This window comes from Capricornis sumatraensis, chromosome 4 (genome assembly GCF_032405125.1).
Source record: "Capricornis sumatraensis isolate serow.1 chromosome 4, serow.2, whole genome shotgun sequence".
Lineage (NCBI taxonomy): Eukaryota > Metazoa > Chordata > Mammalia > Artiodactyla > Bovidae > Capricornis > Capricornis sumatraensis.
This window is the reverse complement of record NC_091072.1, coordinates 110,892,108-110,964,196: the sequence shown is the minus strand read 5'-3', so window position 1 is coordinate 110,964,196 and position 72,089 is coordinate 110,892,108. Positions and strand designations below refer to the sequence as shown.

General features: G+C 40.2%; 1 protein-coding gene and 1 non-coding gene across 2 annotated transcripts; both read left to right on the top strand.

The window, feature by feature from the left end:
• The first annotated feature begins 21,903 nt into the window (after positions 1–21,903).
• Positions 21,904–21,975, top strand: TRNAS-GGA (transfer RNA serine (anticodon GGA)). Its single transcript has one exon. It is a non-coding gene; the product is annotated as a tRNA-Ser (tRNA).
• Positions 21,976–29,726: 7,751 nt separating this feature from the next.
• On the top strand, positions 29,727–51,798 carry C4H12orf42 (chromosome 4 C12orf42 homolog). The gene is made up of 2 exons (XM_068971478.1): positions 29,727–29,746; positions 51,504–51,798. Exons 1-2 carry the CDS (start codon positions 29,727–29,729, stop codon positions 51,796–51,798), a joined length of 315 nt encoding a protein of 104 aa, XP_068827579.1.
• Positions 51,799–72,089: the final 20,291 nt, after the last annotated feature.

Below are 72,089 nucleotides of genomic sequence, written 5' to 3'. Positions count from 1 at the left end.
ATTTAATTAATCATAAATCCATTCACTAATTATATAGCTCCTTTCATGTATTTGAATCGTATTATTTATAATAACCATTTCAGGCAGGCCAATCTATGTTTAAATTTTTTCTGTGTTTACCATGGCCTTTTATCTTGATTAAACTTTCAGTTTATTAAAGACATTTTTAAGTAAAATTTAAAGATGCACATTTACTTGGTATATCTTCTGATCCCTTGCATATCTTAACAAAGCATTTTTTTTCTGTTGTCTTTTCATATGAATGAAAACTAAAAGTAAAATTATTTGGTGTTTGTAGATGATAATTCATTGTCTTTAGTATTTAAAATTGCATAAGAAGCAGAATACTAGCTTAATTCTGGTACTAAGGTGTATAGATGTCTGTTCTTTTTCTATGAAAATGCTTGCGTAGTTTTTCTTTATCCTTGAAATGAAAATCAAAATTTGCTATTATAAGCCTATATGACACCCTTAAAATTAATTTTATTTAAAACACAGTGAGTGTTTGGTCTGAATTATCAGGATATTTTCATCCCAGGATCATTTTTACTTTAATTAATTAATTAATTTTGGCTGTGCTGGGTCTTAATTGCTGTGTGGGCTTATCTCTAGTTGTGGTGAGTGGGGGGCTGCTGTCTAGTTGCAGCGCACGGGCTTCTCATTATGGTCGCTTCTCTTGTTGTGGAGGAGCACGAACTCTGGGGTGTATAGGCTTCAGTAGTTGGGACTCCTGGACTCTGAAACACAGGTTCAATAGTTGTGGTGCCTGGGCTTTGTTGCTCCGTGCTGTGTGGAATCTTCCCAGACCAGGGATCGAACCTGTGTCTCCTGCACTGGCAGGCTGATTCTTTACCACTGAGGCACCAGGGAAGCTCTCATTTTTCTTAAATTATATCTTTGCTTATTGCATGAATTTCAATTGTTCTCTAGTTTTATTTGGGAACTCCTTTAATTCTTAAGTTTAATTTGTGTTATTTGTCTTTATCCTCCTTACTTACTATTCAATGATGGTTTTCATTTCTTTGTCCTTTTTTTCCCCCTCAGAATGGGTGTACTTTTCAAGTTTGTCCTGCATATCAGGATTCTTTTAAAGACAACTAACAGAAGCCATGCCTAGGGTGGGGGCCCTGCCCTTGAGTTAGTAATGTAGTCTCGCATTCCAGAAGAAAATCACTGTATCTGTGTTTCATCACCATCCCCAGCGAACTCTTCTCTGAAGCCCCAGCAGACTTCCCTCAGGTCTCTTTGACTTTACCCAAGTCTCCCACTCTCCCCTGAACCATTCATGGTAAAAGGAATGTGGTTCTCATTCAGGTCCTCCTGAACTGAAGAATTGGACTCTTTCTGAGCTGTGGGTACTTGAATCAAAGGTGGATTCTGTTTGCAGAGATTACGGTTTCTGTTTGTACCAGCGGTGTCTGCTGCACCTTCCTTGCTAGTGATTTGATTTTCTTGCAGTGTTGCTCATTCCATTTACTCATCCATTTACTTGATGTTGCTATTGGACATTTAATTTCCGTGGAGTTGTTCCTTATCTCGCTCTGCTCTGCTTTGTCTCTGCTTATGGGTCTTTGCTGGTCATCCTGATGTTTTTAAACCATTTAATGCTCTTGTCCTTTCATCTTATTCTGTTCTTTTGCAGGTTCCTGTTTCATCAAGCTCTGTCTTGTATCCTGTTAAGGATGCCAAACTGTTTTCTAGAATTTCCAAAGTGTTTGATTGCAGGAGGTTTTTCTGAGCTTTTGGGATGATGTGTTCTCTTCCTCAGTTGGCTCTATTGTGTGTAACTACTTATCCATTTATACAGAGCATTGTATAAGTTCATATCTTTTCATCTTTTTAAAAATTTGGCTGTACCTGGTCTTAGCTGTGGTGTGTAGGACCTAGTTCCCTGAACAGGGATCAAATCCCGGCCCTCTGCACTGGGAATGTAGTCAACCACCAGACCACCAGAGAAGTCCCTCTTATTTTTTCATCTTTGAGTGGGCAGCAGTATATTTTCCTTGAGGCTTTCTAGAAGGCACAGCATGTGCTTTGCTTCTGTTCATTATCTGCTTGGAAGTTATTTGTTCTTTTTTAGGCTTGATGCTGGGAAGTAGGTTCATAAGAGCCAAGTCTGTTCTCAGGGAATAGCCTAAATCCTTACCCTAACCCTCAGTTCAGTTCAGTTCAGTCACTCAGTCATGTCCGACTCTTTGCGACCCCATGAATCATGGTATGCCAGGCCTCCCTGTCCATCACCAACTCCTGGAGTTTACTTAAACTCATGTCCATTGAGTCGGTGATGCCATCCAGCCATCTCATCCTCTGTTGTCCCCTTCCTCCTACCCCCAATCCCTCCCAGCATCAGGGTCTTTTCTAATGAATCAACTCCTTGCATGAGGTGGACAAAGTATTGGAGTTTCAGCTTTAGCATCATTCCCTCCAAAGAAATCCCAGGAGTGATCTCCTTTAGAATGGACTGGTTGGATCGCTTTGCAGTCCAAGGGACTCTCAAGAGTCTTCTCCAACACCACAGTTCAAAAGCATCAATTCTTGGGCACTCAGCTTTCTTCACAGTCCAACTCTCACATCCATGCATGACCACTTAAAGAACCATAGCCTTAACTAGACAGACCTTTGTTGGCAAAGTAATATCTCTGCTTTTGAATATGCTATCTAGGTTGGTCATAACTTTCCTTCCAAGGAGTAAGCGTCTTTTAATTTCATGGCTGCAATCACCATCTGCAGTGATTTTGGAGCCCCCCAAAATAAGGTCTGACACTGTTTCCACTGTTTCCCCTCTATTTCCCATGAAGTGATGAGACCAGATGCTATGATCTTAGTTTTCTGAATGTTGAGCTTTAGGCTAACTTTTTCACTCTCTTCTTTCACTTTCATCAAGAGGCTTTTGAGTTCCTCTTCACTTTCTGCCATAATGATGGTGTCATCTGCATATCTGAGATTATTGATATTTCTCCTGGCAATCTTGATTCCAGCTTGTGCTTCCTCCAGCCCAGTGTTTCTCATGATGTACTCTGCATATAAGGTAAATAAGCAGGGTGACAATACGCAGCCTTGACGTACTCCTTTTCCTATTTGGAACCTAACCCTCACCCAGCCCTAAGCCAGGGCTACCTCCACCTCTATCTCGTGCTGCTCTTCCTGATATAGTGAGACCTCCCTCTCACTGCCTGATTATCTGGTACTCATGGAATATAAGAGGGTTACAACTCCAGTAAGCATTGTTACCAGGAAACTTTTCTTTGACCTGACACTTGATGTGCAGGGTCTGTATTTTCTGGGATAGAACTGCACAATTGCCACTCTCTCCTGTACATCCAGGCAGGGCTCTAGGGCAGGGAGTGGAGTACATGCCTTGCCTCAAGAATCAGTGTCTACAATATGTACAGGAGGCTCTGCCTTTAAAATTTTTTAATTTCTATTTTTTGACCACAAACCCTTGTTCACTGGGGCAGGAGGTAGACAGGGGCAGAGGAAAAAGTCTCTTTCCTATTTTCCAATCAGCTTGGACTCCTTTGCTAATTATTTAAAGATTATATATGGCACTGATGACTGTTCTCATTCCATCTCATCTGGATATAAATGCCTCTTAAAATCTTGCCTAGGGTGTCTTTGAGGCTTAGATTTTAACAAAAAGTAAAGAGACGCTGAGCCTGGAATGATGGCTAGACATTCACATTATTCTGCTAACAGTGTTACTCTCTCTCTTCTCTCTGGGTACCTGATCCTTCACTCTTCTCTTTCTGTAAACCAGCTTTCTCTTACTGCTTGCACTTAGCCAATCATGGACTCCCTAAATGTGCCTGTATTCCCTAGATCCACCAGAATTTTCCAGCCATTTGATTTATTCCCTGTGTCTGGATTTCAGATTTCTGAGAATGGAGTGTCTGAGTGGTCCAATTTGGCCCAGGATTTATCTAAACACCTGTGGTGTGTGTGTGTATGTGGGTGTGTTGACATGGTACCAGGCTGTGGGTAGTTCCCTTTCTCTAAGCAGGGGTTGACATATTTATTATTGATTGAAATGAAATAGGCAGAAACCTGAGCTCTCCCAGTAAAGGAAAGGGACAGTGTGCTCCTTGCTGCCTTGGAGAAGGCAATGACACCCCACTTCAGTACTCTTGCCTGGGAAATCCCATGAACGGAGGAGCCTTGTAGGCTACAGTCCATGGTGGCGCTAAGAGTCAGACACGACTGAGTGACTTGACTTTCACTTTTCACTTTCATGCATTGGAGAAGAAAATGGCAACCCACTCCAGTGTTCTTGCCTGGAGAATCTCAGGGACAGAGGAGCCTGGTGGGCTGCCGTCTATGGGATCATAGAGAGTCAGACACAACTGATGCGACTTAGCAGCAGCAGCAGCAGCTCCTTGCCGCCTACTTCAGCTCATACACAGAATCCTTCAGAATTCTCAAGTGGAATTCTGCATGGAGGGATTCAGTGTCCATTGGCCAACCCTCTGGCATCATCGTGGTCATTTCAGCAGCTGTTCCCTTTGTGCCATTAAAACACAGCCTCGAGAAGTTTGAATTAGACTAACTCTCATCTTTGTGGATGAGTGAGGAGGACTTCTTTATCTTGATCCAAGATGCAGCTGCCCCCACCCCTCTTTATTGTGTAACAAAGATGAAAATGACTGAAAACAACTTAATTTTACACAGATATAGGAGAGCCTTCAGATTAATGGCCCTTCCCTGTTTTGATCGCATCAGCTGACATCTGGTAACGTGCATGAGCTTGGCCACTGTTTCTGGTCTGGGTTAAAGATGACAAAGATAAAAATCTTTTTTTTTTGGATATATACATGCAGGGCATGTGGCTAGACTAATTGGTAGTGCTTATTATGGTAACAAGTCAATAAATTTGTACTATTAAAGCTAGCAGCCCTAGAGAAAAATGTTGGACTTTATCCCCATGTTTCAATTCAAGCATTACTAAAAATTCTGCCTTCTGAAATACCATTAAAAGGCATGTCAGGAGGTATTCCTCGGCTGACTGTGTTGCCTCTTTTAAGATGATTCAACTACATAATTCCTTTCGTAAATATTCTTTAGGAAATGGAGAACTGTGTCCACAATTTTTCAAAAAATCATTGATTTTAGCATACTTCTCTTTTTAAAGCAATCCTTTAAATTTCACTTTCCTGAATTATTTTTTTTCTCGGGGTAAAAAGAACTCAAACTGAATCGATTTTGTGATTCAAATACCTATATAGAAATAAGCTAAAAGAGGATATTAAATATCTTAATTTCTGTGGGAAGACTTTGTGTGTACTCGGTATAGAAGAGTTTTGCTTTCCTTTGTGAACATTAGAATTTTTAAATTTTGTTAACTACATTGGCAGCAACATTTTTACTTTGAAAACAGATCATTCCAGTTGGATTTGTACTAAAACTCTAACATATACATCTTTTATTTTTATTTATTTATTTATTTTTATTGTATTGGTTTTGCCATACATCAACATGAATCCACCACGGGTGTACACGTGTTCCCCAACCTGAACCCCCCTCCCACCTCCCTCCCCGTACCATCCCTCTGGTTCATCCCAGTGCACCAGCCCCAAGCATCCTGTATCCTGCATCGAACCTGGACTGGCGATTCGTTTCTTATATGATATTATACATGTTTCAATGTCATTCTCCCAAATCATCCCACCCTCTCCCTTTCCCAATACAGTATACTAATGCATATATATGGAATTTAGAAAGACAGTAACAATAACCCTGTATGCGAGAGAACAAAAGAGACACAGATGTATAGAACAGTCTTCTTTTTCTTTTCTTCAATGTTACAACAGCTCTGACAGGTCCTTACAACGCTCTGCATCCTGGATGTGGAGTGCAGGTTGTAAACAGGGTAAACAGGCAAAGGATTCTTGAACAGTACCCTTGAATTTACCCCCTGTACTTGTCTGGTTATTTTTGTTCTGACATCTGGAAGGGCAACAGAGACCTGGTGACAGGACAATGAGGTTTTCCTATCAACGCTGACCCTCAGAAACTGACGTCATCTCTGTAATTTAATTCAGTCCCATCGTCTCTGCATGTTGTAGCTTCTGTCACGGGGTTTTGTTTAAGAGTAGATTTGTTTTTCTAGAAAGACAGGGGGAAAATGCATATGTAATCTTCGAATCTTTTTTAACTTAAAAAAGAGCTTGGATTTTTTGGTCATTTACAAGCTCTCTGATTAACTTGCTTAAACTTCTTAGAGAGTTTATATGGTGAAGTCATGAAGCTGTACTTGGGCAGATTGGAGGACTAGAGGTTGTGCCTATAGGGCACCTACTACAGTGCTGATTTCACTTATATGCAGAGCACATTATGTGAAATGCCAGGCTGGATGAAACACAAGCTGCAATCAAGATTGCTGGGAGAAATATCAAGAAAATGAAAGAGGAGAGTGAAAAAGTTGGCTTAAAGCTCAACATTCAGAAAACTAGGATCATGGCATCCAGTCCCATCACTTCATGGCAAATAGATGGGGAAACAGTGGAAACAGTGGCTGACTTTATTTTCTTGGGGTCCAAAATCACTGCAGATGGTGATTGAAGCCATGAAATTAAAAAATGCTTGCTCCTTGGAAGAAAAGCTATGACCAACCTAGACAGCGTATTAAAATGCAGAGACATTACTTTACCAACAAAAGTCTGTCTAGTCAAAGCTATGGTTTCTCCAGTAGTCATGTATGGATGTGAGAACTGAACTATAAAGAAATCTGAGTGCTGAAGAATTGATGCTTTTGAACTGTGATGTTAGAGAAGACTTGAGAGTCCCTTGGACAGCAAGGAGAACCAACCAGTCCATCCTAAAGGAAATCAGTCCTTAATATTCATTGGAAGAACTGATGCTGAAGCTGAAACTCCAATACTTTGGCCACCTGATGTGAAGAACTGACTCATTTGAAAAGAACCTGATGCTGGGAAAGATTGAGGGAAGGAGGAGAAGGGGACGACAGAGGATGAGATGGTTGGATGGTATCACCGACTCAGTGGACATGAGTCTGAGTAAACTCTGGGAGTTGGTGATGGACAGGGAGGCCTGGCGTGCTGCAGTCCATGGGATCACAAAGCGTCAGACAGGGCTGAGCGACTGAACTGACTGACTGACTGACTACAGTGCCTGATACACAATAGGAACTCAATGCATATTCATTCTTCTCTGCCACCTCTCTTAATGTGAACACCGTTTGTAATGGGATCCAAAAAGGCATCATTCCTTGCCTACATCTCTATTAGAGTAGCAGGTCATATGTGAGTGCTTAGTTGCTCAGTCATATCTGACTCTTTGCAACCCCATGAACGGCATGCAGGTCTCCTCTGTCTATGTGATTTTCCAGGTAAGAATACTGGAGAGGGTAGCCATTTACTTCTTCAGGGGCTCTCATCAACCCAGGGATTGGACATGGGTCTCCTGCATTGCAGGCAGATTCTTTACCATCTGAGCCACCAAGAAAGCCCATAGAATGCCATATCCCAGACTTAATGGGAAGAGAGAGAAAGTCTGTTACTGTCACTTGATATCCTTACAACACTTTTAGTCTTTGAAAGTTGTTTCTTCAGTTAAAAGGAGAAGGTTGAGGAGGACCATCAGTTAACTTGAGTATATGCTGAGTCTTTGAGGCCCATCACATGCCAGAGGTGTCCAACCCAGACCCCCTCTACCTTGAAAGTCTGTAGAAATGCAATAACCATCCTTGTCTGTCTATCTTTCTCCTTCTCCATCAACATCATCACATATTATTTATTTGAAATATTGATTATACAACATACCCAGTGGATGCATTGTAGGTAAAGAATGTTATAGATAAGGAAGAAACTGAGAAATGATAGGCATATAACATCAAAGTGTACTTTCCCTCTAGTCTAAGGGATCTTTCTTTCTTTTTAAAATGTAAAATAGACTTAAGCTAGGCAACTCTTTAATCAAGACATAATGGATATAAAATACACTGCTCATATTTAAGGGACACAAATACAAGATTTGACATATATACACCTATGAAAGCTTCACCACACTCACAATAGTGAACATAACAATTACCCCCCAAAGTTTCCTCATTTGCTTTTGTAATCCTTCCATCCTATCTCTCCGTGCCTCTCATCCCTAGGCAACCACTCACTGGTTACTTTTTTGTCACTGTAGATTGGTTTGCATTTTCTAGAACTTTATGAACGTGAAATCATGCAGTATATACTCTTTTTTGGAGGGGGGGGTCAGGCTTCTTTCAGAATGATTATTGTGAGATTTGTCTATGCTTTTGCATATACCAACAGTTTGTTCCTTATTAGAACTCAGTAGTATTCCACTGCATGAATACACCATAGTGTGTTTATTCATTCACTTGTTGAGGGGCATTTGGATTGTTCTCAGCCTAGGGCTTTTATAAATAAAGTTGGTATAAACATTTGTGTACAAGTCTTCATATGGGCATATGTTTTCATTTCCCTTGGATTAATACCTGGGATGGAAATGGTTAGATCATCCCATAGTTTAACTTCCTTCTTAACAACTCTAACTTTTTAAGAAACTGCTAAATTGTTTCCATTGTGATCGATCTGCTTAAGTTCCCACCAGCAGTGTCTGAGAGTTCCAGTTGCTCCATCATTTCAGCAACAGTTTAGTTGTTTTAATTAGCCACTATAATAGGTGTGTAATGGTTTTAATTTGCTTGTTAATGACTAATGTTGAATATCTTTTTACACTCCAATTTGCTATTGACGTATCTTTTCTGGAGAAGTGTTCAAATATTTTGCCAGGGTTCCCCTTCCCCGTGTCACGGCCAGGAATCTCTTGGAAGGTGGTGAGCTAGACAGTCTTAGTGACCATCTCATTTTTCTCTTGTCTCTCTAAGTTCACTGTCCTTTTTGATTTCCATGTTATTTTTTTTCTAGCAAATTTTAAAAAGTTTTTCCCACTTTCTAAGAAACACTGTTAAATGCATTTCATAATAGATGATTTTATTTAAATTCTGAGTGAATTATTTGAGTACAGATGATCTTTTGAATATCACTGGAAATTCTGAAATACCATGACCTTACTAGAGTACAAGTAACATGTAAATGAAATATAAATTCAAATCTATATTTGAATTTACCCAATAATATATATATCTTAGTATGTCATCCTGTCTTCGACACCCAAAATGCAAATACAGCTGACCAACCCTTCTGCACTGTCTAAAATCCATGAATGACTAATAGCCCTCTGTATCCATAGTTCCCTCAGATTCATGGCACCTAATCTATGTATTCAACCAACCAAGAACTGTGCAGTACTGTAGTATTTACTCTTGGAAAAAAAAAGTATCTGTATAAGCAGACTCATGCAGTTCAACTCTGTTGTTCAAGGACCCACTAGAATATTTATGTCTTGAATTATTTTTATTGTGAAAGTTAAGAAAAAAGTCATCTAAATGTAATCTGTTTATAGTTTAAAAATCAGTCAGATGATGAAACATCAGCATGTTTATGTTGAATGTGAATGAATATTCCAAGTTGTTTTTATAAAAATGTGCTTCTATGTATCTTCATGACAAAGGAGAGATAGGTTCGTCCCTTGCGACTCCACGGTTGTGTCTCTACCGAGTTGGATGCAGCTAATACGCTGGAAAAAACTGCTGAGATCAGTCTCAGGCTCTCGCCTTCTTCCTCCTCTCCTGCCCTCCCCCTGCTGCACTGCTCCCCATTCCAGCCCCTTTCTGCCAGTTCATGCCTCGCCAGCCCCTGTGAACCAGGAATCAGCAAGAAACCCCACAGAGCATCTCTTTCATTTGACAAGTGTCAAGGATCTGGCAACAACAGGATGAAGCTGCAGTCTGAAATCTGAAAAGGATAAAAGTGTTGGGGGAAAATAAAAACCCTTCTGGAAGCTCATACCTTATAGAGAAATCTGGGCTTGGAGGAGAGGATTATAAAGATTGAACACAACAGAACCATTTCAAGTGACCAGGAAACCTTTCTTCAGACCTCCTTAGAAGAGTTTGCTGTCCAGAAGCCAGATGCTACTGTGAGCTGTCCCTGGATGGCTTCCATTTCAAGTGTATCAGTATAGCAGTAAAACACAGAATCTGAAATGCTGAGTTCTAGATAACGGTGAAAGAATTCGTATAGATTTTTTAAAGGAACCTGGAAACGTGGTCTGTTTCTTTGCCCTGTGAGGATGCTTTGGTTTTTCTCTGTGTAGGTAAAATAGGGCAGGTGCTGGGAGAGGGTTCCTTGAGAGAGGACGCACACAAGAAGTGACAGAACTTTATGTCTGCACTGCTTAGCATGCTAGCCGCCAGCCCCATGCAGCAGTTCAAATGTAAATTACTTAAAACATTAACTTTAGTTTTTCAGTTGCACTAGCCACATTTCAAATATTTACTAGCTACATCTGACTGGTGGCCACTACCAAAGCACACGTCTAGAACATTTCCATCTGTGTAGAAAGCTCTTAGTCAGTGCTGTTTAAAGGGATACTTACATTTTAGGGGGTTCCCTCGTGGCTCAGTTGGTAAACAGTCTGCCTGCAGTGCAGGAGACCTGGGTTCAATCCCTGGATTGGGAAGATCCTCTGGAGAATGGAATGGCAATCCACTCCTGTATTCTTGCCTGGGGAATCCTATGGACAGAGGAGCCTGTTGGGCTATAGACCATGGGGTCGCAAAGAGCTTTCACCAGTTTACACTTTACGTTTTAGAGAGGTGGATGGTTAAGCAGAGATGGTTAAGCAGTAGACAGAAAAGAAGAAAATCAGAAATATGGATGGAGAGCCAGAGAGGGCAACATCTAAAGAGACAACATGAGCTACAAAAGTAGGGAACATACCAAATAGAGAAATGCTGCCCAGCAGACAAGGAGGAAGAGGATACAGAAGTAATTATTGGCTTAGGTGATTAAGGCTTGGTGCTGACTATGTGGAGAGCAGTTTCAGTAGTGGAGACAGAATTCAAATAGGAGTTCGGAACGAGAAAGTAGAGGTGATCAGGGTAAACCATACTTACTTTCCCCAAAAGTTTGGCTGTGTAAAGGGAAAAGAAAAATAAGATAGCAATTAGTAGAGCAATAGTAGAGGTCTGACTCACTTTGGGGTATAGAAGAAGAGATGGAAATTCCCAACAGAAACAGAAACATGGACAATTACTACAATGTCGTATGGGGAGAAGTGACAAGGGCTGAAACGAAGAGGCCAGGTCAAGGCTGGATTGAGTTTTTTGTGTTTTTTTTCCCTTTTTTCTTTTTTATGTGGATCATTTTAAAAGTCTTTAATGAATTTGTTAGAATATTGCTTCTGTTTCTTATTTTGGTGTTTTGGCCCCAAGGCATGTGGGATCTTAGGTCCCCAACCAGGAATCAAACCCATATCCTTGGCAATGGAAGGCAAAGTCTTAACTGCTGGACCACTGGGGAAGTCTCTGGATTAAATCTTAACAAATAAAAGAAGACAGGAAAAGTTGGGTGAGTGGGAAGAGAGAGGAAGAACATGAAGGAGTTCATGGTAGATGGCTGCATCAGAAGTGATCATGCTGGGAATGGCCCCTGAGGTTGTGGAGATTGGAGAAGGTTCGTGTGGTTACCCTGGCAGGTCCACAGAGGTGAGGAAATGAGTGCTAAGGGAATTAATGTGGTATTCCCTTCTAAGTACCATGTAGGATTTTACATGGAGGACTTCTGGAGACAACATCTTAACACCAAATCACGACTACATGAAAGGGTAAGAATTTCTGGGTAACCTAGTAATGACATAATTTGGGAAAGGAAGGGAGACTCTATAGCATACCTCAGCTCACTCCATGGATGAGTCTATGCCACTCTCCACAGAATTAATATTGATTGCCACTTCCTGTTTGCCAAACCAGCTTGAGAGTCACTTCAAGCTGTTTATTTTTCCCAGTAATGTATTTTTAGTGTTTTATGAATTGATATCTATGAGAAAATAATATTTTGCTCAAAATAAGAGGGTAGATCCATAATCAGATCCTCTCATGTTCCAGGTTAGTGTTTATTAATGATTCCTTCAAATTGGATGCCCCAGGATTAAGTAGATTGGATGCTTTGAGGATTTAGTCATTGATTGTAACTAAGAATAACCACATTTCATAGATGATAGACTTTGTTAAGAAACATATTAGGCAGTTTGCACAGCTTACCTTTTAATCCATAAAATGCTGCAAAGGAGATATTATCCTTTCTCTTTCTCTTTACCTTTTATAAACACATGAGGGAACTGAGGCTTAAAGGAACCGGGTGGTGACTGGGTGGTGACGTCTGGCATGAAGCTCGGGGTGTAGGACTTCCAAATTATTCTGTTGCCCCTACCTTTTCTGGACAAAAGTACATGGAAAACACCATGGCAGGTGCTCTTTGACCAAAAATGGAAATGTAGGAAAAAATGAAATGTTTTTTCCTACAGTTACAATTTTAGAGTAGAGAGAAAAATATGACAATTACAGGCCAGTGGCAGTCAAAAGGATAATTCTAATTAGATGGAATGGAAGATGCCCCTAGTTACTATATTCAATATCAACTTCCAGTGCCCACGGGCAGGAACTCTCAAACTATGGTCTACCAAAGGTCTCGTGGTTCCTAGACTGCTCTTGTGTAATATTCAGGACAATTTAAAGTAGTTCCTTGACCTCTGCATGCTTAAAATTTATATCCTGTGGTTCCAACCATCTCACTGGTGCTAAGCTCTAGGTGCTGAAGACACAGTAAATAGCAAATAGAACCCACCATGTCCTCAGTGAGTTGATAGTCTAGCCGGTGATGTAGGTATTTCCCTAATTGATTAAAAATATAAAATGAAAATAACAGTTGTTATTTTATGGCACTGACTCTTTTTTCTTGTGAGACCTCTCTTGACTGGCTCATTAAATCAGCTCCTCCTCAGCTGATTTATTCCTATGAGGCAGTTCTTTTTCAGCCATGAATAGGAGGGAGAATCTTGGAGGACTTGGCTATGGTAAAATGGTCTGCAAACTAAAGATATTTGGGAACCACTGACCTATAGCAAGGCCCTGAGAATTGCATTAGAGAACATTTCAATTCCCCATCTCTCTTCTCAGAGTTCATACATTTGCATGCAGAGAACGTGAAGGCCAAGGTCAGAAAGCAGTTTGATGTAAAACCTCTCAGGAGCAAATCAGCATTGCCTTACCCTAGAAAATGCAAAAATAGATACAAACTTAGGTATTTTTATCTTGCACTGTATATGGAATAAATGATTATTTTCTGACTGCACAGAGATCTTTCCCTCTTTTGAGAGAAATTATCTGCTGATTAAGCCTTCTACTTTGGGGACAGTGAGCTTGAAATCTTGACTGGGTTCTTAAATCTTCATGCTAAGAGCACCAAGCGTATTTTCTGATGGAATGAGGAGGTGTTTATTTAAAGAGATCAAAAAGTTCATCCTGCTTGGGACAGCACTAACGGTACTCACTACAAATTTATGTTCACCTCTTATGCATCAAGGGCAGAGAGCATCCTGGTACTTGGCTTTGACGAGCCATATTGACATGGATTGAGTCACTCATTTTGAGAAAAAGAAGATGGAAGACAGTTTATTTAAAGAAATGCATTTGGTTGTGAAAACTGGGCATCTCACATTGGGTTGCAGCCTCTCAGAAGAAGAAAAAAATAATTACAGTTTGCTTTAAAATACTATGGACTCCCTATCATCACCTATCTGAAAGGAGGCAGAGAAAAAGGGACAGAGCTTGAAGCTGGCAAAGAAAAAAAATCCTAACTTTTGTGAATGTATAGGCATTCAGCTCACACTGTTCATTAACACACATATTGCTAATGTTTGGCAATGAAGCGGACATTTTTCTTGAGTAGGGTCGAAAAACTAATTATTCACCATATGGTGGTTGGCGCAGCAACAATTGCTAAAGTCGTGGAAGCAAAGGGAAGTTGGCTGAGTGATTTCTTTGGGCAGTTTGCACAGCTCTGACTCTCTTGACATATGCCATTCATGTGGCCTCTGGAGAACAGATGGGCCAGGGCTGGGAACGGAGGGGACGTCGTGGCTGGGATCTGGTGGCAGCCCTTGTCTCTTTATCCTTCAGAATGACTTGGAGTCACATGGCATGCGAAAATAACAAGTAGGGGATTGTACTCAGAGGATTTCCCTGCCTTCTTTTATAAAGCCGCAGCGTAATTTTGACTGCCTTTTCGTATTTTGTTTATTAAAGGGATCAGGGTTTTAGATGAAAGAGATTCCTTGGTTGTGGGTAGAGTCTAGCCTGTGCCAGTGACCCTTGCTCATTGTCAGCAGGAAAAATGCTGGCAGTTTGATAAGGGATAAGAAAATAGAGGGTTTTTTAAAATTAAAATTTAAATTACTCCTTGTTTGTTCTCCTCCCATTTGTAAATCTCACATCAGCAGGTTAAGATAAGAGCTGGTTCAGATAGGATACTCAAACCTTCTGAAGCGAGTTAGTATGGGTTATTATTATTATTATTTTCTCTTCAGAGGATCCCAGGCAGCAATGTTGAGAGTCATATGGGCATTGAAGAGATACAGCTTGGGTGCTTTCTGGGTATTACATTATCCAAAAGGAACAAGATAGAAGAAGGAGGAAAAAGTCACCAATTACAGAGTAGCTGGGTATTAATATGCATAAAACAGATTAAACTGAAATTGTTCACTTAGTAACTTCAATTTTAATTAAGAAGCACTAGCAGTTAGGGAGGGCCTGCAAGCTACAGCCTTGGGAAGGTGCTTAGGCTGCCATTCTTGCTTTGCAATGATAGCCCTGGAACTCATACTAAGTATAGGCCTTTGTTCTTGGTCATAATTCTGGACTTCGACTTCCAAAGCTGACTCCTCACAGAGAGAGACATCTTGAATGACAACTACTGTGTTTTACATTTCAGAGCTTTTAAAAGCAAATTTTCTTGGTGGTTTGAAATGAAAGAATTATAGGCATTTTTTCTTGTCTTCCTACATTTTGAAATTTTGTCATTGAAAATTTGATCCTAGTACAAGAAGACGATCTTGAAACCTGGTGGTTAAAAAACAGAAAAGTATTTTCTCATAGTTCTGGGAGCTGGAAGTCTGAAATCAAGCTGTGGGCAGGGTATGTTCCCTACAGGAGGGTTCTCCCTTGCCCCTTTTGTGTTTCTGGTCTTTGCCAGCAATCCTTTGTGTTCCTTAGTTTTCAGCTGCATCATTTGATCGTCATCAAACGACCTTACTGGGTGTCTCTGAGGCTCTTCTCCCTTTCTAAGTACACTGGTCATTCTAGACTAAGGGCCCACTGCTATTCCAACTGGCTTCATCTTAACTTACACCTACATTTCATCCTTAAAGACTCTTCAAATCGGTCACTTTCACAGGTACATAGTTAGGACGTGAATAACTCTGGGGACAAAATTCAACTCATAGCAGGTGCCTAGCATGGGACAGGCATGGCTGAGAAGACAGTAGCAACCAGACCTAATCCTGCCCCTGGGGAGCCTCCATGAAGTAGATGGAAAGACAAGCACATACTGTATTTTCAGGTAGTTGTTGTTCAGTTGCTCGGTCACATCCGACTCTTTCGATCCCAGACTGCCACACGACAGGCTTCCCTGTCCTTCCCCATCTCCTAGAGTTTGCTCAAACTCATGTCCAGTGAGTTGATGATGCCATCCAACCATCTCATTCTCTGTCATTCCTTTCTCCTCATGCCTTCAATCTTTCCCAGCATCAAGGTCTTTTCCAATGAGTCAGCTTTTTGTATTAGGTGGCCAGAATATTGGAGCTTTAGCTTCAGCATCAGTCCTTCCAATGAATATTCAGGGTTGATTTCCTTTAGGATTTTCAGGTAGGGATAAGTACTATTTAGAAAATCAGACAGGGTAAAACTATTAAAATACAGGTGGCTATTTTAACTGGAGCAGTCAGTAAAGGACTCCTTTCCGCCCCCTCAGATTTATTGAGGTGTGACTAACAAATAAAAATTGTATATACTTAAAGTGCAAAAGATGATATTTTGATATATGTATACATTGTGAAATGATTCCCAAATTCAAACTAATTAACATATTAATCACTTCACATAGTTACCATATGTTTATTAACTTTTTCTGTGGTGAAGACACTTATGACCAACTCTTGTAGCAGATTTAAAGTATACAATGCAGTATCCCAGGGGCAGGGGAGCCTAGCGGGCTGCCGTCTATGGGGTCACACAGAGTCGGACATGACTGATGTGACTTAGCAGCAGCAGCAGCAGCATTATCAACTATAGTCACCCTTTAGTTTCCAGAATTTATTTATCTGATAACCAAAGTTCGTACCCTTGAACCAGCATCTCACCATATTTCCCCCCCACCTAGCCCTTGGTAACCAGTTTTCCACTCTGTTTCTGTGTGTCCAACCTCATAGATTCCACATGTAAGTGAGATCACACAGTGTTTGTCTTTCTGTGTCTGGCTTATTTCACTCAGCATAACGTTCCCCAGGTTTCCATGCTCATCTATGTTGTTGCAAATGGCAGATTTCCTTTTTTTTTAAGGCTTAATATTATTTATATTACATAATATTAATATTTCTATTCATGTATATATATATACATTTTCACTATCATTCATCTGTTGGTGAACACTTATTTCCATATTTTAGCTATTGTGAACAATGCTGTACTAAACATGGGAGTGCAGATAGCTCTTTGAGATGGTAATTTCAACTCTTTGGGTATATATCCAGAAGTGGGATTGCTGGATGATACAGTAGTTCTATTTTTTATGTTTTGAGGTTTATCCATTTTGTTTTCCATAATGACTATATAAATTTTCATTATCACCAACCATGTTTAAGAGTTGCCTTTTCTCTACATCCTTGCCAACACTTATCGTTTGGCTTTTTGATAATAGCCATACTACCAGGTGTAGAGTGAAATCTCATTGTGGTTTTAATTTGCATTCTCTGATTAGTGATATTGAACACCTTTTCATATACCTCTTGGCCATTTATATGTTTTCTTTAGAAAAATATCTATTCAGGTCCTGTACCTATTTTTTTAATAAGATGGTTTCTTTGTTTGTTATTGAGTTATATGGGTTTTAGATATTAGCCACTTTTCAGATATATGGTTGCAAACATATTTTATCATTCTATAGGTTACATTTTCATTTCACTGATTGTTTCCTTTGCTATGCAGAGGTTTTTTGTTTGTTTGATATCATCCAACTTGTTTATTTTTGTGTTTTTTTTTGGTCTATGCTTCTGATATCATATCCAAAAAATAATTGCCAAGACCAGTGTCATGGTGTTTTCCTCTGTTTTCTTCTAGGTGTTTGACATTTAAGTCTTTAATCAATGTTGAGTTGGATTTTCTATATGGTGTAAAATACAGATTCAATTTCATTGTTTTTCATTTGGGAATCTAGTTTTCCCAACACTATTTGTTGAAGAGACTTTCTTTTCTCCTTTGCCTTTGTCCTGGTGCCTTTGTCAAAAATAAGTTGGCTGGATGGGCATGGGTTTACTTCTTTCTCTGCTCTCTGTTCTGCTTCGTTGGCCTATATATCTGTTTTATGCCAATACCTACTGTCTTGGTCACTGTACCATTGTAATATAATTTGAAATCAGGAAATATGATCCCTCTAGCTCTGTTTTTCTTTAGGTAGGCAAGGTATTTGGTAGCTCCATACAAATGTTAGGATTTTTTTTTTCTATTTCTGTAAAAAAATGTCATTGAAATTTTGATAGGGATTGCATTGAATGTGGGTTCATTGCAATAGAGATTGCACTGAATCTGAAGATCACTGAGGGCAGTGCTCTGAAGATGACTTTGTTGAAAGTTTGTTAGAACTGAAGATCAGTTTGTTAGATAATAAGGACATTTTGACAATATTAATCCTAACTCATGAATACAGGATATCTTTTCATTTATTTGTGTCCTTATTTTCTTTCATTGATGTTTTATAGTGTTCAGTGTATAGATATTTAACCTCTTTGGTTTGATTTATTCTTAAGTATTTTATTTTTTGAATTTTTTATAAATGGGATTGTTTTCTTAATTTTTTGGAAAGTTCATTATTAGTATATAGGAACATGTGGAATTTGTATGTTGACTTTTGTATTCTATAACTTTACTGAATTTATCTATTAGTTCTAACAGCTCTTTGGTGGAGCCTTTGGGCTTCCCTGGTGGCTCAGAGGTTAAAGCATCTGCCTCCAGTGCGGGAGACTGGGGTTCGATCCCTGTGTTGGGAAGATATCCTGGAGAAGGAAATGGTAACCCACTCCAGTATTCTTGCCTGGAGAATCCCATGGACGCAGAAGCATGGTAGGCTACAGCCCACAGGGCTGCAGAGTGGGACAGGACTGAACAACTTCACTTTCACTTTAGGATTTTCTATCATGTAATTTACATGTAAGATAAGATTGTGTAATCTACAAACAGAGAATTTTCCTTTTTCTTTTCTGATTTGGATTCCTTTAATTTCTTTTTCTTGCCTAATTGTTGTGACTAAGACTTCTAATACTGTGATTAATAACCTTGTCTTATTTCTAATCTTAGAGAAAAAGCTGAAAACCATTGTGTGTGATGTTAGCTATGGGTTTGTCTTGTATGGCCTTTGTTATGTTGAGGTGCATTCCTTCTATACCTAATTTATTGAAAGTTTTTATCATGAAAGAATGTAGAAGTTTGTCAGATATAATTTTTCTGCAGCTACTGAGATGATAATATAACTTTTATCCCTCATTATGTTAATGTGGAGTACCACATTTACTGATTTGTGTATGTTGAACTATCTTTGCAACCCAGGAATGGGTCCCATTTGATTGTAGTATATGATTCATTTATTGTGCTGCTGAATTCAGTTTGCTAGTTTATTTATTTTATTTTATTTTTTGAGAATTTCTGCCATCTATGTTCATCAGTATTTTGGGCTGTGATTTTCTTTCCTTGTAGTGTCCTTACTTGATTTTGGTATCAGAGTACTGCTGGCTTTGTAAAATGAACTTAGAAGTGTTTCTTCCTTTTCAATTTTTTTGGGAGAGTTTGAGGAGGATTGGTATTAATTCTTCCTTAAATGTTTGGTAGAATTCACCAATAGAGCCATCTGGTTCTGTACTTTTCTTTTGGGGGGGAGATTTTGGATAGTTCAGGACTCTTAATGGCTAACTCAGCAACTTCCCTGTGCTGTTCTTAGTCTTCCATTTCAAATTCACCTGCACTTCATTGCCTAAAGGATTTTCCCCAAACACTGCTTTCACGACTCTGACTTAGTGCCTCTGGAACAGAAGAAAGTTACTTTAGAAGAAATCTTCAGTGCTGCTACTACTGGAATGAGATGATTGTGAGAGTTAAATGAGCTAGTTTTGTGGAAGTTACTAAGCTCAGTACCCAGCATACACACAGGTCCTTGAGAAGCAAATGCTCCAGTGTGTGAGGTTTTTCATTTTCTTCTTTTACTCCTTCTTTCTTTATACTTCTTTTGAACAAACTTTTTTCATTGTCATTCTCTTTTCTTCCTCTGTGTATCTCTTAGAACTTCCCCTTCCCAATTTCTGTTCATTGAAATCCTCACCATTTTCCAGAGCCCATTTCAAAGGCTGTGCATCTCCCCACTGCATAGGGTGGGAAGGTTAGAACCCATCCACTTAAGCCTTCTCTGTAGCACTTTACACCTCCAAGCCTACACTTCTACGCTGTGTCCTAACTCATCTCCCCCGGTTGCCAAGGACTATTTCCATGTCCAGCTCTTTTGTTTAATTCCTTATGTTTAGGATGCTGACACATTTGGCTGTTGTTCATAGTTTTTTTAAGATAAATATTTATTTGTTAATAGACTTGAATTTTATTAACCTAATCTCAGATTTGCTGAGGGTCAGAACTGTACTTGGAGCAGTGGATTGGACATATGAGTCTTATGCTCTTTTCCTAAGAAAGGTACAGTTTAAAACAGCAGTTCTACAGGCCAGTTTGGCCTTCAGATGTGCACAGTTTTCCTTGGAAAGCAGATTAAAAAGAAAGAAAGACAAAAACTCACCAGAAAAAAGTATAAGTAGGTGGATATTAAGGTTTTTTGTTTTTCTTTTCAGAACAAATAACTTACATGTTTATATTTGTGTCATCTACTTGACTCTATAGATATTTGAAGTTGTTAACACCTGTTGAAGCTGAAACTCCAAAACTTTGGCCATCATATGTGAAGAGCTGACTCTTTGGAAAAGACCCTGATGCTGGGAAGGGTTGAGGGCAGGAGGAGAAGGGGACGACAGAGGATGAGATGGTTGGATGACATCACTGACTCAATGGACATGGGTTTGGGTGGACTCTGGGAGTTGGTGATGGACAGGGAAGCCTGGCATACTGCAGTTTGTGGGGTCGCAAAGAGTCAGACATGACTGAGTGACTGAGCTGACTGACTGAACATCTGGTCTACAGGTATGACTGTAATATTTGAACATGAATCAATACGTGAGAGCAATGTGTTCCATGATTTATCAGGAGCTTTCTTGCACATTGTACTTGAATCTTGTGTTAAGTTCCTGAGATAGAGGGAAATAGTTATCCTTGTTTTATGGGTGATATTACTAAGGTTCAGAGAGTTTGATTTCTGTTCACCTGCCAAGAAAGAGCTAACGCTGCTGCTGTGTGTGTGCTCAGTCAGTCTTTGACCCCATGGACCATAGCCCACCATTCTCCTCTGTTTATGGAATTTTCCAGCCAAGGATACTAGAATGGGTTGCCATTTCCTGTTCCAGGGGATCTGATCTTCCCATCCCAGGGGTCAAATCTGGGAATCTCTAACTTCTGCATTGGGAGATGGGTTCTTTACCATAGCACCATCTGAGAAGCCCAAATGAGCTAATATTCATCTCCAAATCTTCTGTCTCTACATTTAGTTGCACCTCTATAGTTGTGAAAATAGTGCATTATTGTTCAAAACATTTATTGCCTTGAATTATGGGAGGATTTTACTTCTCTGCCTCATTGACATCAGGGTTGGCCATGTGACTTGTTTTGGCCAGTGAGGTATGAAGAGAAGTGCGTCACTTCTGTGCAGAAATTGTAAGAGCTGTGCCCTCTTTTCCCTTTGCTCTGATACCAGCAGTGTTCCACGTAGAGCCTGCTCCTCTGCAGGAGACCCAGGATGAAGTTAATGTGGATCAGAGCTAATGCCAACAGGTAGATGAACAGGAATAGAGCATGAGAATAATTCTTTATTTCTATTAACCACAAAATTAGCAGATTGTTTGTTACTGCAGCATAAGTGAGTCTTAAACTGACTCATTATTATAGCTTGAAACCAAGTGCTAGATGATTTCTTATGAGCAGCAGATCTAGAAGAGTGGTTCAGATAATCCTACTTACATGGCTGGAGCAATCAGTCGTAAACATAACACAATAATGGATGACTACTTTAATCATCCTAGCTTCCCTCCCCTTCTAGAAAAAGTCAGGTCCTGTGTTTCTGCAGAGGTATCATGCTGTAGACATGTAATAGACCAGAACCTTTTCTGATTCTAACTATCTTGTGCCATATGCCAGAGAAACAGGTTCAATCTCTAGGTCAGGAAGATCCCCTGGAGGTAGGCATGGCAACCCATTCCAGTATTTATGCCTGGAGGATTCCATGGACAGAGGAGCCTGGTGGGTTACAGTCCATAGAGTCACAAAGAGTCAGACACGAATGAAGAGACTTAGCACAGCACAGCACAACCTTCAGGAACCTGATGTTTCTGAGCTTCAGTTATCTCATCTGTAAAATGGGAATATTAATGTTTACTAACCCTACATGCCAGAACTACTGTGAGATGCTCCTATCCCATTGGTGCAGGTTTCCATGACAGCTTTTGTTACACTATGTGGCAACAGTATGTTTACTTATTTTGCTCCTTCTGGACTGGAGTCTCTAGAAGGTAGAGATGGGGTTTCATTTAGTTATTGCTATAAGACCACTCTTTGGGGCTTCCCTGGTGGCTCAGAGGTTAAAGCGTCTGCCTGGAATGCAGGAGACCCGGGTTCAATCCCTGGGTTGGGAAGATCCCCTGGAGAAGGAAATGGCAACCCACTCCAGTACTTTTGCCTGGAGAGTCCCATGGAGGGAGGAGCTTGGTAGGCTACAATGCCTTGCACAGAGTAGATGGTAACATGAATTGTTAGGTGAAAGTTGTAAGTCTTCTTTGAGAGTGAATGATGCATGGAGCAAAGGCCTTTCCAAGAGGTGGTAGATGTCTTGTTGACTTTCATGAAAGCATACCCAGTCATGTCTGCCTCTGTGCACTCTGGAGAAATGGGAGTGCTAAAAGTTTGTAGAATAGTAGTCATTAATCCCTCCCCATCCAAGTGACAGTAGACATAAGAAGACAGAATAGAATCAAAGCCTAAATTTTACCAGCTAATGGTAAAGCTGGATGGGAGAAAGTGGCAGTTTTGCCTGGTGTGCTTACAGCATGAGCATTGAAAGGACCAGGTGAGTCCATCCTGAAGAAGAGCAGCAGGCATATAAGAGAACAGGAGCATGACAAAAGGAAAACATTCCATTTTCCTGCTTTGGGGAACAGTGATTCCTGTAGCTGGCAATCTGGCCAGTCTTGCCCTGGGAAGAGGAGGAAGCTTGGTGATGGGAGAGAGGACCAATGAGACCTGGACATTGAGTTCCTCCGACCCTTAAATATAAACACACGGAAACAAAATAGATGAGGAAGGCAGGTCATCTTTGCAAACAAAGGAGTCCAGTAAGGAACACAGATAACTATAATTCATGATGATACAAGTGGCAAGAAATAAAGCCCAAGGAGGGTTAGAACAGAGAAAAATGATGAAAAAGCACACAACTAGAAAGCAAAAGATGAGGATTTAGGAATAGAAATGATAGACAAGCACAAAGTTGTGCTTGTCTTGGCCAACTGTTGAAATAAATTCAGACCATATTGTGCCTCTATTCTGTGGGCTTGAGCAGCCAACCACTTCAGTTTAAAGATAATGGTTACAGATTATACAGACTTTGACACCAAGGGACTTATTGACGCTAATGGGTCTAATCCTATTAGGACTCCCTCTGCACTCCTGGGAGCGATTCCTTTACCTCCAGTGGAACTACTTCCTCATTCTTGAATTTACAAAACGAGATAAGACAGTCTGAAAATCATTAGTAACATTAACACAGATATAGGTCTGCAAAATTAAGAACCACATCTTCTGTGTATAGCTCGATCTTCAATAGGATTGACCCATTAAATTTTTAAATGGAGTATTCAAAGTATAATACTCATCCCAACCCAACAGTGTAAATAGAGAATGCTTTGATATTGGTCTGAGTGTAAGGGAGAGTATTATAAAATCACATGAGGGTTGTTTGTTACTTATATTTTGTCATTGCTTCTATCATCTGAAAGGTGAATGAGCAAAGGAAGTACAACAACATTTTATCTCCTTTAAAAGTTTATGGCACTTTAATTTTCTTAAATTTCGGAATTATAAGTCACAGTCTGTTTTGCAGTCTGACATCTTTGCCTGCCCAAATGAGTCATTTCACTTGACAATTTCTTTTTATCGCCTTTGTCAAAAAAACTGTCCAAAATGAACAGTGATATTATCATACAGCAATATTAGAGTCATAAGAAAGTCTTCAAAGAATATTTATTGACATGGAAAATTTCTAACAGCAGAGAGTTAGGTTATAGACACATAAACATAACATCATCTGTATTATTGTAGGTGTTATATATGTATTGTATGTGTGTATATATATATCTCCATGGCTACATATATACATTATACATTTTACATATATTATGTTAATATAGATTACAATTATCTATTTGTAAAGAAAGAACAGAGAAAAACCACAATAAAAATAGCATGAAAATGCTAATAGTGATTATACATTTTTCCTTTTTAATACTTTATTTGCCAAATTTTGTGCCATGAGCATGTATGCTTTTATATTGGCAAATTGAAAGCCTTTCTGTTTTGAAAAGACCTATAACATCATTTGGTTTAGTCTCTTTCGGACTATCTTAGTAGCCACTGAAAGAGCAAGGTGACAAACTAAAAGATGTTAAAAATTCTTACACACAAACCTGTGGCCCCTTGTGAAAAGGTAGTGGCAGGAGCCCTCTGTGTGTCCCTGTTGGGTTAAGTGCCACCTCCTGGGCTGCCTTGGCCCTGAATGCATATCTATCTCACTATCTTCATCGCATCATTTCACAGTCTCCTCCGCATTTTTTCCCCACCTCCCTAGGTCAGGATATTCTGAAGCACACAAACCATGCTTTAGCTATCTTTGTATTCCTAGCTTTCGGCATGTTAGCTAGAACATACTAGGTGTTCCGTAATTGTTTTCAACTCAGAAATGGTCAAGAAATACAGAGGAGGACCAGCTCCCTTTCCTTCCAAGGCACTGATTTCACAGTGTTGGAAGAATCTTTGGAATTGAAGTCCTCACCCAGGACGGACTGCCCCCTCCGCATTGATTCCATTCTGTCAGCACGATGGCTTGCCTACTCCTGGAGCTAGGAAACCAGTGCTGTGAGAGGAAATGCATTCTGTCACGGTCTGCCTGTACTTATTGGAAAGGTGGTCCATCTAAGTGGTAGTGACTCAGTCATGTCCAACTCTTTGTGACACCATGGACTGTAGCTCACAAGTTCCTCTGTCCATGGGATTCTCTAGGCAAGAATACTGGAGTGGGTTGCCATGCCCCCTTCCGGGGTATCTTTCCTGACCCAGGGATCAAACCAGGATCTCCCACTTTACAGACTGTTTATTTCTGAGCCACCAGGGAAGCCTTCTAAAGAACTGAAATATTTTCAGTTCAATAATTGTTTTCACTAAATGGAACTGGACGGTGGGTAAAGGATTGGGTTTGCGGGAGGGGGAGAGATGCATTCTGGTATTGCTGTAGAAATAATGAAAGCATAGCTGGAAGAGGATGATTTTAATAAAAGTGTGTTAGGGTGTATGATACTTTTTATATAGCTGGCAGAGATTGAATTTGGAATATAAGACTCTCTGATGTTTTTATCTGCTCTGATTTCCCTTTTCCTCTGGTAAAATCACCGTCCTCCCCTGCTAGCAGTTTCCTACAACTTGGGTGGGGCGACCCTACTCCAAATTTCCAGGAATTAATGAGTCTGTAATCGAAATGAGTTAAATACTCATCAGAGCATTTAATTCTGCTGGGCACTGGGAAGTGGGTTTGGGGATTGGCAACTGATACAAGGAGAGACCATGACATCATGTCCTGGTGATTTTACTGAAACTGATGAAAGAGGAATGCCTTCTCCTGGATGAGCTTGCTAACCTGTGAGGATATCAGCCTGGAGCATGGGTGACCTAACTTATCCTTATCCCTATCCTTATCTCCACCAGAGGAGACTGCCTGAGAATGGAGCTGATGCAGGGAAAGTAGTGCCAGAGATGGATCTGAATTCTGAGGGCATCATTTCTACACACTTCAATTCAGTTATTCCTGAGTCAAGATCTTCTTTTTTTTTTTTTCAGTGCAAAGTAATAAGCTCATTTTTTTTTTTTTTGCTTAAGCCTGTTTGAGTAGATTCTAGTCCTTTGCAATGAATGGAAACCCATCTAATACAGAGGTCTGTTTTCATTCTTCTGTAGGATTGAATTTCTAGCACTGGAAGAATCTTTGGAACTGATCCACTCTCACCCAGAACAGACCACCTTTCTCAACATTCACTCAATTCTTTCAACAATATGGGAATGGAAAACCAGTGCTGGGAGAGATAAGCCATTGCACTCTTGCCTGCCTGTATTTACTGGAAAGATGTCTTCAACATCTGGTCTTCATCTGTCCTCTAGAGTAACAGAGGTCGTTTCCCTTCAGCTATGAAGGTCATTTCCCTTCAGCTATGTGAGTATCACTGAAAACCAGGTTCCTTTCTCAATCGAACTTATCTTCTCCAGACTAAATATCATCTCTCCCTTTCAGTTTAGTTCAGTTCAGTCGCTCAGTCATGTCCAACTCTTTGTGACCCCATGGACTGTAGCACGCCAGGCCTCTCTGTCCATCACCAACTCCTGGAGTTTACTCAAACTCATGTCCATTGAATCTATGATGCCATCCAACCATCTCATCCTCTGTTGTCCCCTTTTCCTCCCGCCTTCAATCTTTCCCAGCATCAGGGTCTTTTCAAATGAGTCAGCTCTTCACATCAGGTAGCCAAAGTATTGGAGTTTCAGCTTCAACAGCTGTCCTTCCAATGAATATTCAGGACTTATTTCCTTTAGGATATACTGATTGGATCTCCTTGCAGTCCAAGGGATTCTCAAGAGTCTTCTCCAACACCACAGTTCAAAAGCATCAATTCTTTGGCACTCAACTTCCTTTATCGTCCAACTCTCACATCCATATATGACTACTGGAAAAACCACTGCCTTGGCTAGACGGACCTTTGTTGGCAAAGTAATGTCTCTGCTTTTGAATATGCTGTCTAGGTTGGTCATAACTTTCCTTCCAAGGAGTAAGTGTCTTTTAATTTCATGGCTGCAGTCACTATCTGCAGTGATTCTGAAGCCTGGAAAAATAAAGTCTGTCACTGTTTCCACTATTTCTCCATCTATTTGGCATGAAGTGATGGGAGTGGATGCCATGATCTTAGTTTTCTGAATGTTGAGCTTTAGGCCAGCTTTTTCACTCTCCTCTTTCACTTTCATCAAGAGGCTCTTTAGTTCTTCTTCACTTTCTTCCATAAGGTTGGTGTCATCTGCATATCTGAAGTTATTGATATTTCTCCCAGCAATCTTGATTCCAGCTTGTGCTTCTTCCAGCCCAGAGTTTCTCATGATGTACTCTGCTTTTAAGTTAAATAAGCAGGGTGACAATATACAGCCTTGATGGACTCCTTTTCCTATTAGTACAAGGTTTCTCTCTAAGTGTGGTCTGCAGTGTTTTCAGAGAGGATATAGGACACTCAGTTTATCCTTCAGATCATTTTTAGTGGTATGAGCATGTCCCATGCAATACATTTTTGTTTATCTGAAATTCAGGCCTACCTAGGCACCCTGGAGTTTTGTCTGTTAAATCTGACAACCCTAACCACAGAAAATCTCGGTCAGAATCACCTGGTTGTTCCCCAACCTGGAGGTCCCGATTCAAAAGGTGTACACTTGTTCACTGAAGCTTAAGAATGACCACTTTATTTCTCATACTCCTACTTGTCTTTCTCAGGCATGCTCTTCTTGAATAATGTTCCACATTTTTGAAATGCTCAAAAGTAAAGCAATCTTAAGCAGCATCAAGGCTCTGGAGTTTTGTGAAACATATTGAGTGCTTTTTATATACCAGACACAGGTCTAGGTAATGAACAAGAGTACATAGGATCCTGCCTTATGGAATGGTCACTCCAGTAGGAGAGCAAGGCAGTAAGCAAGTGAACAAATAGATTATTATATCAGTTCAGGCAGTGATAAGTCCTATGTCATTTTCTTCATGCCATATCTCTCCAAGTCAAGATAAGGAAAAAGTACTGAGATTTGAGAGGTGATATCTTAGATAATGTGATCAAAGAAGGCTTCTCAAATGAGGTGAGATTTCTGCAGAGTCTGAAGGAGGCAAGAGGTTGAGCCAATGTCAATGTCCAGGGGAAATAACATTCTAAGCAGAGGCAAGAGCAAAGGCATGGGATCTAGGAGGGAATAATCTCAGGCAGGTCAAGAGGCCAGAGTGGACCTAAAAAGATGGGGTGTGGTAAGGTGGTAGGTTGGTATGGAGGTAAGAAGGAAGTAGACCACGTCAGATCTTGTGACCATGATTTGTTATTGTTTAGTTGCTCAGTCATGCTCGATTCTTTTGCAGCCCCATTGACTGTAGCCTGCCAGGCTCCTTTGTCCATGAAATTTTCTAGGCAAGAATACTGGAGTGTGTTGCCATTTCCTTCTCCAGGGGATCTAACAGGTTTTAATCTTTCCGTAAGTGCAGGGGGAAGTCATTGGAAGAGTTTGGACAAAGAAGATTTAATTTAATCTGATTTAATCTTTAAAAAGACGCCTCTGATGGCTCCATGGAAAATAGACTGAGGAGCACAAGGATGGACATTGACCCTGATGTTGAGCTTATTGCAGGGTCTTGGTTCCTGCCTTTGGCAACCCATTCTTGTCTTACTAACTTTCTCCCAGTCCTCTCTAGAGCTCCATAGCAAATCAGTGGAAGAATATGAGCTCCGACACCCAATGGCCTTGGCCAGCTGTGCCAATTAGTATCTGTGGGATACTAGCCAAGACTCTTAACTACCCGGGGCCTTGTTTTCTTAATTAAAAAAAAAATGAGGATAATAATTATACCTACTTCATCAGGTTGTTGTGGGAAATTATATTAGTAAGTACACGCAAAATGCTTGGAACAGTTCCTGGCATATCGCAGTAAATAATAAATGCCCAAATAAATATTAGATACTATGATGACTCCACACAGCACTCTGTTTCTTTCCTTAGGACAATATTGCCCACTTCCCCCTAGTCGTCTGGCTAATTTCTGCTCATCCTTTACACTTCCTATTGTCATAAGAAGTCTTCCCTATCACCGTTGCCCCACTTAATTGGACCTAACAAGTCACAAGTCCAGGGGTAGGGAGACACACTCTTATTTTGCGATGGCGCAGAGTTGTATTCCAAAGGAAGGGTGGAGAATTAGGGCCATTTTTGGAATCTTCCACCACAGAAGCCAAGAGAAGCATTGCCAAAAGGTGCTGAAACACACACTTTTGGTCATTTAAGTACCCTAAGGGCCTTGATCGAAGATAACTTAAGCATCATGCTGTGACCTTCGAGGGTGATAAGAACCAGTTTCCCTGCCGTCCAGAGTGCTGTCTCTTCTCTTGGCTGGATTTGCTACTTTCTAAAGGGAAACGTTTCAAAAGGCAGTCTTGGGGGATGAGAGCCTGACAGGGCTGTGAAGGAGGAGGACCTGTGTGCCACTGGACACACACACTTCGAGCCATATAATGATCTTTCAGTGAAGACAGCTCCAGCTGGAATGGTAAAGCTTGGGGCCACGGGGCTCGAGGTCTATAAACATCAGATTCTGTTAACGCTGTTGTTCTGGCTTTGCCGCAGAGTTGGTGCTCAGAAAGGGAGTCCCCACACTCTGCCCGTAAATGAGGCCCGCCTGCCAACACCAGTTCCAGCTGTGAACATGTAATCAGCTCTTCTATGGCCCCGAAAGGAGTCCCTGAGCCCTAAATTTAATTTTCATGCATATTTGTCATCTCGCTCTACTTTATGCAAACACAGTTCTGTCGCCAACACAGGCGCCAACTGTTTTGTTTGGATAATTGCTCCAAGTCAACCCCAAACTACAGGGAGCTCCCTTTTTCAGAAAAAACGTTTTGGTTAATTTTCCGTTCACCAAATGATACCTTCCTTCGGCACCTCCTTCAGGGGTTCAGCGATGATTTCTGTAGGCATTTTCTTCCTTTTGAAGCAGTTCAACGCCGTCAGGTTTATTATCCTCCGCGCTGGGTTGGTTGGAAGGAGCAAAGAAAACAGGGGCACCACGGCACCGCGGATCATTTGCGGCTGCTGTTTTTCTTCCAAATAATTCTCTATTCATCTTGTCACAATTGGACGGTCCTAGAGTGGCTGAACTAACCCGAGTAGAGGTTTGTGGCCATAATAGAGATGAGGAGAGAGAGGAAAATGAACTCTTGGAAAACAAAGGTCTTATTTTCATGGAAATGAATAGAAACTCTGAAATAAGGATGAGACATATGGAAAAGCATAAAATATGAACAGAACATTTTAAAATAGAAGGTCCTCAGAAATGCTCCATATGGCCCAGCGGTATTTAAGGTAACAGAAAACAGTCCATGGTGCAGCTGCAAATGTTCATTCCTGGGGTGCAGGACTCAGTTCACAAAACTGTACTTTTTGCTTTGTCTTGAAGAAGGCCTCCTTTGTCTAACTGCTGGGACTAATTCTTTTAGGGTTAGGGGGAGAGTTAAACTAATAAGTTATTAATTAAGATCTGCAATTTTAATTAATCATATTTCACTCTTAATGAAGTGATACATTACTCATAAGTCATCATCATTTCTCATCCTTTCCTACTTAGAAGTCAATAGTTATGAAATAGTTATGAGTCAATAGTTATGAAAACTTCATGTAATTTTAGAGTTTATTGAAAGCTTATGGACTCTAAATATTACAGCATAGTAATATTGCAGGGTTTATAATTGAAACATCAATCTAAAAATGATACAGGACATTACAATGACATCCCCTAAAAGCACAGTTGACATACACCGTTAATGCTAGTGAATGATTACTATTCAAAGAGTCAACGGAGGATTTTCTGATTTTTGCCCTAGTATTAAAAATGATTTGGGGAAATTGATGTGAACATCAAACAAGTTTTGTTATTTAGAATTCTCCATAGACAGTATGCATTTCAATATTCTTTTTGCCCTGTAGAAAATGAAGATAATATTTGATCTACCAAATATGAAGCTAGGTCACATAGAATGATCACATCAGAGTCTGTCATATGACAGACTTAGCAAAAGAGAATGCTTCTTTTTAATATCCTTAGTTGGGGTGGAACTCAGATCTCTGGATACCAGCTTTGTTTTTTTTCTTGATTTGTATCTTACGCTTGAATTTTGAAAATGAAATGTAATCACGAGGAAAAAGAGAGAAATATATAACCCCATACAAAATTAATAAATCTGTTTTTGTATATTCAAAGCACCTCTATATTTCTGACAGTGAGCATCAAAAATCTTCCTCTTACTTATTACCCCTTTTAAGTCTGTAATCGCCACCAGCGCTTTTACCATGCTATTGTACTGACCTTTGTTTCTTCATTTTATGTTGTCTGCACAGTCCTGATCAACTAATTTAATTTTTCCTGTTGCTAAACTGTATTTTTTTTTTTTTGGCTGAGTTGACTGGATGTTTGGCTTTGTGTAGACACAGCCTCACTGTAAGTTGGCCCCCTAATTCAATAATTCACCATGAAGACTGGTTTTTATCCTCAGTGTGTTGAACAGGCATCTAATCAACCATTAATTTCCTTTTTGTTGGATGAACATAATAACTATTTCTGTCTTTCTTTCTAATGGGAGACAGAGGCAAAGAGGCTTAGTGGCTGCCCTAAGTCAGAAATGACGGTTGTGGAATTCAGCTTTACGAATCCCTATAGTATTCGGGATTGATGCGGTGAGAAAAGACCAGACTTTGGGGGGAAAAGAGATGGAAGAGAACTCAGGGATATGTATACCTATTGGGTGCTAACCATTGTGCTAAGTACTTGAAGTCAAGCCTAGAGGATTGCTTCTGTCGATGAAGAGTTTGGAAGAGTCTGGGACAAGCCTCTTAACTTCACTAGGTCTATTTCTTCATCATCTGTAGAGTGCAACAGATAGAGTGGAACTGAGCAATATTTCATTTTTTCATGATACATGAATGCAATATTTCCAGTAGAAAATGAGCAATTATTATTGTTATCGGCAGCCTTGTCATTGTTCTTGTCTTTTGAATTTATTAAGAGGTGGTAATAAATGTTACTATATTTATGAGGATCAAAATTCTTCATAACTCACCTAAGTAACTTTTTAAAATAAATATCCCATTTATTTAAGAGAAACAACAGATGAACCTAATAGGATTCTTATGAATTTAGACATTTGTGATGGAGAGATCAGTTTAAACTTATAAAGAAGTACAGTTTCAGTTAACGTGATACAATAATAGTGACTAGTTTTATTAAAACTATTTGAATACTCATGGAGATCAATCAGAATTGTGTTGGTCAGAAAGAGAGGAATCTTATACATCTAAATTAAATGGAATTTGGGGTGAGTCAGGCCTCAAGGAAAGTCTGAACCAGGGAATATGAGCTTCCTTAAGACCCTCCATCTTGTGCCTCTCATTCTCTCTGCATGTTGCCTTTATTTTCTCAGAGCAGCTTCTTCAATGAAAGCTGAAAACATGGCCTCCAATAATTTTCATTTCACATGTCACAGCATCCCCTCTGGAAAGGAACTGAAATATAGTCTCTTAGGTCCTAAGAACAAAAACCCATTGAAACAGTCTCATTGTCCAAGCATGCATCAATTGCATGAACCTGGGCCCATCAACTCTGGAAAGGAAGTAGGGTACCATCTTGAGTGATTTTGTCATTGTAGTGAAATCTAATAATCACAAGACTCTCATTCAAACCACTTAGAGCCATAGAATCATTGTCCCAAGTGTATGTCTGAGTGATCAGACTAAAATATGATTATATGTAAACAAAACATTGCCAACAGAGATTTCTTTAGAATTTCCTTACATACTTAAATGCTTGTCCTTATAAGTTACTGCATTTATTTTGAAAATATTCACTCACAGAGTGCAACATGGTAGGCAGTGTGTTGAATTCAGAAAAGTATAACTATACAGATTCTTTCCTCAAATAATTTATATATATATATATTTTTTTGTTGTTGTTGTTGTTAAAAAATGCACACTTATCTAAGACTTTCAATTACAGTGTGGTTCATGTCCATTGGGAATACAGGAAGAACTAGAGCCATTCAGGATTCAGGGAGAGGGCTGTGAGCATTCAGGGAGAGGGCTGTGAGGGGGAAGCTTCATCAAAACAGTAGTACATATCCTGGGCCTTGAAGGCTAATACACTGTCGACAGGTGGACCGCGTTCTACACGGAGGACCTTCTAAGTGGAATTGACACACAAAGGAAGAAAGAAGACCTTAATGCCAAAACATGTAGCTAAGTGTTGTCACTGATATATTATGTATGTAAGTACTTTGCCTAGCAAACACCCTTTACAAAGATGGTTTAAGCTCTTTCTCCTATCCCTTATCTGGTTATGCTTTGTTCTGAAATAATGGATTATGAATTGGTGAGGCTTCATTGTAGTTGCTCAGTGTCTTCTCTATAGTACAATAAAGGTGAATTGCTCCAATGCTGAATCCTTCCTTCACGTGCACAAAAATTTCTTTTATTTAACAGAAACGTATTATAAGTCAAGAGATGATAAATTCAGACTTTGTTACAGTTTTGTTATTGAAAGTTACTACTTATGTACAAAAGTTTGTGGAGCACCTATGAGAGTGAAATTGACATATCCCGTCTCTCTTCTTATGAAGTTTGGAGTAATTTTGAAGATAAGTTGATTCAATAAGCATTTTAAAGTGTTGAGTGTTATGATAAAGCAAATCAGAAGAATGATGACAACATACAGCAGAAGGATCTGAGCATATTGGGAGTTGTGAAAAACCATGGAGGGAGTAGAAACTAGTCAGAGGAACAGGGGCTGTGGAAAAACACCAGATAGAAAGAAACTGTCTAAATGTCAGGAGAGAGTATGAGAGTATGATGCATCCAAGGAACTAAACAGAATTCTCTCTTTTCTTTCTTTCCCTCTTTTATTCCCTCCCTGACCCCGCGCATGACTGTGATAGTAAAGTCAGAGTGAGGGAGCTGAGATATCATACTCTTGATTATATTCCTTCAGCTTTCTTAAATAATTTTCAACTTTTACTTTAAAATGACGTTTAATAAGCAGAACACCATATTTCTAGTATTGAACATAGAACAGTTTCTGATCAAGACCATCAAGTAAGAAAGCTTGCTCCTTGCTCTTTGCTGTTGTTTAGTCACTCAGTTGTGTCCGACTCTTTTCAACCCCATGGAGCGCAGCACACCAGGCTTCCCTGTCCTTCACTGTCTCCCAGAGTTTGCTCAAACTCACGTCCATCGAGTCAATGATGCCATGAAAGCATCTCATCCTCTGTTGTCCCCTTCTCCTCCTGCCTTCAATCTTTCCCAGCATCAGGGTCTTTTCCAATGAGTCAGCTATTTGCATCAGATGGCCAAAGTATTGGAGCTTCATTATTTCATAATGGTTACTAAACCTGCTCTTAGATTTCATATTAAATGCATGTGCTACCATCTAGTTTTATTCAATTCTGCTGTCATACTTTATGTAGGTTTTAACCAAGATGCAGTGTTGTCCTCAGTCCCAGACCTTTGAGTTCTTTGGTGCCAATTGTATTAAACCTTATTGACAGAATTTTCATGAACTTGTTGGTCCTTACTATTAAGAAGACCATTCAAGACTCTAAGCTGTTAAACTATGTGATTTCTCTTCTCAGTGTGGAAAGTTATGCCTTTAAGAAGGAGATGCCATTTGGTCTAATGATTACATGTTATTAAATTAATATTTTAATTGGGTTGCCTGATTATTCTAACCCCCTGCGGCCTCGAGGTATATTTCTTAAACACAATCTCTCGCCATAATGTCTGCTGCTTCAAAGAAGTGAAAGGAGATTTGTTAAGAGAGGAGATCATCACTCAAGATCATTGCCTTGTTGCTGTCACCTGTCAGACTAATACATTTATTTGGACAACAGTAGTTTCTGACAGTTTATAAAGTTCTCTTTCTCGGTTGTGAAATATGATGGATGTGCCATACCAGTGACCTTTACACAAGGCCACATGTTAATATTCAGGACCTTCCTTTTGTTGGCCTCAAACAATGGCTGTCATTAAGAAAGCTTGGTTTGCCAATATGCCCTCTGTTAGGATGCTGGACTACTCCTGATTGGTCACTAGGAAGTATCATGTGCCTTTGATGGAAATGACATGGAAGATGTATGGTCGAAGTGCTGTGCTCAGCACCACTGCTGTGCAGGGGAGAAAACCACTATGACCCAAATAGCCCTGCCTTCAAACAATGTCGCACCAACCAAAGACAACATATTGGGAAGAAAAATGCTTGTAAACTGCGTGTGTTAGAAGATGTATTGGCCAGACGGCCATAGGGCAATCTTTGAACTATTGAAATCTTTAGAAATATTGTTTGGTTCTGAAACAATACTTACACCTAATTAATCAAGCATAGATGGTTTATTTTCAGGCTTTCCACAGTGTGTTGCTTTAATGCAAGAATAGGGTCTGTTGGGTTCTTTTTGCTGTTTCACAGAGGCATGCAAAAACTCAGCATGGGCATTCATGTTCATACAAGTTGAAGCTCTAAATTTCAAAATAATATCTACATAGATCTCCGGTGATCCCTTCAACAAAGGCCGGGGTTGGGGGTAGCCTGGATTCCTTTTTCAATTGTTTCTGATTCTATGTGTGACTTTTTCTTCCCACCCTTCTTAATGTTATTCATCAGCATCATTTAAGAAAGATCATCATTCCCATTGCATTCTCTGGCTTGAGGGGAAAACACTTTTGCCTTTTTTCTTATAGAATAAATACAATAAAAGGTTTCTTTCCTGAATATGTGCCATTGAATGGTGTGATTTAAAATGTTTTCCAGTCTTAGTATCTCATTTCAAAAAGGGTCACTGAGAAACTGCACATTTTCAAGGGGGAAAGGATGAGCAACTTAAAAACCATTTCATGTAAGAAGGCTGGGGTGCCATCTGGAGTGTTACAGATAGACAGGTAGCAGAAGCCCTTTGTGTCTCAAGCAAGCTGTGGCTGAAATAGCTCATCATTCAGATGAAAGAATTGTCCAAGTACTTGGTTGCATGCAAAACAATGCTTGGCCAGAGTTTTAGCAAGACATGAAATATTACACTGGGTCATGGCAGTTGAATTGTGTTGAGTACAATCCCCAAGAGTCAACTCCTGGTTATTTATTTTGAGGCAAATTATCGACTTTGTGGATTATCCACGTGCTCCCCACTGTGTCCTCCAGGGCTATGCCACTATGTAGCAGCTGGTTAGAATATCAGAGGCAGGAGAAAGGAAAGGGGAGGAAACTCAACCCACAATCACATTGCTTGTAAGCAATTCAGATTAAAGATGTGGTGGGAGGAGAGATGCTATTGGGAAAATGAAAAATTTAAAATCACTATGCAGTCCTGTTTTATACCCACCAGAACAGCACACACTGAAAAACACAATAAAGTAATAGCAAGTGTTGACAAGTATGTGGAATAATAAGAAGACTTATACAGTGCTGGTAGGAGTGTCAGTTGGTAAAACCGCTTTGGAAAACTGTAATATCAAAGACATGGATACCCTAGGACTTGGCCATTCTACTCCTAGAGAAACTAGAGTACATGCAACAGAAGACATGCATAAAAATGTTTATAGCAACCTTTTTTTGTAATATTAAGACCAAAACAAAAGCAAATTTCATGCATATACTCATCAGTAAGGGAATGGATGAATAATTTATAGATATTTGTATAATGAAATTGAGTTGGTCTATGGCTGTTTGTTTCCTTAAACAATATGTATATGTCATCTATTGGTTTCCTAGGTGGCTCACTGGTAAAGAATCCATTTGCCAAGCAGGAGACATGGATTTGATCCCTGAATTGGAAAGATCCCCTGGAGAAGGAAATGGCAACCCACTCCAGTACTCTTGCCTGGGAAATCCTATGGACAGAGGAGCCTGGTGGGCTATAGTCCTTGGGGTCACAAAGAGTCGGACACAATTTAACAACTAAACCGCAGCATATGTCACCTATACTCTTATAACCATGATATTAAGTTATAAAACGTGAAATTCCCTACATATAACAATTTTTATCCTATAAAACAGCACTTTTGTATGGTAACATAATGTTTCCAAAAATAAAGTAGTTAAATAAAAGATGTTTCATACAATGAAAAATAACCTCAGAGACTCACAGAATTATTAGGGCTAGAGGATACTTTAAAGGTCATTTTAATTCTTCCATCACTGAAGAAGTCGAGGCCTTCAGACAGTTATTCAATGGATTCACCAGAAACCAAATGTAGTGGCTCTTAAATTATACCTCATGTTTAAAAAATTCAAAAACAAAATATTTGGACATGCATCTGTGTCCCTGGTCTGAAGAGTCTATGATTCAAATGCAACTGCACAAGGTGGATGGTGTCATGGGCGAAGGGTAAGTGTATCTGCATGCACCTGGGTGACCTTCCAGTGTCCTTTTACCCAAGGACTCTGATCCCTTGTGTCCTTTACTAGAGGAAGAGAGGTGGTTGAGTGACCCAGGAGAAGGCACATCCCTCCCCCAGAAGGCAGGGAAGGCACCCTCTTACTTAGCAGAGTCCCTCAGCAAGGACAACTGCCTGCCCCTCTTGTGGTCATTTCATCCTCCCACATCCCTGACAGACATCAGTAATTTCCCTTAGAGTGAGACACAGTCCTGGAACTCTTGAAAAATTGAAGCACAAAGGGGTACTGGTGCCCAAAATGGAAGCTTCTTAGTATCGGATATGACACTAGAGCCAGAATGAATGATTGTGGTGAACTGAGCAACATGGACTAATCCTCGAGGAAAGACTTGCCTTGCTGCACCCAGGCAAGTCTGCAGAAAGGGAGAATGGAGGGGAATAAGGTGGACAGAATGAATAAAGTGAGGTAAACTGGTTGAATGAAAAGGTATTATTTTGCACTTGAGTCCTTATTGCTGAAAGAGTCCATTTAGGAGCTACAGAAGGAGAGAAAGGAAGAATATTTTCCAACAACAGCAACAACAATAATAGCATCTAAGTCTTACTGAGTACCCCCTATCTGTCACACAGGGCTCTAAACTCTTGTTTATTAACTACTTTAAAATCTGCACCTCAACCCTAAGTGGTAGATATGATCTTATTGCCATTTTGTGAATGGGAAAACTGAGGCGTGGGGCACTTAAGTAGCTTGACTTATGCAGCACAGCCTGGAAGAGATGAGCCAGATTTGACCCAAGAAGTCTGGGCTCAGAGCTTGTGCACTTGGCCTCTAGGCTCTACAATGTTCAGGTCAGGGCTTGATGCCTTCAGCCTCTTCCCATGGACTTAAAAAACTGTCACTCTGCCCCTAGAGGAAGTGGTGACATTGAGGTGGCAGACTTCATTCAAATCCACTGTGTGGTCTAAGAATACTTTAAAAGCATGTGTCATTAGAGTTTTCAATATTAAATGAAGACCTAGTTAAGGTTTAGGTTTGATGTTAGTTATGTAGGAGATGGGTTTTCCTGGTGGCTCAGCTGGTAAAGAATCTGCTTGCAATGCAGGAGACCTGGGTTCCATCCCTCGGTTGGGAAGATTCCCTGGAGAAGGGAATGGCAATCTACTCCAGTATTCTTGCCTGGAAAATTCCATGGACAGAGGAGCCTGGAGGGTTACAGCCCATGGGGTCACTAAGAGTCAGACATAACTGAGCAACTAACACACTTTCATGTAGGAGATGAAATAAATCATTTAGCCTCTATTTTGAGCTTCCCAGGTGGCTCAGATGGTAAAGAATCTGCCTGCAATGGGCAAGACCTGGGTTTGATCCCTGGGTTGGGAACATCCCCTGGAGAAGAAAATGGCAACCCACTCCAGTCTTTTTGCCTGGAGAATCCTGAGGAGAGGAGCCTGGTGGGCTACAGTCCATGGGGTTGCAAAGAGTTGGACACAACTGAGTGACTAACACACACAGCCCGTATTTATGCATACAGTTCAGGGCAAGATGAGCTTAGGGAATGAATTTCCTCTGGATTTTTATTTCTCCTTCTAGGACAAGTGCCTCTAGTCTCTTCATAACATGCTGGAGTTAGAAGCCCAAGAGAGAAAAAGACATAGGTCCGGGACTCAAAGACTTAGAAGTTCTGTGTTGAGGGGAAAATGCCAGGAGTAGGTGTAAGGAGTATGCCACCCTGCTCTGTGGCAGCCCAGAGGGATGCCGCATGCAGGGGGCTACCACAATTGTCTTTTCCTAATGAATAGAAAATGAATAAATCTGTATCTGTCATGATGTATCGTGAGCTATTTTGCAGCTCAAGAGAAAGATCAATTGTTTCTGTGAAAAAATAACACTCAGCTCTGAAGTTTATCTTATTTGCCTTGAAATCTCCTGTCTGCCACAATATTATTTCAAGAGAAATAGCAACAGATGGAACACCTGTGCTACAGCTTAAGAGGCACAGTTGCCTACACATTGAAATAACCTGCTAAACTTGAATGTCAGGAAGAATTTCTTAAGATGAGAAACACCCAAAAACAAGTAGTTGAGAAAAGTAGAGTCTTTACATCAGTGAGTGAGCCTGGGGAGAGGTTTGGGTTAGACTGCGGGCTTTCGTGGGACCTGATTTCAGTCACCGGTCTTCAGGCAGAGTACTTAGCCTAAAGTGCCCTGCCTTCTTCTGCACAGAAGTCACATGCTGGTTGCATCAGCTGCTGGCAAAGGCATGTCCAGAAAGGTGGTCAGTGCTCACTATTTGCAAGCTGTTGTCACGGACATATGTATCCTTCCCTTCATTAAGCTGCTTCCCTGGTGGCTCTGTGGTAAAGAATCCACCTGCCAATACAGGAGACACAGGTTTGATCCCTGGGTCAGGAAGATCTTTTGGAAAAAGACATGGCAACCCACTCCAGTATTCCTGCCAATGAAATCCCATGGACGGAGGAGCCTGGCGGGCTACCGTCCATGGGGTCACAAAGTGTTGGACACAACTGAGTGACTTAGCACCTCATCAAGCCCAGTTCACGGTAGTCATGTTTCTTCTTGTACCACTGGCATTAATGGGGCAGTAGAAAAAAAACAAACTCCTTCAAAATCTAAGACCTGTGTCCCAACCCCAGCTTCTCTGGTGCTTGGTTCATGATATAGACAGATGCTTACTTTCAACCTCAGGTTCCTCCTGAGTGAATAAACTGAAGAGTTGTGGTCTGAATCAAGTGGTGATTACTGGTATGAAAGCAAATAGCATAAGGAATATCTAAGCTGTAAAGTAGCAGATACTTCTGGTATCTGTCATGAGGACTGTTCACAGAGAGATAATGCTTGGAGGAGAGAGACATCCCTGAGGTCATGGCTCTAGCTTGTTCGTGAATGTTTGGGATGTATACAGTTTGTAACAGTACCTGACACTTCTGATAAATGAGACTGGTGGCTCTACACATCATAATCCCCAAGGGGCTTACTAACTACAAGACTGGGACCCTGGGACCATGTGCTTGTATTTTTCAGAGCCTGCCAGATATTGGTGCATGAACAGCTAAGACTGAGAAATACTGAAGCAGACTCAAGAGCCAAATAATGTAACAAAGAGCACTGGAATTTCAATCCTGAGCAATGGATTGGGGCTCAAGTTCTGCCACTGTCTTGGTAGGGAGATTTGAAAAATTGAAAAAAATAAAGACACAGCCATTGGAAATTGAGAAAGGCCATTGCATTTCTATCAACACTCTCTGGTTGTTTAATGCCCAGACTACTAGTGAAATCAAGATTTCCAGGAGAAATCCTGGAAAGCTGGAATCAAGATGGCCTGGAGAAATATCAGTAACCTCAGATACACAGATGACACCACCTTTATGGCAGAAAGTGAAGAAGAACTAAAGAGCCTCTTGAGGAAAGTGAAAGAGGAGAGTGAAAAAGTTGGTTTAAAACTCAACATTCAGAAAACTGAGATCATGGCATCCAGTCCCATCACTTCATGGCAAATAGGTGGTGAAATAATGGAAACAGTGTGAGACTTTATCTTTTTGGGCTCCAAAACTACTGCAGATGGTGACTGTAGCCATGAAATAAAAGATGCTTGCTCCTTGGGAGACAAGCTATGACCAACCTAGATAGCATATTAAAAAGCAGAGACATTACTTTGCCAACAAAGGTCTGTCTAGTCAAGGCTATGGTTTTTCCAATAGTCATGTATGGATGTGAGAGTTGGACCATAAAGAAAGCTGAGCGCCAATGAATTGATGCTTTTGAACTGTGGTGTTGGAGAAGACTCTTGAGAGTCCCTTGGACTGCAAGGAGATCAAACCAGTTCATCTTAAAGGATATCAGCCCTGAATATTCATTGGAAGGACTAATGCTGAAGCTGAAGATCCAATACTTTGGCCACCTGATGTGAAGAACTGACTCATTGGAAAAGACCCTGGTGCTGGGAAAGATTGAAGGCAGGAGGAGAAGGGGACGACAGAGGATGAGATGGCTGGATGGCATCACCGACTCAATGGACATGTGTTTGAGCAAGCTCTGGGGGTTGGTGAAGGACAGGGAAGCCTAGCGTGCTGCAGTTCATGGGGTCACAAAGAGTTAGACATGACTGAGTGACTGAACAGAACTGAACTGGTGAAAGTGAAAGCGGTTCAGTCGTGTCTTACTCTTTGCGATCTCTGTCCATGGAATTCTTCAGGCCAGAACACTGGAGTGGGTAGCCTTTCCCTTCTCCAGAGGATTTTCCCAACCCAGGGATTGAACCCAGGTCTCCTGAACTGTGGACAGATTCTTTACCAGCTGAGCCATAAGGGAAGCCCAGACTACTGGTGTTTCTATTCAATTCAGGCAACCTGGCAGTTGTATCATAGAGGAAACCTGAAATTCACGCAGGTGAAACTGGGAGGGTCTGAGTTCCTGTGCTGAAGTCCATTTTGCAAAAAATCAGCTGATCAATTTAACCTCAAAATGATGGACTCTGTTGATGTGGGTAACATTTTGCCTTTGTTGTGGTACCTTAGTATATCATAGGAGTTCAAGGAATATTGGTTGAATAACTAAACAAACATAGTCACCAGCTGTCTCAACATCATATAAGTTGACTTTGATAATTATTCCCTATATAAAACTTGCCTATTTTCCTTTCTATCTATCTATCTAAATGTGCCTTTTTATGTAGCAAATACAAAGTTACTTACTTGCTTTTATGATAAGCAGTGAAATCTCTGATGCAGAGGTAGTGAGACTGAGGGCCCTGGTGGTATATAAACAGAAGTGGGTGATGATGGATGGTGAAGGTCAGCCTCAGATGGCCTCTAAGTTCTCTTTCAACCCATAACTTCTGGAGTGTGAGGCTACTTAAAGTGCTTTCAGGCCTTCCAATCTGTTCTTGATATTTGAACAAAAGAGAGGGCAGATCAAATGCTGTGGGTTCCAAGGCTGTAGATTTTCCTTTGGGATCAAGAGTCCCATAGCTACTCTTTTCAAAGATTCTAGAAGTTTCTCTGCATTTGGGAAAGACTATTAGATTTGTTTACCATTTCAAATTCTGGGCTTCATGATGAAAAGGACGAGACAGTTAAGATTAAAATGAAAAGCTAGGTCTCCCTAAAGCGTTGGAGGAAGCTGAGACTTCTAGAACTCTATAGTCTGCTTAGGCACAGAGCTTGCAAACAAATCCCCATGGCTCCAAGCCAAGTATTTAACAAATCATGTTCTAAGATGAAGATGGTATGAGAGGAGGTGAATGATGGTGTGACTTTTATAGGGCTGGCTGCAGCTCAAAGATGCACACTGGTGGCCCGTGATGATTCAAAGAGCAGGTGTTATGTGGAATCCAAACCATATATTTTTCCAAATTGAGTTACCAATATTTAAAAATCAGAAGCTTTTACATATATAAAAACCATATGTCTGCTTCTCCTGAAATCCAGAAAAATCTGTCTTCACTGGGCCCACATTCCCTCAGGACAATAAAAGAAGGTCTGAGAAGTGACTGCCCCTTCTGATGGAATATACTCCCAGGGTGCTCCCACTTGACCTCTTCTCTCATTTCTAATATTATATGTGGGGCCTCTGGAGGCATTTCTTTTGATTCCCTACTGAAGACAAAGCTGTGGTTTAGGAATGGTGTGTCCTGGTACCTAACATGGTGAGCGTCTTTGCCACTTGACTGAACATTGAGCACAGGGAATGCAAGTCTTTTTAACAGTTGGTACACCCTGGGAGAATTCTCTGGTGGTCCATTGGTTAAGACCCTGCCTTCCAATGCAGGGGGCACAGGTTTGATCCCTGGTCAGGGAAATAAGATCTCACATGTCTCAAGCCCCCCCCCCCAAAAGTAAAATATAAAGCAGAAGCAATATTGTAACAGATTCAATAAAGACTTTAAAAATGGTCCACATTATAAAATCTAAAAAAAAAAAATTTTTTTTCCCCAAAAGGGAGTTGTATCCTGGCACAGTTTCTGCCACACAGTAGAACCGAAGAAATCCACTTCATTCCTATCTCCACTCCACACTTCCTTACCTCTTAGGTTTTATTCTTTCCTATTCCCCAAATCTAAACAAATTTTTTTTTCAGTGAAAAGGGCTGCTGTTAATAATTATTCTTAGATAACACGTGTGAGTTGGACTCTTTGTGGGTATATTAGCTTCCGAGGACTGTCATAACAAAAACCCCAAACTGGATGACTTAAAAAAGAATTATTATCTCACAGTTCTGGAGGCAGAAGTTGGAAATTCAGGCGTCATCAGGCTTGACCCCTCTGGAGGTTCCAGGGGAGAAGCCATTTCATGTCTTTCTCTTAGCTTCTGGACGATGCTGCAGTCCTCGGTTACCTTGGCTTGCAGCTACGCCACTCCACTCTCTGCCTCTGCCATCACATGGCATTCTTCCTGTGTGTCTGTTTTCTCTTCTTATAAGGACACAAGTCACATTGGACTAAGGCCTTAACACTAACAACCTCAGGATTTCGCTGATGCTTTAGCAGGTAATCTGTCTGCAATGCAGACACAGAAGATGCTGGTTTGATCATTGGGTAGTTGGGAAGACCCCTGGAGGGGAGTATGGCAACCCACTCCAGTATTCTTGCCTGGAGAATTCCATGGACAGAAGAGCCTGGCAGGCTACAGTCCATAGATTCGCAATGAGTCAGACACGATGGAAGAGACTTAGCACAAAACACAGCAACCTCATCCTGATTTGACTGCATCTACAAGACCCTATTAACAAATAATGTATGTTCACTGATATAGAAGGTTAAAACCTCAACATATCTTCTTGGGGGACTCAACTAAACCCATAAGCTTCAAACTAGCTTTTCTGACCTGAAAAAAATAGAGCCAATAATTCTGTTTGTTAGATGATGTTCTGATGAGGCTAAATGGCCAGTGTGCCCAGGCTCTCATTCAGCACCTGCAGCATAGCTTGACCTCAGTGAAAGCACGGTCCATGTCTTTTCTTCCAGTCCACGTGTTTTCTCTCCTCTTCTTCTCTTGCTTGGGCACCTGGATCCTCAGCTTCTTTGTCATTTTGTTTGCTCAGGAGAGAAACATGAAACAAACAAAATCCATCCATGACTTGATTTCACCCTTCCTGCCATTAATTTAGTAGGTGCTATCAAAGTGTATTCCTTCAAAATAGTTTACCTTTTATAGTATTTAGAGAAAGGACTCAGTCTCAGAAGACAGCGCTACACTCACCAGTACAGCACCCCCTGGGCCTCCAGTACAGCTTCTTGCAAAGAAGAAAGCCATGGAGAAGTGAGTCCCACCCCAACACCACCCAGTGAGTGGGAAGAGACCCCACTCATCTTCACTGTCAGGCAAAATGTGAACATGGGAGCCAGAGGCACACCCAAACGGACCTGGGGTAGTTTATTTCTAGAACAGTCAATGACAAAAACGTGTGTTCAGGCCCACTTAGTAAATCCTATGCACCTGGAGGCCATAGGGACACACATCCAGGGGCCAAAGAGACTTCAGAACCTGCCCTCTTGCAGTTCCGAGGGAGATTCTGTCCCATCGGTTGAGTATCAGTTCGTGCTTTCTGTTTTTTACCTCTTTTCATTTGGCCATATTTTGCTTTTAACTTCGATAGAAACAAGCAAAATTATTTGACTCAAGGGCAGATACTGTTCTGCTGCTGCTGCTGCTAAGTCGCTTCAGTTGTGTCCGACTGTGTGCCACCCCATAGACGGCAGCACACCAGGCTCCCCCATCCCTGGGATTCTCCAGGCAAGAACACTGGAGTGGGTTGCCATTTCCTTCTCCAATGCATGAAAGTGAAATGTGAAAGTGAAGTCGCTCAGTCGTGTCCAACTCTTAGCGATCCCATGGGCTGCAGCCTACCAGGCTCCTCCGTCCATGGGATTTTCCAGGCAAGAGTACTGGAGTGGGGTGCCATTGCCTTCTCTGACATACTGTTCTAAAACATTCTATAAACACTGTAGTTGCCAAGTTTTCATGGAAATCCACTTGTTGCCACATATTATATTGGAGGAGAGAACAGGTGTGAGCTAATGACCCATGTTTGATGATTCAGTTATTGTACCTGATAATGGTGATGAGGGCAATTGTCATCATCAGCAACCTAGCCTCTCACCAAATGCCAGATACTGTGCTGAGCATTTCACATTATTTTATGAAATCCTTATATAACTCTCTTGGGCAGTTAATGTTATTATCCTCAGTTTACAGATAAGGAGGTGGTACTAGTGATAAAGAATCTGCTTGCCAATGTAGGAGTCATAAGAGATGCAGGTTTGATCCCTGGTTTGGGAAGATCCCCTGGAGGAGGTCATGGCAACCCACTCCAGTATTCTTGCCTGGAGAATCCCATGGACAGAGGAGCCTGGTGGGCTATAGTCCATGGGGTCACAAAAAGTCAGACATGACTGAAGTGACTTCACACAGATAAGGAAGGTGTAAATTCATAGCACAAGTTAATGTATATAAAAATTAACTATAAAACTGCATAATAGGATGAATGAAGATGGACCAGAAAGAATAAGCTTTGAAATCATGGAAACCTGAGTTCAGAACCAGAAAGACTTGACCTCAAATTTCTGCTGTCTCCAGTTTCAGTTCTTTAGCCATTATCAAGTCCCATAAATGTTCTTTGAGCCTGGTATTTTCTGTAAACTGACAATCACTGCCTTGATGAGATGTTGTTGATATAAAATTCCCTGGACACAGCAGGGCTGACTAAATGGTGGTTGTGAGGAGAGTGGTGGTGTTCTGACTGCAGGAGAGGAAATGTAAGGAAACAACGTGTACCTCCAAATATTCTAAAAAGTGTCATGTAGAATAAGGATTAGTCTCATTTTATGTAGCTCCTTAATGCTTTTATAATGTGCTAGTTTCTGCTCTACAACAAAGTGAATCAGCTATATATATACATATATCCCCTCCCTCTTGGGCTTCCCCAGCATCGCATCCCTCTAGGTCATCACAGGGCACCAAGCTGAGCTCACTGTTATGCAGCAGGTTCCCGCTAGCTATCTGTTTTACACACGGTAGTGTATATATGTCAGTCCTAATCTCTTGATTCATCCCACCCTGCTCTCCCCCGACTGTGTCACAAGTTTGTTCTTTACATCTGTATCTCTATTCCTGCCCTGCAAACAGGTTCATCCATACAGTTTTTGTAGATTCCACATTTATGCATTAACATTAGACATGTGTTTTTCTCTTTCTGACTTCCTTCACTCTGTATGACAGACTCTAGGTCAATCTACATCTCTACAAATGACCCAGTTTCATTCCTTTTTATGGTTGAGTAATATTCCATTGTATGCATGCTCCACATCTTTATCCATTCATCCATCAATGGACATTTATATTGCTTCCATGTCCTGGATATTGCAAATAGTGCTGCAATGAATCATTTTGAATCATGGTTTTCTCAGCGTATATGCCCAGGAGTGGGACTCTTGGGTCGTATGGTAGTTCTATATCTAGTTTTTTTTTTGAGAAGCTTTCATACTATTCTCCATAATGGCTAAATATCAATTTATATTTCCTCCAACAGTGCAAGAGTGTTCCCTTTTCTCCACACTCTCTCTAGCATTTATTGTTTGTAGATTTTTTTTTTAATGATGGCCATACTGTTTTTTAGGTAACTTTATGGGTTGATTTGGAGAAGGAAATGGCAACCCACTCCAGTGTTCTTGCCTGGAGAAGCCCAGGGACGGGGAAACCTGGTGGACTGCCATCTATGGGGTCACACAGAGTCGGACACAACTGAAGTGACTTAGCAGCAGCAGCAGCATGGGTTAATTTTGATGCAAATATTTGTACAGTTTGTTGGAATTGACCAATAGAAGAAAGAGATTTTGAGAGCCTTCTTTGAACTAGAGGATAATGTCCTTCCTGGGCTGTAAATTGTAAGGTTGGTGCTGGGAGACTTCCACCAAAGATGTTGAGTCAGAGATTCTTCTTTTCAGGGAGGATGGGCTTGATGATGGGATGTTGAGGATGCTGGCTAGTTAATACACTTTGAGCCTTATGTATAAGGCAATATAATAAAATCTGAATATGTATCTGCAATTATGGTCCATATGGGTACCTTCTGAGAAAAGAACTGTTATCTCCCCATGGCTTAGATGAGGAACTAGAGGCTTATAGAGATTCTGTTACTTTAGGGAGGGAGGAGCCAGGATTCAAGCCTCCATTCTGACTCCATGTCAGAGCACTCTTATTTTAAGATTCTAAACATGACACTAATAGCACTTGGGTACTGAGCACCACAAAGAAGTTGAGCGCTGAAGAACTGATGCTTTCGAAATGTGATTCTTTGGAGTGCTTTGGACTGCAAGGAGATCAAACCAGTCAATCCTAAAGGAAATCAACCCTGAATATTCATTGGAAGGATTGATGTTAAAGCTGAAGCTCCAATACTTTGGCCACCTGATGCAAAGAACTGACTCATGGGAAAAGACCCTGATGCTGGGAAAGCTTGAGGGCAGGAGAAGAAGGGGACAGCAGAGGATAGGATGGTTAGATAACATCACCAACTCAACGGACATGAATATGATCAAACTCTGGGAGAGAGTGGAGGACAGAGGAGCCTGGCATGTTACAGTTCATGGGGTCCAAAGAGTTGGACACAACTTAGCAACTGAACGACAACAGCAACAATTGTGCACTTACTATATACTAGATGGTTTACATTTTATTATGTTCTTCCCTTAGATACTTGCTTAGTTTGAAGAAATGCAAAGGCTTCACAGGTGGCTCAGTGGTAAAGAATCTGAGTGCCAATGCAGAAGACTTGGGTTTGATCCCTGGGTAGGTAAGATCCCCTGGAGAAGTAAATGGAAACTCACTCAGGTATTCTTGTCTGGAGAATCCCATGGACAGAGGAGCTTGTTGGGCTACAGTCCATGGGGTCGCAGAGAGTTGGACATGACTAAAGTGACTGAGCACATATGCACACAGTTCAACACCCACTGTTGGGAATGCAATATGCATTTGAAGTCTGCATATTTTTTGAATTTGCCAGTGATGCTTTTCAGTTCAATTCAGTTCAATCACTCAGTTGTGTCCGACTCTTTGTGACCCCATGAACTGCAGCACACCAGGCCTCCCTGTCCATCACCAACTCCCAAAGTTCACCAAAACTCATGTCCATTGAGTCAGTGATGCCATTCTACCATCTCCTCCTCTGTCATCCCCTTCTCCTTCTGCCCTCAATCTTTCCCAGCATCAGGGTCTTTTCCAGTAAGTCAGCTCTTCCCATCAGATGGCCAGAGTATTGGAGTTTCAGCTTCAACATCAGTCCCTCCAATGAACACTCAAGACTGATCTCCTTTAGGATGAATTGGTTGAATCTCCTTGCAGTCCAAGGGACTCTCAAGTCTTCTCCAACACCACAGTTTAAAAGCATCAATTCTTCAACACTCAGCTTGCTTTATAGTTCAGCATTCACATCCATGCATAACTATTGGAAAAACCATAGTCTTGACTAGATGGGCTTTTGTTGACAAAGTAATGTCTCTGCTTTTTAATATGCTGTCTAGGTTGGTCATAAGTTTCCTTTCAAGGAGTAAACGTCTTTTAATTTCATGGCTGCAATCACCATTTTCAGTGATTTTGGAGCCCCCCAAAATAAAGTCTGACACTGTTTCCACTGTTTCCCCATCTATTTGCCATGAAGTGATGGGACCAGATGCCATGATCTTCGTTTTCTGAATGTTGAGCTTTAAGCCAACTCTTTCACTCTCCTCTTTCACTTTCATTAAGAGGCTCTTTAGTTCTTCTTCACTTTCTGCCATAAGGGTGGTGTCATCTGCATATCTGAGATTATTGATATTTCTCCCAGCAGTCTTGACTCCAGCCTGTGCTTCTTCCAGCCCAGCATTTCTCATGATGTACTCTGCATATAAGTTAAATAAGCAGAGTGACAATATACAGCCTTGACGTACTCCTTTTCCTATTTGGAACCATGTCCTGTTGTTCCATGTCCAGTTCTAACTGTTTCTTCCTGACTTGCATATAGGTTTCTCAAGAGGCAGGTCAGGTGGTCTGGTATTCTCATCTCTTTCAGAATTTTCCACAGTTGATTGTGATCCACACAGTCAAAGGCTTTGGCATAGTCAATAAAGCAGAAATAGATGCTTTCTGGAACTCTCTTGCTTTTCTGATGATCCAGCAGATGTTGGCAATTTGATCTTTAGTTCCTCTGCCTTTTCTAAAACCAGCTTGAACATCTGGAAGTTCACAGTTCACATATTGCTGAAGCCTGGCTTAGAGAATTTTTAGCATTACTTTACTGGCATGTGAGATGAGTACAATTGTGCAGTAGTTTGAGCATTCTTTGGCATTGCCTTTCTTTGGGATTGGAATGAAAAGTGACCTTTTCCAGTCCTGTGGCCACTGCTGAGTTTTCCAAATTTTCCAATTTTCCATATTGAGTGCAGCACTTTCACAGCATCATCTTTTAGGATTTGAAATAGTTCCACTGGAATTCCATCACCTCCACTGGCTTTGCTCGCAGTGATGCTTCCTAAGGCCCACTTCACTTCACATTCCAGGATGTCTGGCTCTAGATGAATGATCACACCATTGTGGTTATCTGGGTCATGAAGATCTTTTTTATACAGTTCTTCTGTGTATTCTTGCTACCTCTTCTTAATATTTTCTGCTTCTGTTAGGTCCATATCATTTCTGTCCTTTTTGAGCCCATCTTTGCATGAAATGTCCCCTTGGTATATCTAATTTTCTTGAAGAGCTCTCTAGTCTTTGCCATTCTATTGTTTTCCTCTATTTCTTTGCATTGATCGCTGAGGAAGGCTTTCTTATCTCTCATTGCTATTCTTTGGAACTCTGCATTCAGATGCTTATATCTTTCCTTTTCTCCTTTGCTTTTCACTTCTCTTCTTTTCACAGCTATTTGTAAGGCCTCTTCAGATAGCTATTTTGCCTTTGTGCATTTCTTTTTCTTGGGGATGGTCTTGATCCCTGTCTCCTGTACAATATCATGAACCTTTGTCCATAGTTTATCAGGCACTGTCTATCAGATCTAGTCCCTTAAATCTATTTCTCACTTCCACTGTATAATCATAAGGGATTTGATTTAGGTCATACCTGAATGGTCTAGTGGTTTCCCCCACTTTCTTCAATTTAAGTCTGAATTTGGCAATAAGGAGTTCATGATCTGAGCCACCATCAGCCTCCGGTCTTGTTTTTGCTGACTGTATAGAGCTTCTCCATCTTTGGCTGCAAAGACTATAATCAGTCTGATTTCAGTGTTGGCCATCTGGTGATATCTTGGGTTGTTCCAAATAATTGAGCCATCTGCATGCTATTCAAAGTCCTTTAAAAGCTCATAAAAAGCAATTTAAAGCATGTAAGTTATCTTAATACACTACTGAAGAATTAGATTTTAATTTGCAAAGGTCAATGGACAGGATTTCTTACATAAAAATGATTTTTTTGCCCTTGTTACATGGGATGTTAGTTCCCTGACCAGGGATTGAACCTGTGCCCCTTGCAGTTGAAATGGGGAATCTTAACAACTGTACTGCCAGGAAAGTCCCCTGAAAATGATTTTATATGTATGACATATATTAAGATTTGATATATATATATATGTCTACATACAAATGCATATGATATATACATATATATTGTTTAAATAAAGAAAAAATCAAATCTATTATTAGTGTATATGTATTTATTGTGTAGAGCCAACATCAGATTAAAACACAGTTTTAATTTTCATATGGTTTGACATTTCTAATAAAACTCATGGAATGATTGCCTCTTGGATTTTAAATTGTCAGTCATAGTCTAAAGGGCTGTAAAATTGTTTGTTTTTCCATGATCTCTAACTCCAGAATAATTTCTATTCAAAACCTTTCCCCAAATTTCAAATATAAGGCTTTTTTTTAGTCACTCATTCTTCCCTCTCTTTAGAAGTTTTGAATTGTTTTCCTTGAAATTAAAAGTTTTAGGAGGATTCTGTAAAAATTGTTTTGGGAGGAGGAGTTTCTTTCAAACAATAGGAAAGGAATGCTGCTGCTAAGTCGCTTCAATCGTGTCCGACTCTGTGTGACCCCAGAGACGGCAGCCCACCAGGCTCCCCCGTCCCTGGGATTCTCCAGGCAAGAACACTGGAGTGGGTTGCCATTTCCTTCTCCAATGCATGAAAGTGAAAAGTCAAAGTGAAGTCGCTCAGTCGTGTCCGACCCTCAGCGACCCCATGGACTGCAGCCTACCAGGCTCCTCTGTCCATGGAATTTTCCAGGCAGGAGTACTGGAGTCCTGCCTTCTCCAGGAAAGGAATAGATAGCACTTTATTTTCTTAAAGAAACATGGGAAGCACACGAGCATAATGTCAGGGGATTTAAAATTTTTTCTCTCAGCTTGATGCAAACGTCGTGGATTTCTGAAACATCCAGTTATCAGGAGACTTTTCTTTTCTTTTTTTTTTTTTTTAAGTTTTAGCGGGGGTGGACGGTCGGTCGGTGTAAATTCCTCACACTTGAGCACCACCTTGGCTCTTCCTTGCCTTCCAGGTCTTATTCTGAGGCCTTACATTGCCATTGGTCTCTTCCGGAGAAGCCAGACCCCCTTTGCATCGCCCAGAGTCTACTGGAGTTCCTCAGAACTGGAGCTGGTGGAGAAGACAGCAGCCCCAGTAGGTGCACCGACCCGCAAGCCTAGATTCCCAAAGCCGGCTCCCAGGCGCGCCCGGAAATCCAGTCCGAATAGGCACAGTTGCCATGGCACCAAAGATGCTCCCCAAGCATCCTCATTCCCCCGAGGAAAATGGGCCCGGGGCAGACGCCTCCCTCCACAGTAGTCTGGCAGGAGCTCCCCTTCCTGGATTTGCCAGTACTCCTACCAGTCTCCTCTCCAAGAGGTTAATCAAGGTTTGCTCCTCTCCCCACTCCCGCCCACCCCCGCGTTTCCATACGGTTTGTTCACAGGCCCCTCCTAGGCCGGGGGTGAATGCTCACTTACACTGACCGCTGCGAGGGAATTGTTCGGTGAGTGCTGCCTATCTTCAAATCAATGCCTGCCCAGAACAACAGAAAGGGCCTCAGATGTACTGGTTTCCACAGAACCATTGTCAGGCTTCACAGAGGCCGTTCTGAACCTAATAAATAATGTCAAAAGTCTCTATCGCAGCCAAAAAATGTTCCTTTTGAAGCATTTCTAATAGTATTTTTGTTCTGCGGTGTCTCCAGTGTCACAAAGAATTTGCACCTCACAATGGGGATGGGGTACATCGCGTGCCACTTCACCATGTGCCCAGGGATGGGCCCGACCCCACTTTGTTCTGCTCTCGCAGGTAAACGGTTTCACTTGCCAACTTGGGCTTCAGTTTAAGGATGTTTTCTAAGGGCCTTTTGAATCTCTAAACAGAGGTTTGGAAAACATAATTGAATGTCTGTAATTTAATAGTTAACATGAAATTTGATTACTCTCCATGTGCCTAGGGGAATTCTTCAGGCTATATTAAGGTTTTTATGTCAGAAACCTGAAGCTAGAACCTCTTTGGAGGCCCCTGAAACACATGGAACTCAGGTTAATGCAGAAGAGACACTTAGGGAACATTTATATCAACTTGTGGTTTTAGGCAGTGTTTTCGATTTTGGTTTAAGGTCAGTTAAACTTAGCAGCTTTTCACTGTGAGGCAATGCAGAAACTAATTTAGCAAATGATTTTATGAGTTTAGTTTTTTCTCTTTTTAATGTAGTTTTTTTCACAGAGTGAAACACAAATCAATATTACCACGACATTCACACAGTTTGAATTGCAAGTTTCTTGCAATTGTTCCACAAACTTGGATTTATAGAATTTGATACATGGAGGCTGTAAAATCCTACTGCATTTTCCCCTTCAGTTCAATATATATAAAATATATATAAAGCATATATACTACCGTATATATACTATATGTAGTATGTCTACATTTTTGTGATCAGGGAACTCTGATGTGGTGTGTATTTTTTTTTTAATATAATGCCTATAAATACCTTGGACACTAGTGTCTTGTGGAATGCATTTGAGATAACATGACTCAAAACTCTATTCTAAATATACTAGAATCCATGTAAACCAGTAGAGGTCAAAGTAAGGGCTTCTTTAAAAAAAAAAAGAGGATCAAAGCTAAAGAGAGTAGTCCTTCATAAATGCCTCCAGAAACCCATTCTTCCTTGGAGGAAATGTAACGAGCTGTCTTAATTTACCTCATTTTGGATGCATATGGTTGGGAGTTTAGCTGTCCTAACTATGACCATAGTTTAGATAGTGATGGTAAAGAACATTTGCAATTTTGACTGTCATGGTTATGGGGTACGGGTGTTCAGGTCTTTCTGAGAGGCACTAGAACTTAGACAAAAATGCCCCAAGGTAAGCATAGTTAAATCTTTCTTACTGTCATTTTTTTCTGAAAATCATGTTGATTAGAACAATTGTAATTGAGTATGAATCAATTTTAAGAAATAAATAATATGTGTATTTGCATTGGAGTCTGACTGAGGACTAGAACAAGGTCCTATAGTATAAAATCAATGTTGCTAAGGTTTTGGGTTACAGCTTGCTTTTATTTTTTTAGGGGTAGGTGATTTGATTTAAGGGATTTTTTTTTTTTACTTTATTTTACTTTACAATACTGTATTGGTTTTGCCATAAGGGATATTTATTATCACATGCTATAATAGTCTTCCTAAGAAGATAATGTGTCACTTTAGGGAAAAAAATGTTTTTCTGAAAGTTTTGCTGAAAAATAGTGATAAAACTAGTGCATGGAAGAAACAAAATATTTAAGAGCATCTCTAGTGAACAATGTTTACAAGTGAGGAATCCTTTTTAATATATAAGATAAGTAATAGTTATGACAGATAATGCTTCCTGAGTGTGTATTTTATATGAGACTGTTCTAAGCATTTAGAATATATTAATTCATTTAAGTCCTCACAGTGGCTTCATGAAGTAGTTACTATTGTCATTAGTGCCACTTCACATATGAGAAAGCTTTATTCTTAATGATTATATATATGTTTGTATATTTTGAAGCTTATAATTATACCTGCTAATTGACTCATTTGTGTCTGACTCTTTGCCACCCCATGGACTGTTGCCCACCAGGCTCCTCTATCCATGGGATTCTCTAGGCAAAAAAACTGGAGTGGCTTGCCATGCCCTCCTCCAGGGGATCTTCCCAACCCAGGGATCAAACCCAGGTCTCCTGCATTGCAGGCGGATTCTTTACTGTCTGAGCCACCAAGGAAGCTTTATACGTGATATTATTATATACTAAACAATATTTTTTTGTATATAAGCCATATTATTGTATACTGTGTCATTAGAACTATTATATAAGTACAATGAATATATGTGTATATTCTATCTATATAGATATCATATATAAATTAGTTTTTATTTCATGCTATTGGTACCTAAGTGAGGTAAGTCTAGAAACTCTACTTATATCCCTCTCTTCCTTGTAACCAAGTGGAGAGTGGGAGGTGAGTGTTGTGAGTTGAGGACATATATGTCTGAACACTTTGAAGAGCAGAGATGATCGTCACATAGTTCTTTCTGTGTGAAGCAACATCATCTCTGTGAATGAAGTCTCAGAAACTTAAGAAAGGGAAGGTGGTTTTGAGGTTTGTTAAAGATGGTAGCGCTTTCCAAGATTACTAGAGCTGACCTGCATCAAAGTGGTGGAAGGGACGGGACATCGTAGAGGGAGAGGGAAGGAAGAGCTCAGGAGCTGGGCTGACTTGGGTCTGAAGAGCCGGGAGCACATCCCTGTAAATGTGATCTGAACTTAGCACCTCGTCTCTCTATCTTTTGGCTGCAGTATCTTCTCAGTAAAATTGGGGTAATATTTTGTTTACTGCAAGGGATACTTTGGGGATCAAGTTTCTACCAAATGAAAGCATTTTGAAAAGCACAACTGCAGTGCAAATGCAAATAATTATTTTGTGACTAGTATAGACAGTGGTGGTGGTGGTTTAGTCACCCAGTCATGTCTGACTGTTTGCAATCCCATGGACTGTAGTCCATCAGGCTCCTCTGTCCATGGGATTCTCCAGACAAGAGTACTGGAGCAGATTGCCATTTCCTCCTACAAGTATCAACAATAATTAGCGCAAATACCACCATCAGTTTGCAGGGCTAATGGAAGGCTTCCAGATACAGCTGCCTTACACCGACAGTGAGTATTTCTGGTGACCAGGTGATCATGTCTCTATATTCTTTACCTTCATCAGAGCATTGTGGGGTTAAGTAGTTTACTGTAGTATCTCTTTTATTGATGAGGAAACAGACAAAGCAATTTGTTCAGTGACTTCCTCCAACACTCATGCTCAACATTCTGTATTTTTAAAATGAAGTAAATAGTTGATGAATTAACAAAATATTTCATTAAGAACCTTCAGTTTAGAAGAGTTCAGAGTACAAAATGATAGTCGGCAGTATCTACCATCACAAGTAACTTCTTTTTAAAAGGTGGTTTTAAACTTAAAAAAAAAAAAAAAATTCTTGGCTGTGACACATAGCTTGTGGGATCTTAGTTCCCTGACTGTGATTTGAACCCATGTTACCTGCATTGGAAGGTGGGTTCTTAATCATGGAACCACCAGGAAAGTCCCTCCAAGTTTTTTTTTCTTTTTTTAAAGAATGATTCCAGTTGTAAGTGTATTTCATAATGAAAGAACTTTACCACATTTCTCATGTTTTGACTCTGTAGTTAGTCAGTTTCCAAACCTTAAAGAAGATTTGACAATCACAGATAATTTAATATACTTACATAGCAAACTCATTAAAGAGGAGAAAGGGCTGCATTTCATTTTGAAATTTACCTTTTAAGTAGACTACTTAGGAATGGATTATCTTTAGATTTTAGGGGATAAGGTTGAATTTTGAAATATATTTAAAGATTAATCTTTTAAGATTAAAGTTGAAATTTCAGTCTTACTTTTAGTCATACTACATAACAGTACTCTTTTTTTCCAAAGCTATTCACAATGATTTATACTTACTCATAAAAATAATTACTGATGCTCAGTATTTATTGAGCCCTTACTCTGTGTCAAGCACAGTTCTGATTCTTTTATTATAGTATTTTTCCACCCTCCTTTAAAAAAAGTAATTTTTTTTTTTTTTTTGCCACAAAGATTTGTCCATCATTCTTGCTTGGTCTCTTTTGTTTATTTTTAGCAACCTTATTGAGATAATTTGTACACTATACAAGTCATCCATTTAAAGTGTACAATACACTGGTTTTTAGTATATTGACAAATATGTGCGGCCATCATCACAGTAAATTTTACATTTCACCTACTCAAACAGAAATTTTATCCCCTTTAGCTATCATCTTTCTATTCTCTCCTTCTCCACTCTCCAGCTCTGAACAATCACTAATTTGCTTTCTGTCTCTAAGGATTTCCCTATTCTGGGAATTTAAAATGAACAGAATTATATAATATGTGGTCATTTGTGACTGGCTTTCTCCACTTAACATAGTTTTTCAATATTCTTCCATGTTATAGGATGTCAGTATATTATTCCTTTTTATGACTGAATAATATTCCACTGTGTGGCTAGACCACATTTTGTTTTTCTGTTGGCATTATTTCCACTATTCGACTATTACGAATGATGTGGTGTGTACATTTTTATTATGAAAAACTTGTGTGTATAAGTTTTTGTGTAAATATATGTTTTCATTTCTGCAGGATGCAGTCTCTCCTTTAATCTTCCCAATATTTCTGATAGCCTGTTGTTACCTCTTTTTACACAAGTGGAAACTGACAAGAGGGAGGTTAAGTTCCTTGTCCAGAGTCACATGGCCTAAACAAGGCAGAATCAGGCTGTGAATATAGGCATAGAGTTGGGCTGATTCAAATTTTCCTTGTTGCTTCTCTTTAGATCATCTTTGCTCTGATGGGTTCTGAGACTTTCCTTTTAAAGATATCTAAGAAATTGCACGAAAGAAATAACTACTATTTAAATATATCCACCCACTCAAACTTTATCCATCATCTGACTACATGTCAAACACATTTCCCAAAGTGAATCTAGGAAATAAAACTCTTAACAAATGTAATAGCCAGCCCAAACTGTCTATTAATTAATCCTCTTGGGGTAAATCCCTTCCTTTCCGAATTCCTCTTTGGGATAAAAGCAGTATTGCATGTTAGTTTCTTCCTTCCCACACCTCCTCTAGGTTAAAGTTGAATTCTTTGAGATAGAGATTTTTGTGTGTGTGTGTGTGACTTTAACAATGTCCTCTTCGCATGTCCTTGCATAGGGCCAACAATTGCTTGTTGACCCATTTTAACCTCTTTTGAGCGTCATCTTCAAAGTGTAACTGTCCTTGACAATGAAAGAGACCTTCCTATTGTCTGGTCCTTCCAGGCAAGCTATAGCATGGAGCTAAATGGCTTTCAGATGGAGGAGTTGACCAGAGGAAGGAGACAAAGTAAGCTGTTGTTCCTGAGTGACTTTGCGAAAGTTTCCCTTTTCTCTCTTAGAATGGTGCCTTTCTATAGAAGATGACAGACGTTTTGACAGGTGCAATATGCTTTGAACTGCTGTGTCCGAAAATTCTTTTGTCTTGGATTTTCCCAGCAGAGTGGTACATCTTGGGATGCTGATATGCATATTGTTTGCTTTTCATTTACTGTGGCGAAGTCTTCCTTCTCGCTTCCTCTCCACCTCTCTTTTTAGGCCCTTTGCATGCATGTCACTAACCCAGATGGGAAGACAAGTATTGGTGCAGAAACCTCTCCCTAACCTCCCCCCAGCCCCCTTTTTTTTCTCAAAATGGAAATCACTTCTTGCATAGTTTTCTCATTATTGTCAGAAAAAAAGAAAAAGAAATTACTTAGGAGACAAAAAACAGTGACACATCAGAGGCAATGACTGATAAATTAAAAGCCTAATATGAATAGTACCTAATATATATGGACCATGTGTCAGATACTATACTGAGACCTTAACATGAATTGTCTACTGTGGAAAAAAGTGAAAATTGTCTATGGCCTAATAAACCCAGTCACAATCACTGTTTACATTTTGGAGCATATCTTTTTAATACTTTTTCTTAACATATTGCATCTTTGTACTCTTCTTGCAAAAATGAGCTCATACTGCATACATTGCTTTATAAGCTGATTTTCCTCCTCATCACACTAAATTGTGGCTATCTTTGCAATATCAATAAATAGTGACCTTTATTGCTGTTTCAAAGACCTACAGAAAATTTCATTGCATAGTCATAATGCAATTCGCCAATCCATTATTTGGGGACATTTTAGTGACTTGCAGATTTCACTATTAGCAAATATTTTTTGTAATTAATATGATGAATATACCTTACATGTTCTTATTTGTGTTTTTTTTTGATTATTTTTATACTATAAATTCCTAAATGTGGAAGGCTGGTTGAAATGCATGCAAGATTAAACTTTTGCTTCTCTTTTGCCCTTGTCAGAAAAATTCTAAAGTATTTCACTGGACATGCTCTCTGACTTCTAGAACTTAAAGAACTGGTATTAGAAAAGATTTAGCCTAAACAAAAATACACACCAGAGATCCTAAATTAAATCATTTTGTGTCTTCATCTTTTGTCATGCTAAGTTTGATCTGCACAGATTTTTCCACTTTGGTATAAGTGTAGGAAAGTTTTTATTTGACAAATTAGAGGACTTCTCTTATTTTAGGAACTAAACTGGGAACTTCCAAGCACGAACTGTTCCATATCTAAGTGGATATGGAAACAGAACCTTAATATGACCCAATTTGTTTCTCTGGATGGTATTTTGGGTATTTCTGTTAAACGTGGTTGTTGCCCAGCATCTTGTCCCAAGTATGACTAAAAAGAACAGCATGAACCAATGTAGGAGGGAATTGTTTATTAAATAAAATTGCCCTGCCCTCTGTAATACATGATTTTATATTTTAATTTATATTTTCCTTAGTGCTCAAAAATTTCTAGGATCAGAGGAAGAATGTACTAAATCTCCCTTTTTATTTAGAGAGGGAGTTTTGGATTTTGCTAACATAAGAAATACTTAAAGGTAATGTTGAGATGTTCAGTTATCTACCTTTCAGAACCATCTAAAGATACTCTTACAAATAGCTGAAGCACCTTAGCATATAAGCAGTAACAAACAGAAGTCAAAGAAGGTCAAGATGTGTCCAAGTCTGACATAATAATGACTATTTAGGTTTACAGAGCATCTGAAAAATCAAAATACTGTGCCCTGTGGAAAATGGTGAAACACAGCATCTATGATTTAGACTGAAAAAACAAAAAGGGACAAGAATACATTTAATTGCGTATGGAAATAATGAGTAAAGGTATATGTAATTTTCAAATAAGGACACGTAAAGTAAAACTGGGTAATCTGCTAAAATGTGATTTTTATTTCCAGTTTGTTTTTCTTGTAAATCTTATGGCCAGCTTATCTTGTTTACTTGGTAACACCGCCCCTGTCAACACACACACACACACACACACACACACACACACACACACACACACACACACACATTCCCACCCATCTCTGGGTTTTTTACTTTATTTTACTCAGTGGCTCGCCACAGTCTAAACTGAACCCTGGCTATGAAAATCAGCATAAGTTATGAGTTCGGCTAAGTGGGAAGAGTTACAAAGTCACTTCTGCTTTCGTTTAAGCAGCAGGATGCTGGCCGTTTGGCCGGCCGTGGGTCATGTGATCTGCTGACCTCTATCTGGGTTCCGTGACTCTGCCTAGTAACAATTGATTAATGGTGTATGGTGACTTTGAGAGCAGATCTCATCAGTTCCCTTGAGTTTGAAGACTTCCTCATTATCTTAGACCTTTCACTGCTGCCCTTAGGAAATTTTACTCACAAATTAGGTAGAACAAAGTCTTCTCAAAGAAAATTATTTTCGGTGTTTGGTCATCGGGGAGCAGAAGGCTTGATGGTCATTTACTGCATTGAAAAGGGGAGTGGGAGGCAAGTGATAATTATAGGGCCCAGACAGCATTCAGGCTTCCTCCCTCTATGCTCCAGGACTGGATTTTTAGAAGAAGCTATGTAAAAAAACAAACAAACAAACAAACAACAACAAAAAACTTGTCACTCCAGTGACGAGTTGGCTTCAAACAGTGTTTTGGTGGGCAACGGTGGGATAGGATATTGATGTTTGTGCTGGCATAGAGGTTATGAGCACATTTATTTCCTGAGCTTTAACGTCCAGTAGCTGCCTGGATTCAGTACGGGGACTGCTGGTTGTCTACCCGATCTCTCTACTTCTCAGTAACAGAACCTGAGTTTTATTTAGGGCAACAATGTGCTAGGTTGAGTGTTCACATCTCCATACTTCCCTGCAGCTAGAGTAGCTGTGTTAACAGCCTGTTCTGGTCAACTAGTCATAAATAGAATTCTACTGGAAAAGCTACCATTTTCTTGATAAAAAAGAAACAGATTTGGTTACATGTCCTTTGTCTCTCATGGGCTTCCCTGGTGGCTCAGATGGTAAAGAAGCTGCTGCAATGCAGGAGACCTGGGTTCAATCCTTGTGTCAGGAAGATCTCCTGGAGAAGGGAATGGCAATCCACTCCAGTATTCTTGCCTAGAAAATTCCATCGACAGAGGAGCCTGGTGGGCTACAGTCCATGAGGCAGCAAAGGAGTCAGACACGACTGAGCAACCTTTGTCTCTTGCTTTTCTGCTTCTTCCTGCTTCCCGACAGATGCAGTGCCTGGAGGCGCAGAAGTCCACTTCTGATTGGGCAGACAACAGCCACAGGTTAAGGCTGGTGCCTGTGGGAGCAAGAAGGCAGCTGGGTCTGTGGGTCTTTGATGACTTCCTGGGCTGGTTATGAGCCCTGAGTTCTTTATGCTTCAGTTCCTTGTTATGTGAGAAAAATCAAACCCTTATTGGGTTAAGTCACTGAAATCTGGTTCCTATTACACACAACTGAATACAGCCCTGATCAATGCTATTCAAATCCTGGCTCCATCATTTTCCACTTGGCTGATGCTCTCTAAAGCTCAGTTTCCTCATCTACCAAGTGGGTGTTGACAATAGCCATTCCTGCCTCAGAGGCTTGTTGTAAGGATGAAATGCAATAGACGATCCATGTCAAAATCATAGTGTAACATCTGATTGTGGAAGATGCTGATATAAATTAGGTATTGTTAGAGATTTAGCTCTGGCTGCCGTCTCCTCTGATGTGCCACTATGTTTTGTCTCTCTGATATTCAAGTTAATGCCATCTTTTTAAGATCTAGATGATTAGGTATTGATTAATGTTGGGATAGCATTTGACACATACTTATTTCCCATCTACTGTATATATACCCAGTCCATGGACAGATTGCTAAATCAAGAAACAAGGTAGAATAAAAGCTGTTAAATATAATGGGATTATGATCTGAGAGGCTGTTTCTATTTCCAGAGGGACAAAGAAACTGGACTCTTAAAAAACTGAAATATAGTTGATTTATTGTACAATGTTGTGTTAGTTTCAGGTATACAGCAAAGTGTGTATATATATATAGTGTGTGTGCATTTTTATATACATAAATACACACATATATGTTTGTATTCTTTTTCACATTCTTTTCCATTATGTGTTATTACAAAGTATTAAATATAATTTCCTGTGCTTTACAGTAGGTCTTTGTTGTTTATTTTATGTATAGCAGTATGCTCAGTCATGTCCAACTCTGTGGTTCTATGAACTATAGCTTGCCAGGCTCCTCTGTCCATGAGATTTCTCAGGCAAAAATATTTGAGTGGGTAGCCGTTCCCTTCTCCAGGGGAATCTTCTTGATTCAGGATTGAACCTGCATATCTTGCATCTCCTGCATTGGCAGGCAGATTCTTTACCACTAGCACCACCTGGGAACCCTCTATATAGTAGTGTGTATCTGTTAATTCTGAATCCCTGATTTATCCCTTCCTCCCCCCTTTCCACTTTGGTAACCATAGTTTGTTTTCTCTGTCTGTGAGCCTGTTTCTGAGAAGCAAGAATCCACCTGCAATGTGGGAGACCTGGATTTGATCTCTGGGTTGGAAAGATCCCCTGGAGAAGGGAAAGGCTACCCACTCCAGTATTCTGGCCTGGAGAATTCCACAGACTATGCAGTCCATGGGATCGCAGAGAGTCAGACACGACTGAGCAACTTTCACTTTCTTTCAATCTATTAATTCTGAATCCCTGGTTTATCCCTTTCTCCCCCCTTTCTTCTTTGCTAACCATAGTTTGTTTTCTCTGTCTGTGAGTCTATTTCTGAGAAACTAACCATTTTCAAGGGGATACAAACCATGATTTGATCCCAGATCATTTATATTTTACTGAATTAGAGATTTCTCTTTGTTTCCAGGGGCAAGGAATCAAGAGTTCAGCTTGTGACTAAGCACACACTTTAGATTATGAAATCTTTTGAAAGCAAGGTTTGTTTATCAGGTTTTTGTGCCATTCAGAAAAACAAGGAAACTTTGGTATTTTCTGTTGTTTACAACCAGAAAATGCCTGCTTATTAACGCTTTTTATGCCAGGATGGGAGGGTAAGATTATGGCAGATGGGCAGTAATTGACTCCACTAATAATCAGAGTTTATTTTAGGCATTTCTTTCACCTTTAGATTGCATTTTTGGGTAACAAATGTTTTTTTAAAAAAATTATAGGCTTTAGGAAACCTAAGTTCTAATTTAAATTCTGTGTTACCTTGAGTTAATTATTTACCTTCTCTGGGCCTTGGTTTCAGAGAAGACTCATTCATTACTCTGGTAATGAGAAGGACTTTCAGGGATCATGTTTTATGATTCTATGCTATTTCTAATTTTACCAACCTCCCTGGTATACCCATGATATCCTGTTTTATCTACTTCCATTTGTTTGTGACCTTCCTTTTTGCTCTCTCAAGCAATACCTTAACTTAGTCCAATACGATTCTGTATTCTGTGATTCCATCTCTTTATATCAGACCTTAGAAGAGAGGGACAAATGGATCCAGAAGTTGACAGATGGTCTTGATTATAAACATAAAGTACATGTGTTTTGCCTCTCTGTTGCGTCATCACCACCATCATCACAATCACCACCACCACCACCATCATCATCACCATTACCACCATCATCACTATCGTCTAATGGCTAAATTGTACCGATTAGTTAGTAGATGCCAGGCCCTGTACTATGCACTTAATACATGTTTCTGGCCAATGGAGCATATAAGAAAGTCTCTTGGGATTCTTAGGAATGATCTGCTTATTGCTGTCAAAAGAGAGGCACTTGGAAAGCAGCAGGTGTTTTTACACTGTGAAGGCAGGTCAGGAGAATTCCGGAGATGCAGGGCCAGATGCTCATCATTGCTAAACAGTTCTGTGGATCGCCCACCCCAGGCTGCTTGTTAACAGAAAAATAAATACATGATTTAAGCCACTGCTGGTCAAGTTTTCTGTCTCTTGTAAGCAAAAACATTCCAACTGATATAAATGACTATGTGCCAGACACCAAGGTAAGTCTTTTACGGTCATCATCCCATTTAATCTCACAGCAATTCTAAGAGGTAAGTACTGCCATTTCCCTAATTTTAGAGATGAGGAAACAAGTTGAAAAAGCTTATGTACCACATCCAAGGCACAGACTGTTAGTGACTCTCTGATGACGCCCTGTCTCCCCTGGAGGCCCTGAGCCACCTGTGGTCAGGGAATGTCAGTATCATATCCTCGTACCTCTAAGTAGCCGGTGGACCTCCATAAGTTGGTGGGATAATTATCGAATGAATGCTCTGCTTTTCATTTCCAGTTCATTCTACCCTCTTTTCATGTTGGCCTCAAGTCAATACAAGGATCACCATCAAGGGATGGTGCTTGTTAATAAAACATTCTATTTTTCCGTGTTTCCAAATAGGCATGATGGAGTAAGAAATAAAAACTCCAAATAGTTATTTATATCATCAGCAGTGTTGCCATTTCATTTTACATTCTTAGGGGAACTGCTTAGATTAGGAACATTCAGGCATCAAGACTCATGAGATTCATAAATTCTGTCTCAAGTCTTTGAGGAGATTCTGTCACTTAGTTTTTCCCCATCCCCAGAGTTACCTGAAAGGTGTCTTGGGTGGAATTGGACCAAAGCTTTCAGTCTAACATTTTGTTGTTGTTGTTGTTCAGTGGCTAAGTCATGTCCAACTCTGCGACTCCATGAACGGTAGCACACCTGTCCTTCACTATCTCCCAGAGTTTGCTCAAACTCATGTCCCAACTGAATCAGTGGTGCCATCCAATTAAAATGGAATTTTAACACATTATTGACTGGGGGATTTTTGCAGAAACGTATACTTGTGGAGTTAATACATCTCTGGTCAATGATGTGCTAACAAAGTATGTATTGCACTAGAAAATTCTTTAAGTTACTTATTTTCTTTCAGCCTTAGTTTTCTGGACTTGTAAGAAGATGAACTCTTCACTAGCTCATTCTTTCCTTCTGTCACAAAACATTTATTGAACAGCTGCTATGTGTCAGGGAAGGTGTTAGGTGCCAAGAACAGATAGAAAGAAGACATTACCTTTCACTTTGGGGAGCTTAGTGCCAGTGAGTGGGAAATATGAGGAGCTGTCAGAATGTAGAATAGGAGAAAATGGATTTATTAGGGAGTCAAAACAAAAATAAGGGTTAAAGGAAGAAGGTTTAAGGAGGAGAATTGGTTGGTCTAAGTCTGGGGAGAGGAAACAGACTAGCAGGCTTGAGGCTGTATTTCTGGAGCACAGAGAGTGAGGAGATCGTGATCAGAGATCAGGTTGAATAAATTGGTGGAGGCCAGACCCAAGAGCCTGGAAGCCTTGATAAAGATTCTGATTTTTTACTGATAGTGATGAAAAGGTGTGGAAGGGTTTCTGTTAGTCAGATACACTCTGAATACAGACCAAAGAGTGGAAGCAGGCAGTCCAGCTTAGAGGCCCTACAACCATGGTCTAGGAAAAGAATAGTGGTAACTTGGACTAGTGACTTCCCATGTATCTCAGTGGTAAAGAATCCTCCTGCCAATGCAGGAGACTCATGTTTGATCCCTGGGTTAGGAAGATTACCTGGAAAAGAAAGCAGCAACCCACTTTTTGCCTGGGAAATCCCATGGACAGAGGAGTCTGGCGGGCTACAGTCCATGGGATTACAAAAGAGTCAGACACGATTGAGCGACTAAACAACAACTATGATAGAGGTTGTGGAAACGGACAAGTGGACAGGGTCTGAGGTTACCAGCCACCAGATCTCGTATTCTTTGTCAGCACCTCACTCTGTGCCCATGTAATAAGCTGATTGCAGATCAAGGTACAGGCTAAAATGCTAGGAAACATTTTCAGTTCCAGATGGCAATATAAAACATTGTTTTACATTAAATAAGAGAATATGAAATCAAATGAAACATTCATATGACATTTGAAAGCCCCGTCAGGAGACTTGAAAGACATTTTCTGGTTAGGCCAGGATGTTTTAGGCTCTACCTTCTGGTTTCCTGGAGTGTTTGTGCACTTGTCATTTACCTCTAAGAAGAAAGGTGCTTCTATGGAATAACTTGAAAAATACTGTCCTGAGGTTTTACTAAACTCTCCCTCAGGGTGGTTTCCCCATGTAGAACCCTTGTGACATGTCCACATTGCTACAGTGAACAGGCAAAGAGGTGGCACGTGCCATTGATTCACGAGTAAGGACACTAGTGTGCCTGCTCTTTGGCGTGGCAGATAAGATGGGGCACCTCACTCCAATACTGACTGACAGATGAAGGGAGCTCAGTGTGTGGGCAGAGGTCAGCCTGAGAATCCCAGCATCACTCCTCAAAGTGGAGTCATCACTCCTCACTGCCTTCTGCATATACAGCTGGACAGACCTCATCTTAATAAACCACACAAGCTTGCCCTGTAATGTTATGTCCTTGGGTTTTTTTTTTTTTAATCTCTTTGCTTCTTTTTTCATAGTGCAGGAAAAAGGATGATTCTTGAAAAGCATACTTTTCTCAAGTGGAGGGAAAATTAATTTCTGGAAGCATATTTTGAAGTGAGTTAGTGTTATTTTCCTTTACTGTAGGAAAAGATCCGATCAATAATCAAAAATGCCTCCGAGACTTTCTATAGAAAATGTGTCCTTTTTTGTTCTCTGTAAACAAATGTATCATCTGGCCAAGGGTAGTGCTCCAGTGAGAGGACTGAGAGAGTGAGAAGCTGACTTAAACCTAAGGTGTATCCTGGATACCTACTGGAGTCAAGTCCAGATGAGCTCAGCCACACCCAGCAGACCCAGACTCCAATCTACAAGTGTTATTCAGTCACTCAGTCGTGTCCCACTCTTTGTGATTCCGTGGACTGCAGCACACCAGGCTTCCCTGTCCTTCACTCTCTCCCGGAGTTTGCTCAAACTCATGTCCATTGAGTTGATGATGCCATCCAACCATTTCATCCTCTGTTGCCCCCTTCTCCCTCTACCCTCAATCTTCCCCAGCATCAGGGTCTTTTCCAATGAGTCAGCTCTTTGCATCAGGTGGCCAAAGTATTGGAGTTCCAGCTTTAGCATCAGTCCTTCCAATGAATATTCAGGGTTGATTTCCTCTAGGACTGACTGGTTTGATCTCCTTGCTGTCCAAGGGACTCTGAAGAGTCTTCTCCAGCACCAAAGTTTGAAAGCATCATTTCTTCAGTGCTCAGCCTTCTTCATGGTCCAATTCTTACATCTATACATGACTACTGGAAAAACCATAGTTTTGACTATATGTACCTTTGTCAGAAAAATTATGTCCCTGCTTTTCAATACACTGTCTGGGTTTGTAATAGCTAGTCTTCCAAGGATCAAGCATCTTTTAATTTCATGATTGCAGTCACTGTCCACAGTGATTTTGGAGCCCGAGAAAATAAATTCTGTTTCTACAAGCTGGAGAGTGAAAGATACTGATTGTTGTAAAACATTGTGATCAGGGTTGTTTGTTACCTGACATTGTCACAGCTGCCTGCCGTCACCCTGTTTGTTTAATCTATATGCTGAGCACATCATGAGAAATGCCGGGCTGGATGAATTACAAGCTGGAATCAAGATAGGCAGGAGAAACATCAACAACCTCAGATATACAGATGATACCACTCTAATGGTAGAAAGCCAAGAGGAACTGAAGAGCCTCCTGATAAGGGTGAAGGAGGAGAGTGAAAGAGCTGGCTTAAAACTAAATATTAAAAAAACTAAGATCATAGCATCTGGCCCCATTGCTTCATGGCAAATAGAGGGGAAAAGATGGAAGTAGTGACAGATTTCCTCTTCTTGGGCTCTAAAATCACTGCAGATGGTGACAGCAGCCATGAAATCAGAAGACTTTTGCTTCTTGGCAGGAAAGCTATGACAAACCTAGACAGCATGCTGAAAATCACAGACATTACTCTGCAGACAAAGGTCTATATAATCAAAGCTATAGTCTTCCCAGTGGTCATGTACAGTTGTGAGAGCTGGACCATAAAGAAGGCTGAGCACCGAAGAACTGACACCTTCAAACTATGGCTCTGGAGAAGACTCCTTAGGGTCCCTTGGACAGGAAGGAGATCAAAGCAGTCAATCTTAAGGGAAATCAACCCTGAATACTCCTTGGAAGGACTTATGCTGAAGTTGAAACTCCAGTATTTTGGTCATCTGATGAGAACAGTTGACTCATTGGAAAAGTCCCTGATGCTGGGAAAGATTGAGGGCAGAAGGAGAAGAGGGCATCAGATGATGAGATGGTTGGATGGCATCACTGATACAATGGACATGAACTTGGGCAAATGTCAGGAGATGGTGAGTGACAGAGAGGCCTGGTTTGGGGTTGCAAAGAGTTGGACCTGACTGGGAAACTAAACAGCAACAATTGTCACAGTATACCTTACTAATCCACATGGATGAAGGGGTAATTTTTGATGACTGACAGATTTGAGGACTATTGGTCAGGCATTTTGTAGAATGTCCCCCAGTTAGGGTTTGTATGATGTTTTGCTTAAGATTAGACTAGGATTGTGGGTTTTGAGGAGGAGGATCACAGAAGTAAAGTCCCATTCTCATCACATCATGTCAAGAATAGATGCTATCAATATGGTCTAACAATGTTGATGTTGACCTTGATCACTCAGCTGAAGTAGTGTTCATCAGTGGTCTCTGCTCTGAAGTTATTCTTTTTATTCCATTTTCCAGACTGAACGCTTTGGTTGGAAATCCCTGTGGGCAGCCCATACATAAGAATGGGAACATACAGTCCACTCTTTTAGGGTGAGCACCATTTCTAGGTTTTTGCTAGTGTAACTTACTGATGTTTTAATTGATTTTTATATGCAATGACTTATAATTGAAATTTGTGAGTTCTAATAGTTTTTTGCATTTCTTGGGTTTTTATTATAAATCATAATACCATACAACTATGAAAATTCTGACTTTTCTCTTTCAGCCCTTATATCTAATTTTAAAAAATGTTTATGTTGGAAAAGATCTCCAGGACTGTATTGATCAACCCTCATTCAGTTCAGTTCAGTTGTTCAGTCATGTCTGACTCTTTGCGACCCCATGAATCGCAGCACGCCAGGCCTCCCTGTCCATCACCAACTCCTGGAGTTCACTCAGACCCACGTCCATCGAGTCACAATATGATAAGAAATACTATCAAATCTCAGAGGTTTCCAAAATCAAAGACGTGATTGCATCTATCCATTGGTAACCATTGGCTGTGAACGGATGCAGTCTTGCCTCCTTTCTTTTGGGATCCAGTGGAAGAAGCAGCTCCCATCTGAGAAATAATAGCCTTCTGATGGCATAGGGGAAAAGGCAATTGCAGAACCACGTTGTAACTCTTCAGTTCAGTTCATTCACTCAACCATGTCCAACTATGCATCCCCGTGGACTGCAGCACGCCAGACTTCCGTGTCCATCACCAATTCCTGGAGCCTACTCAAGCTCATGTCCATCACTTTGGTGATGCCATCCAATCATCTCATCCTGTCGTCCCCTTCCCCTCTTGCCTTCAATCTTTCCCAGCATCAGGTTTTTTTCCAATGAGTCGGGTTTTTTTCATCAGGTGGCCAAAGTATTTCAGCTTTAGCATCAATCCTTCAAATGAATATTCGGGACTGATTTCCTTTAGGAGGGACTGGTTGGATCTCCTTGCAGTCCAAGGGACTCTCAAGATTCTTCTCCAACACCACAGTTCAAAAACGTCAATTCTTTGGCACTCAGCTTTCTTTACAGTCCAACTCTCCCATCCATACATGACTACTGGAAAAACCATAGCTTTGACTAGACGGACCTTTGTTGACAAAGTAATGTCTCTGCTTTTTAATATGCTATCTAGATTGGTCATAGTTTTTCTTCCAAGGAGCAAGCATCTTTTAATTTCATGGCTGCAGTCACCATCTGCACTGATTTTGGAGCCCCCCAAAATAGAGTCTCTCACCAAAACCTTGTGTGCACCAGGACCCAGGAGAAAGGAGCAGTGACCCCACAAGAAACTAATCCAGACATGGTAACTCTTAGAGCTTCTTGATGGATGCGGCAGAGCCAGACTTGATAACAATGCCCTGGGAGGTCCACTCTGCTAATGGGAGGGTCCCAGGGGAGAGCTGGCTAAAGATGAGCCTGGTAGAGAGGACAGGGGGGTAGTTAGGAAGGGTATTATAAGATAGTAAGCTTCCACAAACACTAGGGAGAATGATAATGGCAATCGTCACCCCTGTCTGTCTCCAATGTCTAAGAAAATGACTGAAAATGTTTTTCATTAAATATAATGCTTGCTATAAGCTTTTGGTAGCTTGTTACCGTGTTATCAAAGTTCTTTCCTATTTGTAGTTTTAAATTTTTAAAAATTTGGCTTGGTATTGAAATTCATTAAAAAATTTTTTCTAACATACACTGAGGTGAACATGTAATTTTAAAAAAATGTCTATCTTGATTTTTATAAAAAGACAACTGTTTGATCATGATACATTCCAAAAAAAAATTATTTGAGAGTTTTGCCTCTATTTTATTAAGTGAAATTAATTCTAATCTTCTTATATGTCTTTACCTAATTTGGGGTATAAACTCATAGCCCCATGAAACGAATTGGATTCTTTCTGTATTGTTTTTAGCTCTGTAATAGTTTATCTAAGATCAGGATTATTGGTTCCTTTGAAGTTTTGCATAGAACTACCTGAGCTTAGGGTTTTAGGGAGCAGAGGGAAAGGCTCTTAGGCGTACAATGTTAATATCTTTAACATGTTGGTGCATTAGTTTTCTTTCTCTTCTTGCTTCAATATTGACTTTTTATATTACTTCTCAAAACTTAATGTGGTTAATATATGTTTCAAAATTACTGGTATATAGTTATTTGCGATATTCTTATATAGTTTAAAAGGTGTCTGTTACATTTTTTTTCTAATTCTGTTAACATGATTTTTTTCTTTTATGTCAGACTTTCCACTAAAATAATTATTCTTGAAGCTTGTAGGTGAAATAACCATAGAAACAAGTTGCTTCTTTTCTGGATGATCAGCCACAGGAAAATGGAATGTAGGAGATGCTGATAAAAATATGGAATTTAAGGACTGAAATCCAACTGAACTTGGGTAAGGCATTTACTTTAAATTTTAGTAATAAACTATAGATGGGAAAAATGAGTGATTTTTTTCTCTAAAGATCATCGCCTTTCTCATGAAAGAAAACTCCAAAATGGAATGGAGCAGTTAATATAGACCCAAGCAGTTAAAATATCAGGAGGAAAGAGAGTTCAACACTGGCATATCAATTAGGACCTTAAAGTGTTTGGCTAGATCAAAAGAATAGCAGCTGAAAACTTCTGTTTATCAAATTTGAAGAGGGTGTAATTCTGTTTTTTTTTTTCTTCCAGACAGAAAATGCTAAACCTTGAGAAGGATTCATTTATTCCATCCAAATGAAAATATAGTTTAAAATAAGTGCGCACACACACACGCACCCACACACACACACACCTCAGAAAAACAAATACTTCTTTCTGCTTTCGATCTTTAATTTTCTAGTTCAAATAATCAGTATCTGGAGGAATTCTGCAAGTGTGTTAGTCTGAAACTGCACACACATTAGTGCTGCTTCAGACCCATGAAATAATCATGTCAGAGGCAAGGGCTTCTCTCCCCCTTTCCATTCCCGCCACCCTCCCCACCCATCTCTTCCTTATCTCCCTTCTCCTCCTTATTCTCTTTCTTCTTTTCCCTAATTTCTGTTTTCTTTAATTTAATTATCTTATTCGCATACCGCCTCCTTATTCTTACCTTTTAGACCTTTAGATACAGCACCCTAGTAAATTAGTAAACTAGACCTATTTTCAGTCATGACACTAAGAATGAAAGAATCCAGACCTTTCATTTCATAGATGAGAAAATATGCCCTGAGAGTTAAATGATGTGCTCAAGATTACAGAGTGGATGATGGAGTTAAAGTTACAGTTAAGATGTGTCCTCCAGCAGAGTGGCACACTCTCCATTGTCATAGGTTATGCCCAAACATAACGCTATGTTCATTTTTAAACTGATTATTAAAAGCAACCATTTATGTCTATTGAGTTTTACCTATAGCTTTAGTTAGCTAGTGTATAATGTATGCAAAACACATTCTTGTTCTTTTATTGCATTAAAAAAAAACAAACAAACAAACCTTAGTGATTCTACATGGAAGAGGAGGGTCATAGTCTTTCTCTTATCAAACTGAACCTGGGCAAGGTTTCCTAGTTGTCCCCTAGTGGGTCAGTGGTGAGTCTAAATTGGAAACATGAATTCCAGCTCCCAGATGGTCTGAGACTGAGTCACACCGGCATAAAAAGAATGACTAATGTCCCAACAGCTACGCTTCATCAGGTGTTGGAGCAAAATAACCTGTGTTAAAAATATTCCTCTATTTCATGTCTGCTGCGAACACATAGGTAGCATAAAAATAAACTGAAACAAATGAGCAAACTAGACTTTACCTATGCATATAATGAATGTGTGATTTATTGGAAGCAGACAGCCTGGAAAAGTATTTGAGGAAAAGGCTTGGGTGACCGTTGACAGAGAAGAAAGTCATGCTAGGTTAGTCAAGGGGCCTGCCCTGTCCTCCCTGTGGCTCTCACGAGGTGTGTCCCTGGGCCCTAAGTCACTTCCCCTCTCCGGGCTTCAGTTTTCTCCTGTGTAGAAGGAGGAGTTCAGACTCACTGCTCTCTAAATTCTCTTTAGAGCAAGAGAATTTTAATGGTTCAAGGCCTACAATCCTAAATAGTCTTGACCTTGTACTATTTCCTGGGAGTCTGTT

Bases quoted from the DNA above. Each gene is read 5' to 3' on its own strand.
- C4H12orf42 (XM_068971478.1), top strand. From the start codon at position 29,727: ATGGCCCAGCGGTATTTAAG. The intron at 29,747-51,503 runs GTAACAGAAAAC...AGATTCCCAAAG, and splicing joins ATGGCCCAGCGGTATTTAAG to CCGGCTCCCAGGCGCGCCCG.